This window comes from Protopterus annectens, chromosome 3.part0, assembly GCF_019279795.1.
Source record: "Protopterus annectens isolate FY-2018-M chromosome 3.part0, PAN1.0, whole genome shotgun sequence".
Lineage (NCBI taxonomy): Eukaryota > Metazoa > Chordata > Ceratodontiformes > Protopteridae > Protopterus > Protopterus annectens.
Genome location: NC_056731.1, coordinates 1,957,929,933 through 1,958,002,021, shown reverse-complemented (window position 1 = coordinate 1,958,002,021; position 72,089 = coordinate 1,957,929,933). Strand labels below are relative to the sequence as shown.

Here is a 72,089-nt window from a genome sequence, read left to right as displayed (position 1 = left end):
TTTACATTCAAAACATTTGTTTAGCTTTGCAGCTTCAGCTTCACAACAATTATATTCTACTAGGTTAAGACTCAAGCCGCAAAGACAAAACACTGTTTTGTATGTATTTGAACAGGCATCGTGGTAATATTTACAGCACAGAAGAAATGGACAACCGATGATTTATGTAATTTTCCATTACACCCTGGAAAGTAAATAGTGTTGTAAAGAGTACATCGTAAAAAAAGGTGGATTTTGTTACCCAGAAAAAAAAAAGATATGTTGAAGGACTGATAGAAAACATAGTAATAGTCAGTCCTTTCCAATGTGGTTGCGATAATACGTAAGTACCGGAATCTCTCTAGCTCATATCTATTTAATTAGTGTTCTACTTGAATTTCTCATCAAGAATTACAATTTACAAATCTGTCTTATTTTACTACTTGAAGCAGTAACAAAAACAGACCATGAAGACATTTTCTCATGGGCCCTTTACTTTAAAGAAATAAAGATGAAATTCCAAGGTGAACGCATTTTACCAACCATCTCACTAAGAAACTGATAACCTTATTATTTTAACAGTTGTCAATATTCAGTAAAAATAACAGCTGCATAATAGTCAGCTATACAACTAATGTCTGAAGGATTAAAGGTAGTTTATGTTATAAATCCCTGCCTTAACCAGATGTGTAGCATACAGAATATCATTTAGGATTTGCGTTTCTTAGGAATCTATGTCTGTAAATGTGTAATTCAAACAATTCTTGGTAGAATGAATGACATCTAAACTACTGTATTATGCTAAATTATGTGCAATTTTACTATAGTCTTCCCAGTACTTCCCCGTCATCAAGGCAACTCCCACAATACATCAACAGGCACTCGCAAGACTGTCTGAGATGCCAATTTTATGAATTACAGAACCATGGCTTACAGTTTTGCTGTGAATAAATCAACTGTTCATCATAGAAAATAACTACACGTGCCCACACAATTTAGTAGTGCAGTTAAACAACTACTTGCATGTTGGTGTAAGAATTTTGGCTAATTACCAGCATCTTTGCCACTTTACTGAAAGTTGAACCCCACTTACCAAAGATTAGAAAGCACTAAAGAGTGAGGAGAGTAATCAGTAATTTACTATCTACTGTATTCACAATTTATTTGGTTACTACTTAATCAATTCAATTGAGCATGTCTACGCAGGGTGAGCAGAGGAAAATAACAACACTGCACAGTACAGGGTTTACTATGTTATCTAATAAAGCAATGTGCACTTATATTCAAATATGCAGGAGTTATAAGTGCAAGGTAATAAGTCCCTTTGTGGCTTCTAAAGTTAGATGATTTCTGTTACCAGGTTAATGAAGTATTCAGTATAATATGTCTAAAACCTGTCTTAATTTTACTTACTATGTGCACAGAATTATGTCACAACTGCAGCTGATGTGTGCCTCTCACACACGTTTTCCTATTTACATTTGCAACACTGTTACAGATGCTTACAAAACTATCAGACATGTCATTTTACTGGATCACCATAGCATAGTGTATCTTATAGCCTAGGTAGGAATAATTCAGAAGTAAGAAAGGACTGTGTTTACTTCAAGTGTAACAATGTAGTCTGTAATGCTTCTATTACTTTTTCAATTGGATGTTATTCAGCGTTACTGTAAATTCTTCTTTTTTGTATCACCTACATGAAAAACAGCTACTCTGTCACTGATTTCACACCTATTCCTATTTATTTAAAAGAAGTCAGGGTTTGCAGATTTTAATAATCCAAAGACCATGTTAAATGAACTTATAAATATACTGCTTGTGCAACTGATATCACACTGCAAGCGCTACCTTAACAACAGACAAGCAGGGGATTCCTTAACTGACTATTTCTACCTTAAATCTTTCATAGCAGACAAGGGAAGCTCTAACTAGTGCAGGAGAATGTTTCAAATAACAGCATTGTCAGGACCCAGTAACGGAACTCTGTCTATAGTGACTCTACCTGCTTTTCCACATTTAAAAATATGGATATCTATGTTACTTTTAAAATGGGAATTTGAAGTGTAGTGAAGTCAGTAAGCCACAGAAACTATGATTAAAAAAATTCAATTCCTATTATGTAACAATGAGGTGAACTAAATATACTATTAGTAAAAAAGGGACATGAGAAAAAAACATTTGTGTATATGTTGTCTCTGTTCTTCCTTTACATATAACTAATTATACTAAAGTGAAAGATAACATTTGAATCTGGTTTTCCTCACTGCCTATGAATGAGATGTAACTATATTTTTAGAAGTCACTTTAAGTTATAAAACCATTTAAAATTATCAGACACAACCACTAACTTGTGATGAGTTGTTGTTTTTCTTTCGGCTTTTCCCGGTTAGGGGTCACCACAGCAGATCTCCAGTCCACTAATGATTGGCAGTCGATTTTTATGGTGCCGAGGTGCCAGCCCGATGCCCATTCACACATGTCTTTCGAACACCATTCGACTATGGGCAGGACCTGCAGACTCCACACAGAAGGCACTCCAGCCGAGAATTGAATGGGAGAACCTCTTGCTGTGAGGCGACAACGTTACCACGGCATTGACTTGTGATGAGTATGTTGCATAAAGTATAAGTTTAAGAAAAAGTATAAATGTCTCAGAGTATAATAGGCAATATAATAGATAAAATTCATACATTTTGAAGTAAAGTCAAGTCTATATCTTTGCTGATTCTATGAAAGATTTGGAAGACTGTGTAGTTTTAGAATCAGTTCTTTGTTTATTTTTCCTTACATCAGACCAAGTATTTTTTTCTGGAGATCTTTTCAAGTTGGTGGAAACAGTCCAGTCCATTTCTTCAGGAATTGTGATGATATTATTATTATTGATGAAGGTAGGAGCTTCTTCAATGTTGTTAAAGGTTTTCAAGTCATTTGAATAGAAAATTCTGATTATAGCAGGATATACCATCTGCGCTTTTATTTTATTTTGTTAGAGAAGTTTCACTAATGGCCAAGTTTTTTTCCTTGTTTCTAACACTTTTGCAGAATAATCATTGTCAAATCTGCTCTGACTCTGTTTATATGTTATGGGACTTTTTTTCCAGGCTGTTTTTAAAATGAGCTCTTTATCCAAGGACAGGAACTTTACCACAATTGATCTTGGTGGTGCATTAGGTGAAGAGGGTATATATTTTCCTATGGCTCTGTGAGCTCTTTCTATTCCTCTTTTAAATCAAGCACTTCAGGAAGCCAAGAATTCAAAAAGGTGATGATGTCTTCTCCCTCAGTTTTTTCTGGAAGGCCAAATATTCTTATATTCGTTCTCCTCTCCCTATTCTCTAAATCATCCACTTTATTAAGTAGCCAGTTATTTTGGTGAAGTAAGAATTCTGTCTGATATCCCTCTTCTTTGAGTCTTCCACCTATGTCATTTAGTGATGTCTCCATATCAAGTAATTTACTTTGTTGTTGCTGCAGTATTTATTTTAGTACATCTGTTTGCTTTTGGCAGTTTTCCTTGAGACTTTCCAGATTATCAGTGAATCTATCCATTTTCAATGACAGTTCATGTAATGTGGAAGACATCAGTTGTATCTCCTTCTTCAGAGTGGTTTCTGAGTGAGAATTCTTTAAACTGGCCATTACTAAACAGCTGTGTTGTTCTCCAGAATATTTTGACAGGAAAAACTCAATAATATTTCTTGAAATTTGGTAGAGTTGTAGTTCCCGAATATTTTTTCTCTTTCTGGTTAATGAAAATAATGTTTTCCCTGTTTTCTAGTATTGTTTTGTGGAGCTCTAAAAATGCCGCTTATCTGTTTGCCATCTAGGCTCCGCCCCCTCTATGTATATATTTCTGATTATAAATTGTATTCTTCATAGGCTTGAAATGTGAGACTGTGACCTGTATGTTGATACAATATGTTTGTACATATACTGTAACTTGCTTGTCTTTATCTGTTCGTAAGTTTAGAGCTTTTCTCCCTGGGCCTCCACTGAAAATGGACATGTATCCAGTCAGACTATCCCAGTCAACAAATGTAAAATAAAATAAATAAATAAACATAATACGACACTTAATGAAGTACAATCAGTAGAATGTCTAGAAACTCTTTTTTAGTTTTTCCCTTCTCCTTCTGCACTGATAATACCTCTCAACTATCCAGATTTTAAATCATATTTTTGGTCTGCACCTCAAAATGTGTAGTTTTCTGGAAAATCACTGAGGACTAAAGTCACTAAATGACATACATTTGAGTTTCAGATTTCATATCCTTCAAAAATACATGCTAACACAAATCCTATTATTCTAGCAACTTTCTAAGTTTCTAAGAGCAATATTTAAAATATGTTCCTAATTTTGGACTTTTGCCCCCCCCTGCCATTATTTTAAGCTTTGACCAGATTTCTTGCACTAAGAGGTTGAGAGGTGTTATTGAGATGTACTTGACACAGCAGTTGTGCTAATTCCAACTCCAGGGCAACAGAGCATATTATCACAGTTGGATTATCACAGCAGCTAAACAATATTAGATGTACTGTGCTAATGTGTTGCATGTAGCTGTGCACAGTTAAAATAATTCAGAATAAGCTATGCAAAGGTCAGCTTTTAAAAACAAATATTTAACAAAGGTAAGTGCATGCATTCATCTCTCAAAGGTCTTATAGCTGATAATGAGAGAAATAAGTGCACAATGTGCAGTCTTAACTGCTTTCGTTATTCACACACATTAATATCAGCTATCTGCTGTACATGCGAGTACCAAATGTTCACAGTCCATGAATAGTGGCTGTTATCAGATGCATCAGTTGCTCAGTACTGTTCCTTGTGGTCCTCAAAGTAATCAGTGTTTGCCATCATAGTGATACTTTAGTACTCCGTAGAATTCCATAAGCTTTTCCTAAAAAGTCAGAAAACAGAAACCTTTTTTCAACTTCTTCTAATGCCATTATCTGTGTCAGATGCACTGAATAGAGATGGAAGAAATGTGTATTACAGTTTAACAAACATTACCAGACACACTAAGGGGAGATATTTATTTTTAAAATCTGAAAACACCTTATTGTGATCAGGAAAACTGCCAGAGAGAGAGAGAGAGTGAAAAACTTTACATCACTATGTATTTCATAATAATAAAAAAGAAGATCACAAAGGGGGAATGCAGAACAGATTATTAAAGTAGAAGTTAAACAAATAGGTGAAGTTATGAAATACTTGCCTAGAAAGTCTACCACAGGTTATGTCGTACCATGACGGAACAATGAGTCTCCCAAGTAAGGAAAAACAGGAGGAGCAGGAGACATCTGAATAAGAAATATGGATATAGGAAAGAAAAAAGATTTAATATGTTGTAATATTTATGCAATGAGAAAGCAAAACTAATCAACACAAAAAGCAGCACCAAAGATACTTGAAGAGAAATACAGTCAAAGGTATCTGGATATAGAAAATTTTACAATATAGAAAACAAAATGGGAAAGTAGAAAAGAGAATTAATAATAGAGAAGTTAAAGAAATAGAAACTGAATTTATGTATTACTTGTGAAGTGAAGGATTTAGTGTAGAAAATATAACTCTGGTAACATCTCAGCATGGTACAACAGAGCCTCCAAATTAAGGAAAAAACAGTGAAGCGAGAAAAACAACTGATCAGTTGCCATATACAAAATTTTACTTGGAGTTGCACAGCAAGGAGGGAACAGGAAACTGTGGCAAATCTAATGCAGCCAGTGTTGTGGAGTGACAGGCATGTGAGTTCCCATATGAAAGAGCAACAGGTGATACAGGATGTTCTGGAACTTTCTGTAGAATGTCAGCAGGGAACGAAGAACGCAAAATGTGCTCTTAGCTTAGAAGAAAATTATGTAAGGGAAGAGTGCTTGATTTAATAGAAATGGATAGACAAGTTAAGATCAATGAAAGAAAGAGACTCCAGAAAGTCATTAAGACCCAAAGTTGAATAAAACAAACAAAAACTTTATTTTGGCTTCTCCCATTAAGGGTCACCACATCGGATCACTGGTTCACAGATTGATTGGCAGTGGAGTTGTTAAGGTGCCGAGTTGCCAGCTCGACACACACACACACACACACACACACACACACACACACACACACACACACACACACACAGAAACTTCAAAGAAGGCACACCCATTCACGCACACACCTACCTGCATGTCTTTAGATATCATTCGACCCTGGGGAGGATGTGCAGACTTCACATAGAAGGCGCTCCAGCTGAGAATAGAATGGGAGAACCTCTTGCTGTGAGGCGACAATGCTAACCGCTGCACCACAGCGGCTCTAATAGCATATAAAGTCTTACCGCAAAAACACAGGGCAGTAAGGGAAAGGATGGGGAGAAATCAAATGCCATAATGAAAGTATTGAATATAGAAAACTATAAAATGATTAAGAGAAGTGTCACTGTTAGAAGAACACAGAAGAGGGAACAGATATAAAAAATACTCAGAAAGACAGACGTGATAAAAACATTGCACAGTATCAGAACAGACTAGGATCTATCTCACACTATTGCAAATAATAAACTAAAGATATCAGCACAAGCAGAAAAACTTAAAAGGTAAATATAAAGGAAAAGTAAAAAAAAAATAAGCAATTTATTCATGAATAAAAAAGGTTTTATAGAGAATTGGGAAACAAAGGCAAAAGGAAACACCTAGAAAAAAACCTATGAAGATCCTGTGGAACGTAACAAAGATGCTGACTGGATAGAAATAGTGAAACAAACAATAAAGTTCAAATGTACAGGATATGAATGAGATAAAATAATGGCCAGAGAAATTGAAACAAAATTAAGAACAGGTCCTAAATGGAAAACTCCAGGCCCAGATGCATCTAACTTCTGGCTAAAAATATTAAAATCTTTACATGAAGATTTACCCATGAGGAAGAACTATTTATATGGGCACCATGAACAAATGATAGTCATCCTTAACAGTGAAGCTGCAAGGTATCCCAAAAACTATAGACCAACAAGCTGCCTTCTGACAATGTATTAACTATACAATGGAATTGATGCCAACAGACTTTATACTCATTTAGAAGAAAACTTAATCACGGCAATAGAACACATGGGTAACAAAAGAAAGTCATATGGAACAAAGGATCATTTGTTGTTAAATAAAGTCATAATGGAGAATTATAAAAAGGGGAAGAATCTTAGTATGGCATGGATAGACTACAAGAAAGCATGTGACAACATCCCATATTTGTTGATAAAAAAGTACTTATAAATGTATAATGTACACCCTACATTGACCGATTACATTACAGTGACCATGGAAGAGTGGCAAACCACTTTGCAGCTAAGCGTTGATAAAGGACAAATTTTTATCCCAAGGATAAAAATTTAAAGGGGGACATTCCAGTGTGATTTTCTGTCACCACTGCTCTTTTGTCTTGCCCTTAACACATTAAGCTGCGTACTTAAAAGATTAGATTGTGGAAAACAACAGTGTAAAGACTTCGCATCTTCTTTTTGTGGATGATTTAAATCTGTATAATTCATCAGATGAGGGACTGAAAGCACAACTGTAAGTGGCCAAAACTTACTCAGATGATATAAGAATGTCATTTGGTTTTGATAAATATGCAAAACTAATCTTTAAAGCAGGAAAGCTGCAGCACCAAGAAAACATCAGTCTGGGACAGGATATAAATTGAGCAGAATGTAGTGTATAAATATTTATTTGACATTTGTCGACCGGGTTGGTCCATCTGGGCTAAAGCCCTTTTTCAGTGGAGACCCGGGGAGAAAAGTTCCATAGTTGCAAAATATATACAACTTCCAAGAATACAAGCATTTGGTGGTACACAAAAAAGAGTACGTAACAATGTACAGTGAGTATACAATAATACTGATTAGGACTGCCAATAAAAACATGAACAAATGCAAATAGAACTTAGTAAGGAATATTTTAGAAGACTAAAATTAATAATGAAAACAGTCCTGCATCTATGAATGAAGTCAAAGCTATAAACCAATGTGTTCTTCCTGTTCTAACTTACACTTGGGATGACTGACTAGCCCCAAAAGTTATTGGATCAGCTGGACAGGAAAACAAGAAAAATACTTCATGCTTATCAAATGATTTATAAAAATCAATGTATACCAAGATTATATATTCCTCATTCAGAAGAAGGTATGGGCCTTCTTGAAATTAATTACGTGTAGATCAGCAATCTTAGGATTGCATATATATCTGCTGACCTAACAAGATCCAATCATAGTACATTTTTTTAAAACATGAAGAAAACAAGTCTAAGATGATTTCCCCTTTAAGTGAGAGTGGAAATTAAACCAGAAGTAGACAAAAATCAGGCAGCAACTGAAGTTGCCAGAAAACAAAAGAAAGAATTTAAGGTGAAGGGTCAGATGAGAAGGCAAGAAATGTGGAAAATGCATAAATACAGTTGCAAGCACAGAAAAATCCTGGAATCAGGATCTGATGCAGGAATGGTTAAGGAAAGGTAGATTTAAACCAAAAGTCAAAAGGTTAATATTGGCAGCCCAGGATAGCAGACTATGTGCAAGCTGGTTTACAAAGTTCAGAGAACATGTCAGAGAAACAGACAAATGCAGGTTTTGTAAAACAGAATTGGAAACCGTCGCAAATGTTGTTGCTAGATGTGATACACCAATGGCAAAGGCCTGTATACCGAAAGGTACAATAATGTGTCAAGACTGTTGCATTGGGTATTGTGCAAATATTATAATTTTGATGTAGCTGAAAAGCATTGGAAAGATGAGCCACAAAGCATTACAGAAAATTATGAAGTTTATATCACATGGGATCACCCATTACCAACAGTTAAAAAATAGATGTGAGGAAACCCAGAAATAATAATCCATGAAAAGAAGACAAAAGTAACATTGATTAATGAAATTGTTATACGCAATGATTACAGTATCTTACAGAGAGTCATAAAATACCAGGATTTCCAGGCAGAACTGAGGGCAATGTGGAAGAAGGATATACAGACAGTTCCAATAGGAGCAATGGGTCTCATAAAAAAAATTATTTACAGTCATATTGTAGCTCTGTATGAATGGCGGGAGTCAGTTCTGGGCACATTATGGGTATTGTGAAGAGCACTTTTGGCTAGCATCAAAGATTAAAACAATACCAATTTCATGCACTTTTGGCTAGCATCAAAGATTAAAACAATACCAATTTCATGCACTTTTGGCTAGCATCAAAGATTAAATCAATACCAATTTCATGAACTTTAATCATATTTTGACTTAAGAATGGCATCCATTCCTGTTGTGGTATTAGGAACCCAAAATACTTGGAGAAATTAAACCAAGGGAGAAGTTTATTTTTAAAATCTGAAAATACCTTATTGTGACCAGGAAAATGCCAGAGTGTGAGCGAAGAACTTTATATCACTTGTGTGCAGGTCACACTGGTTTTATATATATATATAGACTCAGTGGATTGTTTATAGCACCTTCCATATGCCCAAGCTGAGCTGACTAAAAGACAAGTTTGGGCATGAAGCCCTTCATGGCTTCACTGAGGCTTTTGAGGACTGACAATCGGCTTGTGTTTTCCTTTCTTTGGCAGATAAGCTCCCTTTGGGGAACAAAAACTTAATTTTAAGGTGTTTACTTTCCTCTTCAGGATATATTTTAAAGCTGGGAGTGCTGTGTTTTTAAGGGACTTTCTCAAGATTGTAAAATACTTCTAAAGGGAGCACTTGTTTTCTCTGTCAGTTTAAAAGTGGAGTAAAGTAACTGAAAACGTTTCTTCTGTGGAGAAATTGTGTTTTACTTTTGTGGGGCTGGCATAACGTTTTAAAGTACATTTTACTATGTTTTTCTGTCAAAAAGTAACTACTTTTGTGGACTGGTAATGTTTACCAGAGATTGACGCTTGTCTTTCCTGGGAAAGAGACACCATTTTCTGCATGACCATGAATCAGAATACCAGTCCACAGTCAGTACTTCTTCCAGCCACAAAAATAAAAAAATAAACAAACTACCTTTGCCAGTACAGCAGGCCAGCAGTTTGCTTCAGCCGCAGGTGGGTGACTGTGCTGTGGCCATTTGTTGTACCTCACTCATTTTTTATACCGGATTCCTGTGTATAGCACCTACAGCCACTATGGACTAAGGGTAGGCCACATCTTCTGGCTGTTGGAGTCCTCTCAGTGGGCAAGGGAAAGTCACTCTTGTCAGCCCTGGGTGAGGGAATAAGGAAGTTGTGAACCTCCAAAAAACAAGGATAGTCAAACAAGTCTCAATGATTATTCAATAGAGCATATGAACCTCTCACACCCTGGCTCCATTTTCCTTCCAGAAGTTTGAATCTTTATTTTTTTCTTTGGCAACAGATAATTTCAAACAAATGGGTTCTGAAAAATCAATCAACATTACAGATGGCCATGGAAGGAAATTCCTCCTTTCCAGGGGGTCATTCCTCATCCTTCACACATCAGACTCTTTTGTGTTCACCAGTTCTTCATCACATGCTGTTCCAAAAAATGATAGAACCAGTTTGTCCTTCTCAGGTGGGGAAGGGTTTTTATTCAAGGATGTCCCTAGCCAAAGGAAGAAAGAAAATTCTTGGAGACCAGTTCTGGATCTTTCTTTCCTAAACCGGTTTGCAAATTCAAAACAATGTCACTTCACAACCTGTTACCTCGTCTTCCTCTTTCAAGTTTCGTGGTAACACTAGACTTAAAAGATGCTTGTTATTACACCCTTATTCATCCAGTCATTTCTTATGTATTTTGTTTGTGTCTAGATCACATTATTATTTCTCTGCCTTAACGTTTGGACTATTCACTCCACCAGGAGTGTTCACAAATTGTCTAGATCAAGTTAAGACACGTTGCAGCATATCCACGTTTCCATATTTAGACAACTTGCTTATCTTTGCAGAGTCTTTTCACAGTATCAGGAATCTCTCTCTTGGATGAGAGATCTCTTAGACAAGCTGGGATTTTAAGAGAACATTCAAAAGTCTTTCCTGGGATGTCACCTAGACACATCAGTTGAAACAGCATTTCTTCCACGGGGGGGGGGGTGTGCAGATATACATCTAGATCTATTTATAAGGGTTTCCACTCAAACTTCAGTCACTACAAAGGAATATATCAGGATTTTGTGTTTCATGGCTTCCATGATTCCCATGAAACCCCTGGAAAGAATCCGCAATGGAAAGATATAGAGGTATCTGAAATCTCTTTGGTCCCAGCAACAACCCACTATGTTTTTTTCGAATCCAAGTGGTTGACTTTGTCAGAAGAGAAATCATTTGGTAGAGACAACAAATATCCTTAAATCCAGGTCTCCCATTCACCTTCCCTTTTCCAAAGGAGTCAGTCATCAAAAACACCTCAGACATTGCTTGGGGAGCAGTTTTACAGTGTAGCGGACACCAAATATATTTTTGGTCCTGATCAAGGCACTCCACTCTGAATCACTTTTGTTCCCTCTTGAAGTTGTTACATACAATACCAGTCACGTGTTACATCAACAAGCAGGGGATCACCAGGTTGTACCCCTTTGCAGACTAGCTATATTAGCTTGGGATATAGTTTCACAACATGATCTCATTCAACAGGCATCATACATCCTTTCTGTCCATTAATGAAAACTATCTGGGAAAGCTTCCAAAATGTGATCCATCTGTGTGGAGTTCCTCAAGAAGACCCTCCTCTCTGAACAACCATCAAGATTCTGTTCCTGTACTCCATGGAAAAAGGCCTGGAAAACACTTGCCATTTTCTTTTTCTTGGACTGGAATGCTCCTGTATGCTTTCCATTATTATCCGGGGTACTTCTGAAGATTTAGAAGGAATCTTCCATGATCATTGTGTTGAGTCCCTTCTCTCCCATGCAACCCTTCAGGGGCAACTAACATAAATTTCCTCACAGACAGGATCTACTCACAGAAGAACAGGGGAGTCTGATACACTCCCAAGATCAATTAACTTCAACTGACTGCCTGAAAGATGCGTAATTCCTTTTGGGCACATGTTTACTAAGAATGTGCAGCAGTTACTAATGGAGGTGGAAAATGTGTTCTAATTGGTGCCAACATAACCAGCACCCATTTAGCACTAATTGTTTTCCTGTTTTACAGTATTTGTAAGAGTTATTCTTCTATCAAGGTTTATTTATCATCCATTTCAGAATGTCTGCCCATGGATCCTCCCCCTTTCAATACAGTTCTTCTTTCGGCTTTTCACAGTTAGAGGTCACCACAGTGGAACTCCAGTTCGCTAATGATTGGCAGTAGATTTTTACAGTGCTGAGGTGCCAGCTTGGCACCCAACCTTCAATGAAGGCACGCACATTCACACGTCTTTCTAACGCCAGCCACTCGACCGCGGGGATGACATGCAGACTCCATACAGAAGGTACTCCAGCAGAGAATCGAAAGGGAGAACCTCTTTCTGTGAGGCAACAATGCTACTGTTGCACCACAGCAGCTCCTCATACCAAAATGTTTTTAAAAGGGGTTTTGCATAATAAGCCTCTGGGTAAAGCGGTGGCCCCTCCTTGGGATCTTAATTTTGTGTTAGAGAAGCTAACACTTGCTCAGTTTGAAACAGCTAACCTGGATGACTTGAGGTTCTTAACATGGAAACAGTTTTACTGACTGACCTCTGCAAGAAACAGAACGAAAGGAGATACTGCCAGCCCACCTATCTGGAATTTTGTGAATAATTACAATTCATTTGTGAACATTAATATGATGTATATAGAACTGTAACAGAAGGTGATACTGCCAGACTAGTTATCTGGATTTTTGTAAGTGGTTGCATGTCACTATCTGGATTTTTGTAAGTGGTTGTGTGTCACTTGTGAATGTCAACATGCTTCATGAAAGATGCTTTTGTTACGGATGTATTAGAACTGTAGGTCATATTGTATAGACCAGTGTGCTGAAGAGATATTTTGTAAAGCACTGAGGAGAAATGTGTATACACTACTGTAACTGTTTAGATGTAAATCTTTTAACAATGGAAACTGCAACACAAGAAGTTAACTTCAGAAGAATAGTGGAGATTGAAGTACTTTATGACTGGGCCATAAAAAGAGATGTTATCTTTAGTTTCAGTGCAACAGGAGACAATGTCTATAACTTTTAGTTATGTACGTACCATAACTTTAGATGTTTGGGATCCATCTCGCCTACATTCAGTACTGATGGGCTCGGAGCCGATCCCTCGGCTCCGACTCGGCACGCTATGCTATAGAGCGAGGCCTCTTACTGGCTGAGCCATTTCTTATCCCAGGATGCACCACCACTAATCCCCCAGATCTTGTTTGTCCGCATTCATGCACACGTACACAACTTGTTTATATAACATTGCCCGATATTTCAAGATGAAACAACAGGATTCAGACCTTCTGATATCCTCTGATCTCCAAGGAAGGGGGAAGGGGGAAGGAGGGTGGGTTATTGGGAATGTAGGCGAGATGGATCCCAAACATCTAAAGTTATGGTAAGTACATAACTAAAAGATGTTATGTGATCCTATCTCGTCTACATTCAGTACTGATGGGACAGCGTCCCTAGCACCTAAATCCTGGGTGGCTCATTGGAAAACACTCCTGAGCACTGTGGAACCAAATGAAGCTCGTCCTCTAGATGCCACATCCAATTTGCAGTGGGAAATGAAAGTGTGCAGGGAGGACCATGTAGCCGCAGCACAAATGTCACTAATGGCAAGCTTAGAATGGAATGCTATTGAAGTAGCCATAGCTCTTGTAGAATGAGCTTTGACAGAGGTGGTAAGCTCTTTATTAGAAGAAGAATAAGCTTGAGTAATACAGTCCCTGATCCATTTGGCAATAGTGACCTTTGTGACGGCTTTGCCCAATTTATTGTCCGAAAAGGATACAAACAACTGATCTGTTTTCCTTGTTTGTTTGGTCCTATCTAAATAAAAACGCAATTGCCTGTGGACATCTAATGTGTGGAATATGAACTCCGCTTTGTTAGAATACTTCGGAAAGAAGACTGGAAGTTCTAATGACTGTTGTAGGCAGAAACTGGAACAAACTTTAGGGACAAAGGATGGATTTGGCCTGAGAGATACTCTATCTTTGTGAAAAACCAAGTACGGAGGTTTTACAGACAAAGCTTGAAGCTCTGAAACCCTTCTGGCAGAAGTAATAGCCACCAGAAAGGCAGTTTTCCACGATAGAAATTTTAAATCACATGTTGCTGCCGGTTCGAAGGGGGAGGAAGTTAAGGCGCGTAACACCACATCGAGATCCCATGGAGGAGCAGGATGAGAAATCAGAGGTCTTAAAAGCGCAGCACCTTTCAAGAAGGTCTTACACAATCTGTTGCTCATTAAAGGTGGGTTTATAGATTTGTGAAAACTGGAAATAGCTGCCAATTGAACCTTGATGGTAGAGACTGAAGAGCCTTGATTGAAAAGGGAAGTTAGAAATTTCAGTACTTCTGATACGGGAATAGTGATGGGATCCAGACCCCGGAGTTGAGCCCAAATAGCAAATATTTTCCATTTGCTAGAATACAATTTCTTTGTAGCAGACTTGTGGGCCGAGGATAAAATGTGTACAACTTCCGGATCCAAGGTATGATTCCTGACTATAGTCTGAAGAGGAGGAGCCAAGCCGTCAATTTTAAGGTGTGTAGGGACTGGTGGAATAGTCCCGACTGAAGAACCAATAGGTCTGGGATCTGATCCAGGAACCATGGACCTTCCAGTGCATATTTCCAAAGATAGGGGAACCATACTTGACGAGGCCAGTAAGGAGCAACTAAGATCATTTTGCTCCCCAAGAGACACCTTTTGGATCACCCTGGGAAGGAGAGGAACTGGAGGAAAAGCATAAAGCAAGCCGGTGTGCCACGGACGGGCTAGTGCGTCCATAGGGCTCTTCCCCGGAGCCGGGGTGAGGGAGAAGAACTTTTTGCACTTCGCATTCAGCGGAGTCGCGAAGAGGTCGCAACACGGAACTCCCCATTTGCTGAAAATCTGATTTGCAACTGTAATGTTCAGAGACCACTCGTGTGGAGAGAGGATAGTTCTGCTCAGTCTGTCGGCTATCACATTGGACTTGCCCGGGATATGAGTCGCCACTAGAAAGCGTTTGGTCGACACTGCCCATTCCCAAACTCTCATGGCCTCTCTGCAAAGGGGATAGGATCTGGTCCCTCCCTGTTTGTTCAGGTACCAGACCACTGACATGTTGTCGGAGTGAACAGTAATTACGCCCTGAGGGAGGTAATCGTGAAGGGCTTGAAGGGACAGAAGCACCACCCTCATTTCTAGGATGTTGATATGAAGTAGGGTCTCTTCTGAATGCCATTTGCCTTGGACTGACCTGCCCAGGGAATGCCCCCCCACCCCATCTGGGAGGCGTCCGTGGTCAAAGTGGCCACAGGAGGAGGTGGAACAAAGGGTCGTCCCTGATCCAGATTGGAGGGCACCAGCCACCAGCGAAGGTCCCGTTTGCAGGTTTCCGTGATCCATATGAGATGACTGAGAGGGAGTTCCTGAAAGGACCACTGAGTTGAAAGAAGCCACTGGAGAATTCTCATGTGCAACCTTGCTAGGGGAACTAGAAGAACCGTGGCGGACATGGATCCCAATAGCTGCAGGACCATTCTGGCTGGGGCTTTGGATCTGGGAAGTAAGGCTCGAACTTGAGCTTGTATGGTTTATATCCTGTCTGTAGGTAGATAGACCCGCATTCGGTTTGAGTCTATCTCTACTCCGATGAATCTTATGCGTTGAGATGGCAGCAACACAGACTTTGGCCAATTGAAGGTGATTCCAAGGGAATTGCCCAGTGATATCGTGGCTTGTAGGCTCCACAATAGTAGATGCTTGGAGGTGGCAGTTAAGAGCCAGTCGTCCAGATACGGAAACACCTGGAATCCTAGACTTCTCAGGTGAGCAGTCACGACCGCCAAACATTTGGTGAACACCCTGGGGGCTGTGGTGAGACCAAAGGGCAGCGCGCGGAACTGAAAATGACTGTCTCCTAGGCTGAAGCGCAGATGTCTCCTGGACGCTTGATGTACCATGATATGGTAATAAGCGTCCTTGAGATCTATGGAGCACATCCAAACACCTTTCTCCAGCAGTGGGAGAATGGATTGTAGGGTGACCATTCGGAACTTGGACTTTTTGACTGAACGGTTTAGAATGCTGAGATCCAAAATGGGCCTCAAGTCCCCGGTCTTTTTTGGCACCAAAAAGAATCTTGAGTAAGTCCCTAATCCGGTCTGGTCTGCGGGGACTGGTTGGATGACTCCTTTTTGCAGCAGCTTGAAACTTCTGAGGCTGCAGTTTCCCGTTGACTGGGTGGCGGGTCCGGGATTTTTTTGGACTGGGGTGGAGACTGAGAAAAGGGGATGGCGTAACCTCCGGTGATAATTCGAAGCACCCATCGGTCATGAGTGATACCTTCCCAGGCTTTTAGGTGCCTCGAAAAACGACCCCCGACTGGCTCCGGAGCTGCACAGTCGGGCAATCCCTCAGGGACTGTGAAAGGCTGAAGAGCCATGAAAGGACTCGCGGTCTCCAGTGTTGCGAGGGCCTCTGCCGCCTCTGGGACGGCGTCTTCCAGAAGAATTTCCCCCTCCCCTGCCTCTAGAAGGGGGATCGTCCTGCTGTGAGGGGTAAGACTTCTGAGATCTACGGAACCACATTTCCCCTCCTCTTTTAGCCTTGGGGTAAGGCCGAAAGGGAGTGGAAAATCATGCCCCTACGGCAGTCAAAGTCTTACCTTCTTGCTCGCAGCGGGTCAGTGTGTCCTTTACCTTGGGTCCAAACAAAGAGGATCCATCAAAGGGGGCGTCGACAAAGGAAGACTTAAAGGCCTCCGCAAAACGACACAGGCGGAGCCAGGCTTGTCTCCATAGAGCAATGCCTGTACCCGCCGCTCTACTCGCCCCTTCGGCCGCATAAGAAATGAGCCTCATGGATGAGTTTGATATGGACGACAGCGTAGCCAGCTGAGAGCCAACCGTCTGGGCCAGCTGCTCAGGCAGGTTACCCAAGAGGGTATCTGAAAGTTCTTTAATCAGATCCCTCTGAAATCTGGTAAAGTGCGTGAGATAGTTCAGGGACCTTAATGTAAAGGCCGTTGAACTTAGGGTGCGCTTACCGTACCGATCCATGCTCCTAGACTCCTTATTAGGAGGATGGACGGACGTTGAAGCCTCTGCTACATCTTGCTGGGTAGCAGATGCCACCACCAAAGCATCTACAGCCACACCTTTCGTCAGAAACTCTTTTTCCGGGGGTGCTGACAGGAACGTATTAGGATGAGCAGGCACCGGTTCCACAGAGTCTGGGTGTTCCCACGCCCTTCGACAGATCAAATCCAGGAGCTCGTCGAGGGGCGGAGACACCCAGGAGGCGGAGGGCGAAGGCCTTAAGGAACACCGACTCATCAGCAGAAGGGGGCTTGGATTGCCAGCCGCCTCGTTGTTTAAGGGCTTCCAGGATGTCTGCAAAGGAGACATCATCTGAGGACGACTTAGGGGACCCCTCTGCATCATCGAGATCAGTGTCTGATTTAAGAGACTCATCAGGGGAGTCAACGTGCTTCCTCTTGCACGATCTTTTCCTGGGGGGTTCCTCCGAAGAAGCTTCAGAGGGACCTCCAGGAGGGGGGGAACCCCACAGTGGGGGTAACCTCAGGCCCTGGGGCTCCGCTAAGGACAGGGGGACTACCAAAGACCCAGTCTCAGTATGCAGGGAAGGAGCTGGGGAGACAGTGGAGGTAGCCAAAGAAGATTTGGCTAACGCACTCCTCATGGCCCTGAAGGCGGGACCACCAGAATCCTGGGAAGGTCCCACCTCCGTGGCCACAAAGGAAGACGGCACCCCCGCAGCCGACGCACTGAGAGAAAGGCTTGGGACCAAAAACATCAGTCCCGAAGCGTCCCCCCCGGGGCTGACAGAAGAAGTCCGCGTACCGAACTCCGACTCAAGAGCCAGAGTTGGAGTAAGGGTCAGGCCCGACCCGAAAACCTCCATCGGCTCCACCAGCACCGGCTCCAACGGTGCCGAGGCTGTTGGAGGAGGAACCATAATAGCAGGGTGGACCATCGGCTCCGAAGCTGAATGGGCTGGAGCCGAAACTAACTTTTGAAACACCGGAGACTGGAAGTCTTAGGAGCACCCTGTCGATGTCCGAATCAGACATCTTGGAGGATCTAGATGACACCGATCGGGTCCGAACCGACTTCTCCATCGGCTCCATAGGACTAGGGGACCGTCTCCGAATGGATTCGACCACTATCGGTTCCGAGGGAGATCTCAAAACAATTTCCCTCGGTGCAGAGGAGGACTTCGGCGCCGAAGGGGAAGAGTCTGAGCCGGCAACCCTCATCGGCTCCAAAATCAGTGGAGCCGATGAAGGTGACCCGCCTCTCGATGCCCCAGTCCTCGGCTCCGAAACCAGAGGCAGACCGTTCCGCCCTTGGCTCCGAAGTCCGTGGAGCCGATGGAGAAGCCTGCCTAGGTTTTTTGGCAGTCGGTTCCGACAGACTGGTCGGAGCCGACGCTTTTTTCTTCTTGGTAGGAGAGGAAGAGGAAGATAAGGCCTCCTCGAAGGAGGGCTTAATCAAACCTTTTAATATTAATTTATTCTTCCTCTCCTGGAGGACTCTAGAAGAAAAGGCGTGACACACACTACAGGACTCCTGCAAGTGCTTGGCGCCTAAACAATAAACGCACGAGGAGTGGTCGTCCGTTATGGACATTTTGTAACCACACCTCACGCACTTTTTAAACCCAGAGGGTCTATGTTCCTTAGACATGCTGACTAACACTAAGAAACAAGAATTTACCACAACGAAAGTGAAAACTTTTTTTTTTTTTTTTTAGAGACAAAACACAATGTCAGAAAACAATACACAATTTAGTACTACAATCACTGAAAATGAGGATCAAGACCCTCTAACTTAAGCAGGTACTTGACCTCCTGAAAACACAAAAACGCTAGATAGGAATAGGGGAAGGCCCCTCTAACTTAAACGGGAAACCTTCCCTTAACAAAAAACACAATTTTTCTCAACAAATTTCTTTCAAACACACTTGTACAACAACAATAGCTGTTAAAACAGCTTTTGGGTTCAAAATAGCAAAATTCCTGACAGGAAAACTCTGAATAAAACAGTACTTAGCCCAGCCAATTTTGAGACCACGTCCTAGCTTGTAAGCAGCAAACGAGATCTGGGGGATTAGTGGTGGTGCATCCTGGGATAAGAAATAGCTCAGCCAATAAGAGGCCTCGCTCTATAGCATAGTGTGCCGAGTCGGAGCCGAGGGATCGGCTCCGAGCCCATCAGTACTGAATGTAGGCGAGATAGGATCACATAACATCTGGAAGTTTTTTGTTTCGTCTTTAAATGTGGAGGAATGTAAATTATTTTCAGGCTTCCACCATTTGCCAAAAGATCGGAGGTCTATATATTTTCACATGTAGATGTTAATGCTACAGTGGGGGGTTTCAGCTGGGATAGTCAGATGACAAGTGTCATACTGCAAGCTAACCTAGCAGTAATATTTCAAATATTTAAGAACTCTGAGAGACTGAGCATTTTGTATTTGACCTGACAAGAACATCCACTCACCACATCTATTCTCTTGCTCTGTAATTAAGTTAACCGGGGTACAGTAATTTCTCTTAGATACAGTCAGGAATATAGTGGAGCTCTGCTTAGATGCTTTCTTTATTTGAGACTGTCTTGCAATATTGTTTTAACTATTTCCTGTGATTTTGAACTTTGATGTAACTGATTTGCTGAGCAATTTCTTGTTCTTTTATTTATTATTAAATAGATACTTGAGTCCTATTTAAATTCTGAGAGTACTTGCATACCTATTTGGTGACACTGTGGGCCACACCTTATAGCCTTGCTCTTAATCAAACTACCATTTGGATTAATAGTAACATTACACAGCAAGATTGGGCACCCTTTATTAAGGGCCTTAAAGTAGCTGGTGGCAGTGATAACTACCTTATAGTCTAGGCAGAAGGGGGTATAGCTAGTAAACCTGTGCCAGTCTTTCCCAGGTGTGTGTGTGTATAAATCAAACCTCCATGTGTGTTATCAGCTACTTGGGCAGGGACACAAAGTACTGGTTGGACAGAGGGTGCTGGAGGTCTTGGCTTGGCCACTCAGCCGAGATCTCAACTCTACAATGGGGAGTCTTACTGGGAATCCGGAGAGAGAGAAACCAGCTCCAGACTGCACTTTACTGTATGTGTACTTGCCATCCTTCCCAATGTACTTCCCCCATTGGTGCTAGTGGTAAGGACTGAGGCTCCTTGATTACTGTTGCCAGTGGTGGGGCATCAGACTGGCTGTTATGGCTAGTCAAACCTCTCTTTTACCACAGGAACAGGGTTTCTTTGAGAACTAATCCTTTTATGCTTAAAGTGGTATTGGAATTTACTTTAAGCCAAACTATCCATATCCCCATTTTTTTTTCTGAACTGAGGGAGAAAGGTTACTTCATACCGTGAATGTCCAGGTCTATATTATATTCTTGAAAACCAATGTCAAATCTGACATTGTCGGCACGAGAATATCGAATGCTCAGAATCTTGAGCATGTAAACTGAAATCTCCGTAAGGGGAGATTTCCGTTTAGTGCAATGTAGGTGCAGTCTTGGAGTTGGTATATTTAAGTAGCGGGGGGTTTGGGGCGGCTTGCCACCCCTGCTTAAACTAGTTAGGGTAAAAATTTTAAGTTTTGATTTTTTTTTTCATTTTGGAACTTCAATAATATGGGGTCAACCATATTGTATTCGATGTTCCGTAACTTCGATGTTATAACATAGACCCGAATATCCACACCTAGGGTACTATCTTGCAAAACTATATATTTCAGCTGTTTGGATCAATTGTTAAATTTCTGGTGAAGGTAAGAAAGGACAACCTGTTCCAAAACAGACTTATTTTCAAATGGTTGTCTAAGACTACCACCTTTTTGTTATACTCACCATAACCAAAGCTATTCCAGGCAGGGTTAAGGTCTACACTGCCAGAGCCTTGACTTCATCTGTGGCTTTTTGGAAGAGGTTGAATTCTACAAGCTGCCCCTTTGTCTTCTGTACAAACATTTACAAAGTACTATAAAAGCTTGATTCCTTCTCTAGATCCAGGTCAGACTGCTAGGACAATTCTCCAGGGGCTCCTGGGCTCTTGTTCCACCTCATGAATGTAGTTAAGCTATGGTATACCACCCATATAGCCAAGGCTACTGCAGGAGTGATCAATATGATGAACACAGTACAGTTGCGTACTTAAACTTATAACAGTAGATGTTTGAATGAACAATCCTGCACTACCCACTCCCCCTTGTTTTGGGTTTTTTATGCAAAGGTGTGGACATTTTGTGTTGTTCCTAGCATGGTACTTTCAGGGCTCAGCCTTCCTCTGTTAGCAGGAAAGCTCTGAAGGGCTTGGTACCCAAATTAAATGTTACAAACTCCTCCTTTACTCCATTTCCCAGGATTGTGTTTCCCAACTGCCTTCTAGATGTTGCTCTTCAAAAAGGCCTGACAAAAGATGAGATTTTTATTTGGAAACTTTCCCAAGCATCTCCAATCAGTCTCAGACTAATGAAACAGACTTTCTCAGGCTCCCAGGGTTTATGGCTTCAATGACCTTTACGCAAATAAAAGGGGTGAGGGCAGGCCTCCAGTTTGATTTCCATATGCAGGGAAACAAGGTTTTGGCAAAAAGGCCAATATGAACATATCTTTCCAAATGCCATGCACATTCTAGGAACAATGTACTCTCCAAAAAACAAGTTAAAAGCAGGAGTCTTTTTTCAACTGATAAACAGTCTCAAATTAGATTCCAATGAAGCTGAATCACCTGACATGAGCCATCATAACAGTGGCATGCATTTGTCTTTCCACTGTCTCAGTTCAATTTCTATCAAGAATGAGACTCAAGAACGCTTGTCAAATTCTCACAGCCTATTTTTCACCTTGCTATCCCCTCTTCTCAGGACTTCCAAGGTCAGGGGCTCCCCAAAGAACCATCACTCACAGCACATCTGGACTCTCTTGCTTGTCAGATTCCCATCATCCCTCCACATGCAGGGTGAACCTTAAGGAGTGGCTCCTTTTTTCTCAAACAATAGCTAGGGTTTAAAATCTTTGACTGGGTGAAAATCTTTAGGTAAGGCACCTCACTCAAACTACTCATTTTGGACCTCAGCAAGCTCAGACAAGTTTGGTTCTGGAATATCCATCTTGCTTTCTTGATTGACATACTCCCAAAATGGGCATTATAACTCCAACTTCCTTGAATATATGACACCATCACTTACATTTCTCTGTAGGGTCTAAAACTTTAGAATTTTCCACAACCTTTGAACCAGCTTACTTAACTGAGATTCGCATTGGTCTTTTGTTACTTGTGTGTATTTTAAGAGTTTAACATTCAGTTCATCCACCTTATTCGGTTTTCTAAAAAGACAGGTGTGATGCCCCTGCACTTGCCTAGTAAATCAAGGAGCCTCAATCCTCACCACTGGCAACAGTTGAGGGGAGGGTGTACACACTGGAAGGATGACTACACAGTGCAATTTCCCTTAAGAGCACGCAGATATCGTCTGGGGCTTGTTTCTCCAGAGCCCCAATAAGACTTCCCACTGGTACAGCTAAAAAGTCAAGGAGCCACACACACAGGAAAGGCTGGCACGTTTACTAGCTATGCCCCCTTTTGCCAAAACTATAAGGGTAGGTCTGCCTGCCACCAGCCACATCTTTATTAGATACTTAAGGCCCTTAACAAAGGGTGTCCAATCCTACTGTGTAATGTTACCATTAATCCAAACGGTAGTCTGACCAAGAGCAAGGCTAATTAGGAGTGGCCTCTACAGTGTTGCCATATAGATATGCAGGTACTCCAACAGATTAAATGTCTCACAAATATCAACCACAAAAAAACTCAGTAAATGAACACAGTAACAAACTCACAGGGAATAGTTAAAATACTGCATAACAGTCTCAAAGAAAACATTGCTTTACTGTATTATATTCCTATCTGAATCCAAGAGTTACTATGCCCTAAAAACTTACTTACAGAACATGCAGGCAGAAGTGCAGAAGGTGGTGATGAGTGGATGTTCTTGTTAGAGCAAAGACAAAATACAGTTTCTCTCAGAGTTCTTAATAGCAATTACTGCTGGGTTAGCTTGAATGACATCACTTTGTCACCAGACTTCAGTTTCCAAGTTAAACCCCTTTTGTCAGAAACTACCAGAATTTAGCAGCTCTCTGAAAAAACACAGCCTTCAAATGTTTGCACCTGCTAGAGGACATAAAAACAAGAGTCCCCTAGTGTTGACATCCTGTCTCCCTGTTGACAGGAATAGGAAGACAACTTTTATAGTACAATAGTGTAAAACAATTTAAATTCCAACTTTTGAAATTTTGCAATTTAACCTTTTTATGTTAGTTTCTACTGTTAAAACATACATTTGCACATGCATGTGCATTTCTGTTTTTACAGTAGGGTATACTGTGGACACATCCTTGAAACTCACTCAGTATTGTGCAAACCCTGTTAAACTCACTTCCACACCAGGAGCTTAATATTAACAAAATTACAAGCATACAAATCATGTTGATATTCACAAATGACATATGAATTACAAAATTCCAGATAGCTACAGTACCAGATTTTCAGTATCCTCCCAGCTATTCCAATACCAGCTATTCCAATACCAGTAAACATTTGCTACACAACATGAATGGGCATGGCCTGTTGTACTGGTACATCCACACAACAGCACCCTTAAGGCTAGGTCCCCAAATCTATCCTCTATGCAAAGAGCAGTGAAAACATGAAAATATCTAAAATGGTGCCTAACCCATCAATTAGGTGCACTGTATTCTGTCAAAGCAAACACTGTAGTCTCCTTTGCTGTTGCCTTCTACCTCCCACTTCCATGGATATAACAAAACTGTCAATAAGATGCATAGTAAAGGTTTGGGATGTCCTCTGGTTCAGACACCCAATATAAGGGAGCCCATTCAGAGGACTTCTATGCTGTTTAGCACTCCAATAGTTATGCAAAGTACTCAAAACACTACTAATTTTCCAGAAGGCATGATGCAACTGCCTTGCAAACAGTCAGGAAAAACAAACATGTAGACAGAATACTCTTGAAAGCAAACTTCCCCCAAATACAGCTCCCAGAATGTTTTATAATAGCAGATCTATGGTGAGTGTGCAGTTGCATAAGCAGTGTATATATTCAATCTTGTATCCAACCCTAATGTAAAGTCAGCTTGGATGGGTTGAGGAACCTTTTGCAATCATAGATGCTAAATTGACATTTAGCAGGCTTACATTTTCATCATAACTTGGAAATTCTCCCAATACCTACTTTATCCAATTTATGGGATACTGAGGAGCCGTAGCCTGTCCTGGACCTAAATTGGCACAAGGTTTAAACAACAAACAAAAAAAAAAAAAAAAACGCCGCCTTAAGCAACCCCCAAACACAAAAAACACATACAAGCAGTTTAGAGGAATGCTGGCTCCTCTCTACCACATCTTTGGGATGTTTGGGGGGGGGTGGGGGCAGGACCTGACAAAAACCTATGCAGAGAAATCATATACAGACTCCTTACCACAAGGTCAAGTCCCAGACTGGGCAACCAGGCACTATGAGGTTAAAAGTACTAACCACTGCATCGTACTGCCTTTTATGGAGTACAAAACAGAATTTCCATATGTTGAAAATATCACCAATAGTGCCAGATCTACAGAAGGAAAACCTCCAGCTTCATTTATACCATGTTGAAGTTTGCATGGTGATCATTTGATACAAGTGCATAATTACTGCAGAAACACTAAGGGACTTAAAAGTACTTTAATACCAGTGTTCCTGTCACTAACTAGAAGAGAAGCTGTCAAAATAGAAGAGGTGCCAGCTACATAACAAAAGTAAACTTAGAACAGTGATCCCATAAGGGACAGGTCTAGCTTTGCAGTGGACAGTTGCAGTGTCATAAAGACCACAGAGCGCAATGCCTCCTCTTAGCATTTTTTTTTGTTGTATTTATAGAGCAGTGGCCCATGTAAATGCACACATGCACAGAATATTAGACACAACTATCTACTAAAGCTTGTGAATGACAGCCCTGGTGCTTTCATCCCTCCATCACCACACATGCAGTTGAATCAGAACAAGCAGGAGTAAAACTAAGCAGACAATAACATTTTTTTTTCAGTTTATTTACAAAATAAGTCAACAACTTTTAAACGTTGTCTCTATATCTTTAAACAAAATGTACACAAACATAAGAGGCTATTAAAAATAGCTTTGGTATATAACAAACAAAACACTACATTTTATGTAGCCACACATTATAATTTACAAAAGCAGCTCAAATACAAGCCCATAAGTATCTGACAGACAAATAAAATTAGTACTTTTGGATACTACCCAGGTAGATGTTCATACTGTCAGAGATTGCAGCTCATGGAAGTTTATTATAAGAAAAACAGGCAGTATTATAACTTAGCAGATGTCACTGATGTGCGAACATCTATACTCAGTCACAAGCAAGTTTAGAGTACTGCATGTTAGCCAACCTGTGGAATGTGGGCAATATGTTCAGTCTCTGTAGTAAAGACAACAAAATTAAAATAAGATACATTGCCAGTACCACAAATAGTCTTCAGACACTTGAATGCATGTGAACATGCTCAGACATACTAGACTATGTAAATCAAATAAAAAAACAACTTCAAGGGGCTATCCTTCTATAGGTGAAGGAAGACAAGTCCAGCAAACACGAATCTAGTTTCCTTTTACTTTGTTAACGATTCATTCCACGTGAAGGAATACTACGTCTGCTTAGCGAGACATACATTAAAATAGTGCTAACTCACAGATTCAAAATTACTTCAACTATACATGTCACTTATGACTGAGCTCTGTAAAGAGATTTCAGTTTTGATAGCCCCTACACTCAGTTTTCCCTTTGTTCAGCAAACATCCTTCAGCTAGCAACTGCTACAGACCAACAGTGGAAAGAAAGTCTCACTACTAGGAATACAGACATTTAACAATGAACTAACCAATTAAAGCCAGAATTAGTGAAATTACACTGGGATAGTTTCACAACAGCCTTACAAAATGGAGGGCAATTTGGTGCAAATGCACCCCTCAGTGCTTTACATAACTATGCAAATCCACTTCTAAATACTTTAGACTTCAATTTTTTACTAAAAGTTGTGCATTTTACAATGGGCAATTAAGTACTTTGCTGAATATCATTTTGTAATAGTAACAAAAAAAAAGATCTTGTAGCTTTCGCTACACAGCAATAAGTTTAAATACACAATAACAAATTTACATACAATATATAATACATCCAAAAAGAAGAGGTCTCGGGTGCCAAAGGAAAAACCTGCTACCACATGGCAGATTTGACTTGCTTCTATTCCCTGGATTTTGCAAAGTATTCTCTGTACATGGAGTAAAGTACCCCTGAAAGAAGAGAAGAGTTCATTTTAGTCCATTTTTCACTAAAGCATTTCTAAAGTTTTACAAACTAAACATGTGCAGCAACTCAAACTTTACAAAGACCTAGGAAAATAATTTAAGATGGGCGATTTATGGGTGTGCAAGTGGATGTTCAGGAACTGGATAAAGAATTGTTGCATAAATATGACCTTCTCTTCCATGTTGCAGTATTTCATAATGTGAGGGGAATCTGCCTAGGCATCCCGAACATCTGGCCAGTATATAAAAAAGGCTTACCACTGCAAGGTACGTGGGATATCGCATGAAGGCAGCAGGAAAGCGTAGGCCACAAAAGGGACATCTGCAAGTACCATCCTTAGAACACCAGTCCAAGGATAAAAAGAAGAGGCAACTACCATCCAAAGAAATACAAGGACTGAGGGAAAAGGAGGGTGGGATAGAATACTGCCAAGTGGAAGAAAAGGACATCTATGGCTATGGTAACATTTTACACAACTATTCTATGTCCTTTTCCCATGTAGCAGTATTCCTAAGCTCATGAAAGGGAGGATGGATCAGAGGACCTCTCCACAAAACCATGCAGGATTGCCCTGGCAAACCCTTCTATGGAACTGGAGATACCATCTAGCTTGTAATGTTTGGTAAAGGTGTGGACAAGAGACCATGTAGCTGCCTCCAAGATGGAAGATGTCCAACTCCCTCAATAAAGGCCCCAGATGAAGCAACAGCCTGAGTGGAATGAACTTCACTGAAGAACGTTTTACCATGGAAAACATACCAAAACAAAATGGCCTTAGAAATCCATGTGACAGTCCATTTTCACACAGGCTTTCCCAGCACCCTGGGGTGAACAGAAAAAAAAGGTTGCTCCAATTTCCTAAAGGAGCTGGTTTTATGTAGGTAAAATCTGAGTCGTCTATGCACAAAGGTATGCAACACCCTTTCACTGGAATTCTGAATTGCGGGAAAAAAAGTAGGTAAACAAGACTGGTTAAGTGACAAATCTGGTGGAGAATGTCCAGACACATCCCTGTGGAGTATCCATTCATGGGATTGAGTCATGGACCTGCTTAGAGGGTCTGCCAGAACATGTTGAGCTGAAGTAATTTTAGACTGTTTGTAATCTCCCAAGCCAAGAGACAACCTGCAAAGCACATACAATTCTTCCCACCAGTTTGTTCACATACCAAAGGACTGTGCTGTGGTGTTGTCTGTGAACAGTTTCAGAGGTCCTGGGTGAAAAGACTGGAAAGCTTGAAGAGCAAAAAAAATGAAAGCTCTTGTTTCTTTAATGTTGTGTTCCTTCCTTATAGAGGGGGGACCAAAGACCCTGGACATTCAGGTTTCCCCAGGGTTACTCCCCACCCCAGGTCCGAGGAATCCTGTCCTGCACAGAAGAGGCTGCAGAGAGAGAGACCAGGGTTCAGTTAAACTTGCTGAATCCACCTCTGCAGTTTTCTTTACACAAAGAAAAGGAAGATAAAAATCCAGGGGATGTGCAGGCTAGGACCACTTCCTCATGTGGAGACTGGCTAAGGGTAGCATGGGAATAATGGATGCCTTGTCTGAGAAACTCCCTGGGTGTCAAAGAAGTGAGTGGTAGGAGTTGCTGAAAGTAGACAAGGAGATGGGGCAGAAATGCCATCATGAGATCTGTCCTTCTCCTGCACCTCAGGAAAACCTAGTCCTAAGGAATGAGGGAGGATTTCCTGTAATTGACAGTGGCCCTCAGAGGTTTAGAAGCAAGCTTGACTGTTGTCTAGATTCTCCAGCAGAATTTCTGGATGGGTTACTTGAATTAGTAGATATCCATGTAAGCATAGGAACCTCCAATGAGACATGCCTAGGATAGGTCTCCATGGGCCATCCTTCCTGGGAACTAGAAACATCCAGGAGTAAAAACCTCCTACTTACTGGGAAGGGACTTCCTGAATGGTTCCCTGTGAAATCAGGTCCTGAAGTACCAGACGGAAGAGGAAGCTGGTCTTGAGGGATACCCATGAAGGGTGGGATGGACTTCCAAACCATGTAATATTTTGGACAATTGAAAGCACCCATTTGTCTGCAGTAATGTTTGTCCAAGAAGAGGAAGAGAGGCACTGCAAAACTATTTCTAAAAATGGGCAGGTAATCCCAGACTACCTGGTTTGTCTGGAAATTGGGGCTTTTGAGTAGTCTGTATTGCCCTTTCCTGGAAGTGGAAGGAGGACACAGGACTGTCCTTACAAAATATGCCTTGAAAGGACTGTTGTACTTAGGAACTGGGGACACAAATATGCATAACTTCCTGTAGCTCCTTCCCGTTCTCTTGAAGACATATGAAAACAGCAGCAGTGTAAGAGGGCAGAATTATCAAGTTCTGCCTTGATCAGGCAAGGGATGTAATCTCAATCAAGAACATAGTCTATGACCAAGCCAGATGCAGCTGACCTGGCAGACACTTTAGCTGCACTTTACTGAATGATGAGTCACTTGGGAAGACACTGTCACGATAAAGGAAAGTTGAACTTTAGCTGTAGAGTCTGGAAGTCTGACAGCAGCTGTGAAGCTAGAGAGAGTAAAGCCAAAACATATTTGGACATGTGTCTGATAATTAATGGCCCTGAAGGCATGTGTAGATGAACTGTAGACCTTATTACAGTCTCCCCATCATTTTACTATCAGATGGAAGCAAGGTAGTGGAAGTATGAGCAGACAAAGACAACAGCAGGATCTGCAAGAGGACATTTAAAAAGAAATATACTTTCCTCTGGTACCTTGTAAAATCTATCCAGCCTTTTAGGGGCAGGAGGTTGAGAGACAGGTGTCTTTGATGCTGACATGAAGGCATCCAAAAAGACAGGCAACAAAGGGAATATAGCAGAAAAGGAGAGGAGTCTATCTGTAAGAGACCATAGTACTTCTGTATCTGAGCCTTGGGGGCAGTTTCATTTAAAAAAAAAAAAAAAAAAGTCCTCCTCGGGGGAGTCAGTACCATTGAACTACCTCAGGGGAAGCATAACCCAAAGAAGAAGCTATCTGGGTGGAATAGAGACTCCTCTTCAGAAGGCTCCTGCTCCAAATTAGAGCTCCTTGGGAAGGGCAGCAGGAAGTAGGCCTCAAAGTCATAAAGGCATTAAGAATACCCTAAGAAAAGGCCTGCCAGTTTGCAGTAGGGACCTGAGGAGGTGACATGCTTAAGCTTTCTTTTCCTTTAAAATGAGCAAGATCTGCCTTAGGTTGAGAGGAGGGGACCAACATAGGTCTTACCCTCAGACATATTATGTAAAGAGAAGTACTTTGTTGGGGATCTGAACAGATAAGCCATGGTTCCCCTTTGCAATCCTGACTGGACTTCTGCGAGACCTCTGTGGATGTGCAAATGGCAATTTCCTTAGCGGCCACTGAAGTGGTATCCACTCCAGGAAGAGAGCCCTACGGACCTCCAGCCCTTCATCAGCCTTAAGAGGGAAGTCTGGATTCATAGGTGCAGACAAACATTTAGGCCTAACTTTGACCTTCTTTGGAGGCTCACAGGTCAGATCTGATGTAACATCCATAGCAAGCACTAGTCGCTTAAGTTTCTTGTTCTCCAGATAAATATTTGAAGGAAGAAAGATGACTGGAGCATCTTAGGGACACACCTGACAAATCATGCATGCCTTGTAATCATGTGCAGACCCTAGAAAGAAGACTCTGGTTGCGACTGTCTTTGTATGGAATTTGTCTTCCACAATGGCACTTATCTGAAAACAGCAGTCACTTAGCTTTCGGACTGGCAGCAGAGATGTTCCGAGGATGGTATATGTGGATGTCATTTATGTCCTATGCTCCCTGCTGCCTTACTATTGGTAAGGTATGTGGGATGTCACATGAAGTCTTTTTGTATATCAGCTGGACATTTGGGGGAGAATCCCCTCATGTTACGAATACAGCAATATGGGAATAGACCATCATAAGACCAAAAAAATCATTCAGAAATACTGCAATAGGTCATCATAGGACCAAAAATCATTCAGAAATACATTAGAAGTTGAGAGGGGAACAAAAAAAAAAAAAACACACAAACTCAAGGGAGCCCCAGAAACAAATTGTTTTAACTGAGGCCTGGTATATACCCTTGATAAGGGTAGTAGTGTCATAACTATGTATAAAACCAATAAAGAACACAGAATTATTTCACTAAAAATTGACTTGCTATTTTTTTACAGTATCAGGGTATTTTACAGTCAAGTCAACCACTGCTGGGATAAAACAGCTTGCAGATTTTTCTGCATCTACACTTAAGTCATTAAACACAATCAAAAAATCATCAATTGCGGTTCAGACAAAGAAACTCCCAATTATACAATTGCTCTATTAATTGGCACAATTTTGTTCATGACAAAAAATAATTTGTTAGTACAGGAATGATCACAATACACAGTAGTATTCTGCACCATCACCAGCAAGAACTAGCTTAGTCATTGAGCACCCTATTTTACCACAGCACAAGTACAGGCTTCATTCCAGCAGAATGAATAAATGCCATTGTCATCCCCTTGCAAAAGGTGGCACACTACTGACCCTGGAAACTCAGCTTGACAAGTTTAATCTTTAAAGCCATGGCAATCCAAACACTTGACTCCACCCAGTTCGAATTCATCAAGGGCAGATCTTGCTGTCGAACCTGGTTGACTGAGACTTACCAAGGCCCTGGATGAGGGAAATTCAGTACATAGTTTACCTCGACTTGGCCAAGGCCTTTGACACAGTCTCCCACTCTGGCATAATCGAAACGCTAACATAACTTAGCGTAAATCCCAGTCTCATCAGGTGGGAGGCCAACTGGTTCACCAGCAGAACCCACAGGCACCTCCTCCTCAGACAGTAGACCTGTCACTAGTGGTTTTCCCCAGGGATCTGTCCGGGGTTTCCTACTGTTTGGCATCTACTTCTCAGAGGCCCAGGCAAAGACAAAAGCCTGTGGCTGAACAAGTTTGCAGATTACTGCAAGAGGGTCTCACAGCAACAAATGACTGGTACCAAAGTTATGGCCTTTAAACACAAAAAAAATATATCATCATACCATTCAGCAAAAACACAGCCCCTACTGATTACCACAAAGGCAGACCCTTAAGCACTCAACCTGTGGCGAGAGACCTGGGTACTTAGGTTGACAATCTCACATTTTGACCACCATGTAGCGGCAGTAGTCAGAAAATCCTTTTGCTTGGTTCATCTCATAAGTAGAGAGATTGCATCCAGAAAAAAGATGCCATTACCTCCCTGTAGCCCTCCCTCATTAGGCCAATAATTGAGTAAACACCTTGTTTGGTATGTACCTCTCCAAACACCCACACCAACTGGAAAGGCCACAGAACTATAGCCTCCCAACACCTGTCCTATGGACAGGCTCAAATCGGTATCACTCTACTCTATCATACAGCTTGCTCAGAGGTGATCTGTCTCTCGCACCTCCAAGGCAATATTGAACCCTGCCCTACTAGAGATGCTCTATATCTGCAAGTCTAACTTATCATGTATTACCCCCTTGAAAGGCCTAAATCTCATACGAGACATCAACAGACACAGGTTAGTCTCCCAGAGGCTGCCCCTGGGAAACTACAAATTTGTCCCAGGGGTTCCACCAGTGTCCCTCAGACACTTTTTTGGGGGGATAAACTCTTGGCTAGGCTTGGCTTGTAAAGTAACCTCCTATGATCCTAAGAGTTGAATGAAAAGTCACCACTGTAATCCCTTCAGTTTTATAGCAAATGTTATGACTCAGCACAACATCCTCCACAGCTTCAAAACAGATAGTTCACAATAACAAAACTAGGTCTTCTTGTTTTCTTCCAATCATCCATGATGCAGCTGACTCGTCTGACCAGCTCCCCCCAAAAAAAAGTTACAAGCATAACGAAACCATAACAGTGCTTGGAAGCATCTTATCACAAACAATTTAAGTGCATTAGAAATACTAGATAAGGATTTGAATGCTCGTCTGTACTTACCAACAGTCATTGCTCCTACAACAAAACCCTGAGCTCCGACACGCATGTGAATAAGATGCACGGACATTTTAGTGTTCCCTCTATGCTTCATTCTGTACAGTCCATAGGCCACAACAGCAGCACATCCTGCTAAACCTGAAATAAGATGAATAAATAAAATGTTTAGTTGTGTTTTCATATGAAAGTCTGCAAATCTTGCCAAGTCACCCAAACCCTGTAGTACTCTCTCAACTAACTCTAGGGACCTCTAATGCAGTCCGCATAATTCAAGCTAGCTGAAAGCCAAGACCTTTCTTCTCCGCAGACTATTTTTTTTTTGTGTGAGAGAGACAGAGACAGCGAGCAAGAGAGAGAGACAAGCAATTCTTATGCAAGTCTATATGCCAAGGATGATAAAGATGACCTTCAGAAAGGTGCACGCTTTGGCAATGGAATTCTGCCTGTCATTAGAAACAGAGACAAATGCTTTATAACTGGTTCTGTGCTGTCGGAAAGCAATCCAGTTCATCATAAACTGAAGCCGGAGAGCCCCCCCACCTCTCTACAAAACGGATTTAGATCCTTCTAATATGAAGAGTTATTCCAGGGACCAAGGAACAAGTCAGACAAGACAAAACAAAAATAAACTGTTTATTCATACAGAAAAGAATAAAAATTCGAGATAAAGCACTTGTCTTGAAAAAGTCTCTGAATAGTCAGACACAAGTCAGTCCATAAACCTTCATTTAAATAGCACACCCCAAACCAATCTGTCAATAAAGAGACAGAAGTTGTGCCACTTCTGTCATTGGGCGATTGGTTTGGGGTGTGCTACTTAAATTAAGGTTTACGGACTGACTTTTCTTGAAAAAGTCACTGAACAGTCACGAAAGCGCTTGATCTTGACTTTTTTTATTATTCTTTTACGTATGAATAAACAGTTTATTTTTATTTTGCCCGACTCATTCCTTGGTCCCTGGAATTTTTTGGATTGGTATTTGGTCTGTCTACTCGTTTATCATGAAGAGTTATGCACATATTAGAAGCTGCACTATTTTAGCTCTTTAGCAGCACGGGTTTTAATAGCATTACTTTTATGAATAATTAATTCTTAGAATGATCATACTACTCAGTTCAGCTCATTTCAATGCCTAAGGTATCTGGCTCAATTGTCTTACATTAAGCTGTACTGATACTAGGCTAATAATTAGAAAAACTTGACAGAGACCAAATTGTCAAAGCAATTACCCTTACAATTGAAAAGCAAAAAGAAAAATGTATATTATTCATGTTTCTACAAATGCCTCTACCTCTTGATATTAGGGGAGGGGGAATTAAGAAATGTTATTTCAGGGAAAAAAAAATAGACAGATATTGCTCCAGAGATAATGTCCAGACAAAGATTTTGAATGGAAAGGCACAACCCCTGTCAATCAGGAGGGTCACTTCAGGGGTCAGAAGTTCTTTCAGGATACCCCTCCTTTTCCTGAGACAAAAGCACTTCCATCTTAACTACTTGGGTCATCTGTAGCAGGGAGAACTCTTCCCTCATTTCGTCATCTCTAATTCTGCCCCATTACATCAAAATTTTCTGGTGATGGAGATAAATTTCAACTACACAACTGGTTAAGGCTCTGAGCATCTTCAGTTAACGAGCATCTTGGAAATTGGTTACATGACTGGCTTTTAAAGCAGCTGGTTCACCCTATTCCAAGGCTATCAAGTCTCTACTGAACAGTAACCTACCTTATGAAAACAAAATAAAACGTGTCTCCCTACAATCTTAATGAAGGGAGCACTGAGAAAAATACAAGATAAAACTGGAGAGCAGTCTACCCAGGAGTTTAGTACATGAACAGCACAGCTAATCCTGTTTTTATCAAGGAGATTTAGCAGCTAGTCCACAGGATTAAGGCTACGAATGGTCAACAAATTTTTCTAGACTAGAAGTTCAACATATTCCAATGTTCAAATACGAAAAGTGAGGCATCAGTCTACAGATCCTTCATTGCTTTTCATTACCAGAAATGACGGTCTTCCTGTCCCCATACAGAGGGAAACCCACATTTACCTTTACATGAACAACTGTCTTATCTAAAACTCCAGCCATAAGCAGTTACTAAATGGCTTCAGCACAATGTTTTTACACTTCATGACTGATGGGACTAATCTCCTTTCATTAAAAAAAAGTTTCTTGGGGAAATATCTGGATTAAATATCCATAGTTTCGTTAATACAAAATGGATAAAAATCCTGACACAATAAGCTACTCCCAGTCCAGCCTTTCAGACAAACTATTGTGTCACTGTGTTTTACCACCATCATGATACGAATATCTTGACTTGAAAGATGGTGTTGTAGAATTGCCTCCAGGAGTATGAAAATGATCCTCCACTTCGTCTCAATCAGGCGAGTCCCTCTCAGATCAATGAATATGACTGGTAATGATAACTGTCCATATGAACTCCACCAGGCATTTCGCATTTCCTCCGTAAGCTAAGGCACAAAAATATACAAGAGATCCTGTCTCCACAGATGATTTTCCACATCAGCTTGAAAAAGATGATGTATACAACAACAGTTACGAAGTCAATCAAGAAGTCTTTTTACAGATAACACCACAGCAATACAATGTATTAAAAAAGCAGACAACAAAAATTTCAACAGCTCTATAGGATGGTTACACAGCTAATGAAATTACTACAGACAGGGTTATGGGAAAGAATAGTCTACAGGAGGAGAAGGTAACCACACACACTACATACCCAGTCACACATAGTACCATCACAACTTCAGATCATACACATTAGGATGGTTACACAGCTAATGAAATTACTACTGTCTACTACATTCACTTTATTGCCATTCATTTACCACCAAGGCAGAAAAGTTTTCTGTACGATTCCCCACATGTCAAAATGAGCAATTAAAAGAAAGACATCATACTTTCACTGGATTAGGTGTACCCTTCTATCATACAACTGGATCTCTGCCCCCCCCGAAGACATTCTGATTTACATGAAAGCTAGGTACAGAGCTACCCCTACACTCTAGGATAGGGAGGGTGGCTTAATGGCCAAGGTGTTTGCCTTACAAACACAAGGTGCAGGGTTTGAGTCTCACAAGGGATAATTGGCTAGGCTTAAAATGGCTCGCAAGGGTAGATAGCCTAGTACTAAACTATGAACCTATATGGGAGTTCAAAACAATGTGGAAACTGGGTTTTGCATCCATCATAGAATCCTTTCATCCATGGATAGTTAATGTCCTAAAGGGAGCAAGAAAACTTAGTAAGGTGGAAGAGATTCTCTGGCAGAACAATGGCACATCAGTCAGTGCTGCTGCCTCTTGCTGCTTGGTTCTTTAGTTCAATTTTCAGCTGGAATGCTTTTAGTGAAGCATCTGCACTTCTTGCCTGTGACCGAGAGGCTTTTCAAGTGGAGTGCTGTAGTTTCCTCCCACATTCGAGATGTGCTGTTTGCCTTGTGAAGGACTGGCATTCTATCTGGGATTAGTTTCTCTGCCTTGTGCTCATAAAATACCAGGGCAGACTATTCTTTCCCATAACCCTGAACCCTGAAGTGAAGAGAAAGAAATCTTCCCTTCAGACATGTCAGCCAATCTTACTTTGAAGCCTTATACTGCTCCCCCCCACCAAACCAGGAAAGATTAGGAGAACTTGGGTGAAGAAAACGCAGAGAGGAAAAAAAAAAGTCCTAATGTGGGATTTGAACTGCTTTTGAAAGGATGAAGAACACTTACTTAGTTTGAACCTGACAGCAAGCCTGAACAACCGATTCTGTCTGAAGTATTTATCAATAAGATAGTACAGGAGACTAAACGTAAACAGTCAGAATGTGGCTTAACAGTGGTAGAGATACGGCTCGTGTAGGACTGATGTGGACATGAGACAGAGACAGAAAGGAAGCTTCAGAGCAACAAATTAGGATAAAGTAAGCACAGGTGTGAGCAACAAATTAGGATAAAGTAAGCACAGGTGTGAGAAGCAGAATAGAGGACATAGTGGAATACTGGAAGCAGGAACTTGGAAGTCTGTGTGTTATCTAGTACTGTACAAGGAAGTCTGAGTGACACGGTTAGAAAAGGAATTCTTTTCAGAGTTTGGTATCATACTAGCTAGGATTCCTAACATGGGGAAAGACTTGATATTTTCTTTAGTATATCACTAGATGCAGAACCTCATAACTTCTTACACTGAATTTTAGTCATCTTTCACACAAACAGAGTGAATTTAATAAAACCTTACCAACAGGGACAAACGGAGACTCCTTTGTTTTCCGTATTAATTTTGCTGTATGGCTATCCTCTGGGAAGGCTGGTGAAGACATTTTTGGCTAATCAAAAAGAAAAAAAACAAAAAGATTGCAACTTATTTATGCAAAGAAGTGTGCTGTTTAGGTTAAAAACATCCAAAATGTATGCACTGTGACAATTCATATTTATTCTGGTAGAAACTCAGAAAGCACCTGTACAATGTTTTAATTCTGACATATCCTAAAAACAGCACTGAGATAGACACTGTGTAAAGGTCCTCCTACTGACTGAAGAAGGCTGTGCCTGTATAACCCTATTAAATAACCATTGTGCTATAACAATATCCACGTCTTCTAAGCAGTATGTACACAGAGCACGTACCAGTTACTACCAAACATTAAGGTATTCACTGTAATAGTTTTACAATGAAAGCTCCAATCTTGCATGTACAATCTTGCATGTAAAAATTGGAGCTCGATTTATCCTGGTTCCTTTTGAAGAGGGCCAAAGAGGCGCTCTGCTTGACATGTATGGGCAGTCTATTCCAGAGTCTGGAGAATCTATTACTGTAGAGAAAGCAGTGATGTGAAGGCAAGCTTTTACCAAGCAAAAGAAAATAGTAATAATAAATACAAAATAAATGCAAAAAAGAAAAGGTTATTAATTATTTGCATTGTGATTATATATATATATATATATATATATATATATATATATATATATATATATATTAGTTACATACACATAATAGACATACAAAAATAGTTTGTATTTTACAGTAGTTATCTTGGCTTATGCTGTAATTACATTGCTGTATTATATCATTAAAATGGCTGGATTCATTTTCATTATTTAATCCTGAAAAGTTTCTCTACAAATGAAAGGAAATCTGCTGTTCTGCAAGGCCAAGTAATTATTTTATATAAAGTCTCTCAAAATATGTTAACAGCCAATAGCACGCCGTTATTATATCTATAGTTGCAAACTCCTTTAAATAAACTATTCTAAAATGTTGGTAATTTACTTTATAAAATCACCACAAATGACTCCATGAAGCAGCATTTTTCAAGAAGCTGGTCACCACTCTAGTTGGACTATCACAATGAAAGTCCAACTCTAAAATGTTTGAAGTGCAGGCATGTTACAATAGTGGGTATCTCAAATGTCTAAACCCCTTGGTTAGCAGTAGTCATACTACATTTCTATGCATTATGAATCAGTCACAGAGGAAAGCAGGCATATAAATTTGCGGGAGCATAACAGTTCTAGTCCAACATAAATAAAATGGTTTACTGAAAAGTTTGACAAATTACACTGCGGCATTAACTGCAGTGCACATGGCAAGAACCTAGCAATTCCATCTTGTGAGGATGATGCTGGTCAAAAGCCACAGTAACCAGGAAGCATAATAAAACAGCTACTCATACAGAACTTTGCAGTCTTAAGATCCAAGCTACTGACTGTTGTCAGAAGACTGACAGTTCCAACTTGGAAGATTACTTCCCTGTGCAAGAGGAAAGTTGCATAAACAGATCATGAGTTTATGCCATGAACCAACTCTGTTCCAAAACTAGAAAATAAACTTGGATGAGGATTGCTTTCCTCATCTTTTGGCTCCATCATAGGGAGCCAAGCTGCAAGCCAGCTTAAACAAAAGACAGTACATTAAGACAAAAGCAGCTGTGGTCTCATCTCATGGTACACAGAAAGCAGCTCTGACAATACGAGTACAATTAATGGAGCAGGCACTAAAGAGGCTGAGCAGGGAGGGTGGCAGTGAAAGCCTAATGCTGGCTTAGGCATCACGTGAGTAAATTGCCAGCTCTGGTTGCTTTGGTAATCCCAGAGGTAGCATTAGGGGCTGCTAATTAGCAAGATCCTACTGAGCACAAACTACAGCAGCATACAGTATTACCAGAAATAATCATGTGTGGAAAGACTGGAGATAGAGGGCAATAGTGTCTTTGTCTGGAGGCTGAGGTGTTAGTGCAGAAACAGTTGTATACAGGTGCGATGTTGTCATTATATTTTAAATCACAAAGACTATTTCAGTCCTGCATTCTCCATTAACACCAAACTTTATTCCACCATCTTCCTAAGCTTACAAGATCAATATTTAAAATCTGTCCCTATTTTTGGGTCTTTGCCCCCAATCCCATCACTATTTTTGGCGGTGTCCAAATTTCTTTGAGTTAGAGGTTGAGGGGTGTCAAAAGGAGCGCACTAATCCTGTCAAGTCACTTTTCATGTCAGCACGCTCACTTCACACACCATTTCCAATGCTAGTACTGGTGAGCATCAATAATAAAGATGCTGCCAAGTACAGTGGGTACTCCACTTTACACAAAACGTTCTGTACTGCCCCTTTCAGGAAAATCCACTGGGATTAGCATTATTTTGTCTTGGGGTGGCGCAAAAAAAAAAACCACCCATACGACATACTTCGGAGCGTTTCCCTCTACTGTCAGGGTGTTCCCAGAAAGCCCGGATTTTGTTTGGTATGGTATAGGTTTATTTACCGCACATGTGCAACTGCTGATGATAGTAGAGAATAACGGACAGAGTGTAGCTCGACGTCGTATTCATAAACGCGAGTTACGCTGAATCCAGCGTTCTTCATTATCGCCGAAAGGCGCATGCTCTCATTCGTCAGCAGACCAAGGGCAACTCAATGGATCTAGCCCAGTGCTGGGCTTTTGAGGATACCCACAGCATTTTGTAAATTGGCTCAGTTCCAGCCACAAACTCCCACCTCTCTCCTGGGCAACAAATAGGTCAAAGGGGTCTCACGCTTGACTCGGTAATGGTAGGGGACTCACCGGACAAGATTATGCAAAGGAAAAAAAATATTTCACCAGTGCCAAATCGGAACACAAAGTTATGGTCACTATTCTTGCCATTCTGGTAGTATAAAGTCTTAATATGGCAGCAAAACTCGACATCGATAATCTACCTTTTTTAATCGATTGGCTAATCGGATAAAACTGTTTCATTTCAAAGCAAAACTGTAAAAACTAAAAACACTAGCCGAGAAAATCCAAATTCAATTTACCTGCAATATCTGCATATGAAAATAAAATAGGGTTACCACTTGTCCCACTTTGCGAGGGACAGTCCCCTCTTTGGGCAATTGTGTCCTGACCAAAAATATTAAAAATGGCAAATGTCCTGAGATTGTAAGAAATAATTATGTCCCGTATTTTATGTAATAGTTGCATAACAGTTATTTCTATCTAAATAAAGTAAAGTTCCATTTGAAAAGGTGGCAACCCTAAAATAAAGGGCATACTACGGGCCAAAAATAAAACAAACACAGCAGCACCACATCCTAAAAACTAGAGGCAGTCTTTTTCTAAAAGCAATGTCACGCTGCCCCTTCAGGCTGTGCTGGGAATTGCAAGCAGCACCCAGTACATGAAAGAACAACTTCGAACATCACTCTGACGCAGCAATTTTGTTTCATCAGTAAACGGAAGCATTACTAAACTACAGAATTAGAAACAGCATGACACTGAAGGTCACACTGAACTTAGAATTCCACTATCACTAGAGTCGGTCTTCTCTTAGGCAGTTTAACTGCCTGAGGGTAGCACTTAACGGTTCTTTTAAATTTGGGGAGGATGGCACCAAAGCAGGCTGGCAGCATAAAAGAATAATTTCACAATTAGATCGAGAAAGGATACAACTCATGCATGTAAAGGTCTTACACTCAAAATAACAATCATCTACTTTGAATGACCTTGCTATTTAGAACCAATTTCACCCCCCTCTGTGGTTGGAAATTCTTCCAACAAATTCCGAAGCAAAAGTGTCGGGTAAAGTATGAAATGGTCCTGGGTTGGCATCATGGTTAAGGGTAAGGTATACGGTTTGACACTTACCTTTGAGGTAAGTTAAAATAGCTCACAAAAGTAGTAAACTTAATACTTACCTATGAGCCCATAAAACTAGGAAATGACAGTAACGTCAACACACACACATCGATAAACATAAGGCACAAACTTGGTCTCTTCTCAAACGAAGAGCACAATAAATTAAATTAACGGGCGTAAATCACTGGTTGTACAACTCTTCCAGAACACCTACACGGATGATGCAGATAAGGCACGGTCACCCAAGGTGGGGGTACATATTTACTACATAAAATAACAGCAGCTGACGTACATGTACTTGGTAACGTGTAGCACACATATATTAGTTATCTATGGAAACCCCCACGTAATTGACAGCACTGTACGCTTAAATATTATAAGGATGTACTTAAATATGTAACCGAAAAGTTCCTCTTTATTAATTCAATCAAATACTTATTTTCAGTACAGTACACAGGAAACGCAGCATCAGTGGCTCAAGGTGGCGACCTTTTAGCACCAAACTCACACCAGGCCAAGCAACTAGCCTTTCCACAAAATAAATAAATTAAAAAGACTCAACTACTGCTCAAACAGTGCTGGCACAGAATATCAAAGAAGCATCACATTACCTACCAATGTAACCAGAAAACATCCCACACATTAATAATAGCACCCATCATTCCACACTTCTAACAGAAAATGCTTGCAAACTTCCTTTTGCCAGTCTGTTTAAGAAATAATTAAAAACAGCGAATACATTTTACAAAGTACCTTCCCATCATCTTACCCGCTAAAATGATACAACACAGACACGTCAACGTCTTGCTTAAAGCGATCAATGACTTCTTTACCGGTACAAAAACCTATTAAAACTGGCAAAATTGTGCTAGCCCCGCCTTCAGGCACTGCCCCGCCCCTGAATGACGTATGTGCTGGAAACATACCACGACGTGAGATGTGTAGTGTAGAAAGCAAAAAAAGAACATCGTGGTATGAATGAAGGAACGGGAGGGTGCTGAGTGTGTGTACCACTGCGTCACTGCTACGTCTGCGTTACGTATCCGCTACCGGCATTAAAACTAGTTGTCTCTTATTACCTTAGAAGGACTTGTAAGATGTTTGTTGTGGGCCGTGGCTGTTAATGGTTTGCTGTACTAGAAGTTTAGTTTGAAACTCTGCAGTGTTTCAGGGTTGCCACCTTTTCAAATGCCCAAAGTGGGACATTCTTGGTATAAACGTCAGAATTTGCAGGCTGAAACATACCCACGGCCAGTGCAAAGAACAGAACTTCACTTTTTTGCCTAAATAAAAGTTTATTCTTATAGCATTTTAGTTGCTTATTCTGTTTCTTATAACATTTAGGTGTTTGCAGATACATAACTGTTTTATGCAACTATTACATACAATATATGAAGTAATTTTGTCCTAAAATCTCAGGACATTTGCCATTTTTACAATTTTTTTGGCAGGACACAACTGCCCCAAGAGGGACTGTCCCTCGCAAAGTGGTACAGGTGGTAACCCTACAGTGTTTTGCACAAAATGTTCTTTCAATGTAAGAAGTGAGGATTATTGTTAAATAAATGGCGTATTGTAGTTGCACGGTTAATTCATTTTTCAGAAAAATGTACGTTTTGTAGTCCGTTGTCTTTGTAAGTGTGCTTGATTTTGGGATTTGGTGCCTTTGCTTTAATTATTTTCAGTGTGTTTGAATTTCACTGAAGAGGTGGGGAAATGTATGTGGTTGCGAAATGTACTGAGCACATTTAGCGTAATTTGACTTCTGTGTAAGGGTGTAGCCAGGCAGATTATGAATGGGAAACTTTTGTTCTGATTTCAGAACATTTCTCGGAAGCCTTGTGACTTAATGAAAGGTCGGGTGACGTGTAGTCATGAGTAAATGCAGTTATTTCATCATGACTATGCATAACTTGCAAGCACGAAACCCTTTAGGTTATAGAAAGCAAAGACACTAATCAGTTTGTGTTAAACCCTTAACTGATGAGTATTTTCGGAAGCTGTTTCCCCATAGTAGTGGCTGTTTTTGCTCTTTGTATTCAAGGTATTCCTTGAGTGGAATAAAACTCCAGTTAAAGACTCTTATGGTATCCCCAACCTCCTAGCCATAGTTGTCAAATGAATTTGGGACAAACCTCATCAAAACGAGAAACACAACATAACCAGGAACACTTTTTTTTAATGTTAGCATTATTGATATGAGATATAGATAGCTACGAGTGTGTGAATTCATTTACTGTTTTTGAAGTAAAAGAAGTCTTCTCTTTAGCTTGCCACCGCCTTTTCTTCAAAGGCCACTAGTGTTACAAGGAAGTAAGAGGGACATAGCTAAAACTAAGATTTCATATCGGGGATCGATGACTGGTATGGTTCTAACCTTCTCACACCCCCCAAACGAATTACTTTTTTTGTCTTGTTTTACTTTCCACACTTCGTCTTATTTTTTTTTCGCTTTTTTCCTCTTCCTTTCAACACACACCATTGCCCAATGCTGCATTGTAGTAACTGGAGAAAAAAAATAATGTACAAGCAGAAGTGCCAGCAGTTTGAATGCCACTGTTGCCAGTTGGTTTGGAGGTTTTTTTTTTTGTTGCTGTACTTACTGTATTCTGCAATACCAGATAAATGCCCCGTTGGGATTATTTTTGTTTCCCCCTTGATCTTGTATCAGTACTTTAAAAGCTCATAGGTTCATAGGTTTATACTAGGCTATCTGCCCTAAGGCATTTATAAGCCTAGCCCAAATTTTTGTGGCTTACGCCACCCCTTATATGAAAAAATACTGTGCCCATTAGTTTGTTGTGCCTCTGTCCAGCAGTGACACTGAGATGATTCCCGGGATAAACCTACAATCTCCCATCCACAGGTCAAGATTTCTCTTGAACAGAGCCAGCGAGGTGCTCTGTTTCACATGGATCGGGATTTTGTTCCACAGCATAGGGAGTCTCTGAGTGATAAATCTATCCTTCCAGCACGTCCTATTTATATTCGTGCTAATGTTTAAGTCGCTTGCTCTAGTGGTTTTGGTGGATTTGGATTTTTTGAGGTGGAGCATGTCCATTAATTCCGGGTTGGACATGGCCTTGTATGTCAGGCACATGTCACCTCTGAGCAGACGGTATGCAACTGAATAGAGCTGGAGTTTCTTCAATCTGGCAGCATATGACAGATTTTGGAGTCCCTTTATCCTTTTGGTGAGGAACTTTTGGGGTTTCTCCAATTGCTGCAGATGTCGGGTGAGATACATCCCGAATGGGGCATTGTACTCGATCATTGGTCTGATAAGTGAAGAGTACAGGGGAACAATGACCTCACTAGATCTGGATGTGAATCCCTTCATGATCAGGTGGGCAATGTAGAAGGTCTTTCTAACCACTTTAGCAACGTGAGTGTCAAAAGAAAGGCCACTGTCAACCTGGGTCCCCAGGTCCCTGATAACCTCTTCTGTGCTTAGTGGATTGCCACCTATATGGTAGCTTGGGGTTACCTTGTTTTTCCCGAAGGGTATGACTATACATTTTTGGCGTTTAACTTCAGGCCATGGCTCTGGCACCAGCTATCTGTTTCCGTGAGTCCCTTCTGAAGGATATCCGTGTCCGATGCACTTTCCACTATGGCACCCAGTTTGCAGTCGTCTGCAAACTTTGTCAGCCAAAGTCCTCCCATGTTGGCCTGTACTTCTGAGAAGTAGATGCCGAACAATAGGGGCCAAGGACCAAGCCCTGTGGGACACCACTTGTGACCAGCTTGGAGTCTGACATAGCCAGCAACTCTAACCCTGTGGGTTCTGTCCTTAAGCCAGTTTGCAACCCATCTTGTGACATATGGGTTTACATTTAAGCTGGTAAGATTTTCTACAATACCCGAGTGGGGTATTGTGTCAAGGCCTTTGCAAGGTCAAGGTAGGCTGTATGGACTGCCTTTCCTCATCAATGGCCTTGGTGACTGTTTCAAGAAGTCGACCAAGTTCAAAAGGCATGATCTGCCCTTGACGGCCAAACTGGGTCGGGTCCAATGTCTGCAAGTCCCCTATATCTTTGTTTATGAGCTCCATTATGATCCTCTCCATAGCTTTGCAGACTAGACTTGTTAAGCTTATGGGGCGGTAATTACCAGGGTCCATAGAGGCACCGCCTTTGTGGAGTGGGACCACAGTTGCCGTATGCCACTCCTTGGGCACGTATCCTGTGGTAAGGCTGAGATTAAACAGCTGCCTTATGTGCGGGTTTAATTCCTCATTTAGCTCATGTAGCACACAGCCGGGGACACCATCCGGTCCCATTGATGCTGTGTTTTTAGCTTTAGAGAGAGCAGCTTTCACCTGCGCATTTCAGATGTCTGGGAGGCTACACTCTGCTGGGATAGTTATCTTTCCTTTGGGGGGGAGAGGGGGGTGAAGTTTGCACTGAACCTGTCTGCCAGTATGTTGGCAATGTCTGTGGGTTCAGTGATTTTTGTATCATTTTGGACTAATTCTGAGCATATCTGGGAGTTTCCACCCAGGTTCCTAACATAGCTGAAAAGGCCTTATGATTGTCCTTTGAATCCATGGCAATTTTTCTCTCAAAATTGGCCTTAGTTGATTTTATGAGTGCTCGTATTTTTTTACTAATAATGATCAGGGGTGACTTCCCTTTTATGGATTTTGTTCTATCATGTAATAGCTTTCTCCTCTTATTGTAAAGTTTGTTAATGGCTGGGGTCCACCAGACTGGACGTTTGCCCTTTGTGGAAAGCGTCTTGGTTTTATTTGGGATTGCCTGATCCATGCAGTCCTGGAGGTGTTCATAGAAGGCATTTGTAAGGGCTTCCGCAGCTTTGGTTGTGGTTTCCACTGGCTCAGGGGCCTTGAAGGATACCACACCAGTCTTGAGTAGTGTGAAGTTTGCTTTAGAGAAGTTCTTCACTGTGGTCTTTTTTGTTTGGGGTGGGGGCGGGATGTGGATTTTCAGTGAGATCAGTTTATGATCAGATCTCACCAATGAGGGATATACTTCCGGTGTGGAGCATTTTGTCCCCATGTTTGTGATAATGAGATCTAGTATATTTTCTCCTCGTGGGAACAGTGACTAGCTGTTCCATGGCATTTGAATTTATGAACTCCAGGAACCGTTGGGCTAGAAAGTTAGGGCTTGAGTAATGTTCCCAGTCTATATTGGGGTAGTTGAAGTCACCCAATATGATGGTGTTTGGAGATACATTTATACCCTCCAGTGTCTTCAGGAAGGCTGTGTGGGGTTCCTGAGTTTGAGAGGGTGGCCTGTAGCATGCTAAAATTTGTAGAGCAGTTTTGCCTATGGTTAGTTGCACCTGGATGGTTTCCGAAGCTTTGTGCGTTGCCACCAACCTGGAGGTGTGGGTATCCTTTATGAATATGAATACACCCCCTCCTTTTGTGGTGTGGTCCGGGTTTTGGTGCCGGAACGCATGATATGAGGTAAAACCTAATAGTGCCGGGGTGCTCTCAGGAGCCTTGAACCAGGTTTCAGTTACAGCACAGACATCAATGTTCTCCATACTGAGGAGGGCCTCGAGTGTGTGCATTTTGAGATTTAGACTTCTGGCATTGAGCAGCATTACCCTCAATTTCTTCCCATTTTTGTTTTCTAGGGTGGTAGGTTTAGAATTTGAGCCTTGCCTAAAAAAGGCACTATGGGGGTGGCAAGAGCCTTAGCCAATATCCGGAATCCCAGGGGTGACAGGTGCAAGCCGTTGTCCAAGAGGGGAAAATGTCAGCGTGGAAGGTAGGTCCCCTGTTAGGATCGTCACAAGTTTTTTTGATACTTCCCACAAACAGTATGTGTAAGGCATTTGTGCCTTAACACATTTAGAAGCTATTTGTCTTCTCAGGCCATTTATCTGGAAAACAAACTGTTTACAAAGTTGGCCCAGGGTACCATGGCAGACTCCTTTAATCCCAAGATACTCCTGCTAGGTAAGAAGGCTAGGAAGTCTCAGCTGGATTCTTTAACTGTCCAGCCTCCTCCGCATGTCCCACAAGAAGCAGGTGATAGCTCTGTAGATCATTCTGTGTCTACATGGGATTCTTCTACTGTGACCCTCCCAGTGGCTGGCATGGATCTGTCTTTTCACATGTCCTCTGAGGCTTTGCAGTCTGCTCTGGACATAAAGGGGGAACTGTGATTATCTCTGAGGATCCTAAAGGGATTTGCAGATGTTTGTCATGGATGACATCCTGTGTTCCCTTCTTGAATCTTGCTATGGGTCAGAACCTCCAGTATTTTTTAAGGCTGATGTCCCCTTTAAGAAAATACAAAAGATGAAGCATGCTTCAGATTCTATGAACTCTCAAAGGGGAAAGGCAGGAGTTTACTCAGGACTTGTTCTCTGTCTTAATGGCCCTGAAGCCACCTCAAGGGATTTCAGTCCCTGCTCGTTCTTGCACCTCAACCTCTTCTAAATGGTTTAGGGAACCATATTTTTTTGGATGGGGGTTCCCTGTCTGGTGAGGTGTCTTTGTCCTATTTTTCACAGATGCCTTCACTGTTGGCTTGCGGTTCTGGTGACGAGGAGTCTGTTAATCCCAAGTCTCCTTTTGAGGAGCTGTCCTTTTGGGGTACAATTGTTAAGATGATGGGATTGTTCTCAAGTGTTGGGTATTCAGAGAAGATGCAAGTTGCTTCAGGTGGATACACCTAAACCTTTGGCAGTTTCTCCTGTGTTGGCTGCCTTGTATACATTTATTGCTGCTTCCCAGTCCTGCTGATCCTGTTGTGGTGTCAGTCTCTTTGACCAGCCTTCTAAACTTTGCCTTTGGATAAGGATAGCAGGACAATGGACACGATTGGCAAGAAAGTTTACACTGCTTCTACTTTGGCTTTAAGACTGTTAGTTATCACACCCACATGGCCAGGTATAATCTAGCTTTGATGGCTCAGGCTAGTCAGGTAATCTCTACTCTCCCTAATTCTGACTCCTCTTCTAGGGCTGCAACTTTTGGATCCATCATATGGCATTATTCTTGACTTCATCTCCAGTTTCTTCTTGAGGAAACTGTTGGATGCTCTTTTGGATAATACTCTTTTTTTGAGTCTGTTGCTGACTTGTTTGTCTCTTCAAGGGAAAGGTAAAGTCTTGCAAGAACTTAAACATATTTTTATCTCTTAGCCTTAAGTGCAGAGGAATTATTCTTTACGTCTGTTTTTGTTTGCAGGCACCCCCCCCCCCAGGCCTCTAAGGGCAGGAAGGGATAGAGGTGCCCCCCCAACACCTGCTAAGGCTTCTCAGATTTCTGTGGCCAAGAAGCCTCCTTTTATCTGATAAGTCTTGGACAATACCCCCCCACACACCTTTAAACCAGGTTCCTTTGTCTTTGTCTCGCTTTGTCATCTACGTTGGCATCTCGTCACTTCAGACTCTTGGGTTCTTTCCATAATCCTTTGAGGTTACTTCATGGTATGGAAGTCTCCCCCTCCTTTTTTGGGGATACCTGAATTTCCCCTAGAGCAACTTTCTCATTCCCTGGAGGTTTTAGGGTCCCTTTTGAACTTGAGCGACCATTCAACTTTTCCCCATTCCAAGAGGGATGGGATGTTCTGGTTCCTTGAAAGGAGGGTGCTTGAGACACATTATGGATTGGCTCAACACCTTTCTCGAGATCCCTGTTTCCTCTTAGTACCCCAGGCTTTCCTGGTGTCCTTGGATCTGAAAGATGCTTACCTTCATAGCCCTATTTACCGTCTCTTCAGAGTTTTTGTTTCTCTATCTTCCCCTCTCTTTTGGTTCTCTGTTTCGCCCTATCTACTACCCCAAGGGTATTCACAAAATGCCTAGCCCTTGTGTTTGCCTTCTGTAGGCTCCAAGACATTCCGGTTTTTCCTTATCTAGATGACCTGTTGCTTCAGGTGTCTTCTAGTTGATTGTTGCAGGATCTGCAGTTCACCATCTCTCTTCAGTCTGGGGTTAACTATCAACTTCCAAAAGTCCATCCTGACTTCCTCTGAGGCTTGTGTATCTGGATTGCAGGATTCAGATGGTGCCAATATTGGCTTCTTCCGCTGCCAGAGGTTTTGTTGTTTGATAGCCTTCTTTCAGCCTGTTCTTCCTCTGACTGCCATGCAGCCAGGGAAATTTCTTCAGGTCCTGGGATTATGGCCTCTTCTATTCCACTGCTTCCTCTTGCCAGACTGCACATGTGGAAGCTTCAGTGGTACCTCAGGTCAGTTTGGTTGCAGCATCTTCACCCTCTGACTTTCAGATTACTTTTCCTTTCCTGTCTCAAGAATTTGAGTTGTGGATTCAGCAGTTCACTCTCAATGCAGGCTGGCCCTTTCAGCCTCCAGTCCCTTTTCAAGAGCTGTTCACTGATGTCTCAGCCATGGGGTGGAGGGCATCTGTGGTTCACTTGAAAGTTCAGGGTCTTTGGCCTCCCCATCAGAAGTCAGACCATAACAGAGAGATGAAGGCTGTTATTCTGGCTTGTCACCCCATGTTCTTTCAAGGCCCCTTGAAGGTGTACAGAGATGTGGTATATCAGTAAGCAAGGGGGCACAAAATCTTACCTCCTCTGCAGGATAGTGTTTCAGGCTTGGGAAGTGGCTCTCGGCTATCAGTCATCTCTCAGGTGGTTTACATTCTTTCAGAGTGTAACCTTGTGGCAGATGCTGTGATGAAGTCCAAAACATGGTCTTGTAAATGGATGCTTCACAGAGATGTGTTTCTGGACATTGTTCATTGGTGAGGTATTCCTCAGGTAGATCTTTTTGCTTCCCATCTGAAAGGCAGCTTCCTCTGTTTTGTTCCAGTGTACCATGCCATCTAGCCTGGAAGATGGATGCCCTCTTTCTATAGAAAGGTAGGTTTCATTATGCTTTCCCTCCTCTTCCTCTGCTTCTGAGTCCTGCAGTGAAATTCAGGCTGAACTCCCCAAAAATCTTGCTGGTGATGACTCCCTTTTTACCAAGACAGTATTGGTTCCACCTCTTAATGCATCTGGCCAGGGGCAGTCATTACAAGTTATGTCACTGGTTGGACCTCCTCACGCAGGAGAAGGAATACCTCATCCATCCCCACTTGTCCACTCTACAACTGATATTGTGGATGATAGGGTTTTGATCCCTTTCAAGCACATCTTTTCTGAGAATGTGCTCTGGATCTTACAGGAGGCAAGGGAACCCTCTACCAGAAAGTTTTTCAGTCTGGTGCCATGAAGGGCCCTTTTTCAGTGGGAATCCCTCTGGTCCTGTCTTATATGTGAGAGTTCCTCTGGCTTGGCCTGTTCTTCATTTGTCCGCCATTTCTGCTAGTCTGCCCTTGACTCCTCCTTTGATTTCTTGTTTTGAAGTCAAACAATTTCTTAATGGTGTCCTGCATATTAGGTCCCCAAGAAAGCCTATTCCTTCTCCTTGGGACCTTAATTCAGTTTTGGAAAAACTGACTCAGGCTCCTATTGAGCCTGCAGATTATGCTTCTTTGCAGCATTTTACCTGGAAGACACTTGTTGCTGTTACTTCTGCTTGGAGGATTTCTGAGCTCCAGGCCCTTAGGGCCATTACCCCCCCCCCACCCCCACACACACACACACACAGGGACAGGGTGCCCCTTCATACTAATCCTACTTTTATGCCCAATGTGATGAATGAGTTGTCCTTCAATTCAGTTGGTACAACTCCCTTTCTTTTTCCCTTGTCCTCAAATAAAACTAGGACTATTCACAAGTCTAATCTTTTCCTTGCATCCCAGGTATTTGGGTTTGGCTGTTTCTAAGCAAACCATCTCCTCCTGGATTTCTAAGGCCATTTCTTTTTGTTCTTTTCAGGGTAAGTCTGTCTGCTTCTGTTAGCACTCATTCTGTTTGGGCCGTTGCTTCTTCTGGTGCCTTCTTCAAGGGATTGGACACCAATTCCTATCCTTGAAGCTGCTACTTTGTCTTCAGTGCATACCTTTACTAAGCATAAGTTGGATAGGGTCTCTAGGGCCAGAGTAGATTGTGCTGAAACAATTTTATGTGGGTTGGTTGAGGGCTGTTCTTAGCCTTCCACCTCCCATTTTGTTTCTTGAGCTTTTTTTTTTTTTTTTTTTTTACTCTTCCTTATTTTTTTTTTTTAGGAATACTTCAACAGTGCTATAGAAGGATATATACAGTTGTGTAAAATCTTACCATAATGGTAGATAGCATTCTCTTCAGTGTTGGTGTTTGCTTCCCTTCCTCCAAACTCATCTAATTTCTTCTGCATTTTCTACTTCTGGTTCTGATGGATTCCTTTGTCCTATAGAGTTTGTTCTCTTCCTGAACAAGTCAGTTCTGGGTAGTTGTATCCATATGTCCTACAATCTATGCAGGAAGCATAAATCTGATGTACAGTGCAAACAATTTTTTATTTTAATGTACACTTGCTGAACAATGGGCTGCCTAGGATGGGGCATTGCTTTTTTCAAGAATACTGCCACAGTGAAGAGAAGGAAATCTGCTGTTTAAGATTTTACATATTTGTACTTTCTATATGGCCTGATGGACAGAGCTTTTCCCCAAGCTTTTGATCCAAATGACTGCCTGAATAATGAAGGAATAAGTTTTATTCAAAGCTGACAAAAACAGGTCTTTTCCTTTAAAGTCAGAAGACAGTTGCTTGCCAGGATACATAAACCAGTCCCTGGGAATAGTGCCTGCCATGCTACTCCACCCACCCCTGCAAAAAAGGCACATTTTCTGTTCCATCTGAGTCTGGGATTAAAGTGAGAGAACAAAATGGCCACTGGTGAAAGGCATACGTGTAAAATTGTTGCAGTCATATAAGGAAAGTATGCCTCCTTTGTGCGTCGCTTCGAGTGAGGAAGCTACAGAGGAAAGAAGCTCTTTCAGTGATAAGAAGCCAGTTGGGTTTCTTGCTAGAAGTGTGGTGATCTTTGTTTTATAAACAAATTTGCAAAATATGTAATCTTGCAATATATATATATTTTTTTGCAGTGGGGAGATATTGTGGAGGTGGTCAAAATGAAACTAGGGAGGCCATATTCAAGACATGGTAGTAGCATATTCTTTACATAGCTATTCTGCCTTTCTGTGAGAAGTTTGGGTATTTATATGCAACTTTTAGCAGAGTGAGAACTTTGGGATTGTTTGTACATGTTGAAACAGTAGCAAAGGATCAGTTAGGATGCAAAGGTATTTTGCTCCTTCTCTGTAAAGAGAGATGTGCTAATAAGAGAGGTTATTATAGATAAGGAGGCATTACAATGCTTTCTGATTGTAGTAAGTAGCTTGCCATTGAACTTCTTGCTTGTTAACTTAATTTTTTTTACTGCTAGACAAAAATCTGTGGCTATGCAAATCTGTCCACTGCCACTCAATGTGCAACACTGTTTTCACAATGGGTGAAGTAATGGCAAGAAAGTGCCCATGAATCTGTCTCTGTTTCAGTAACTACTTTGCCAAGTACAACCTGGTCCCAAAGAATAAAGGGAATATGTGCTGCTGTCCTGGGTATGGGCTTCTAACCTGCACAAATAGATTGGACTGCACACAGGCCACGTTTGTCACCACTGTCTCTGTAAATCAATTCCATTCATTATCCATTTATCTACTACACTCACACACTTCTCAGTGAAGTCTGGCAGAATTCTCAAATTTCCCACATGTTTTTCTTAGCTTAGTGGTACTACCACTACTCTGAAGAAAAACAGAGCCCTCCAGTTGCCTGTCTGCTCTTAAAGTTAAATATAAAATACAGGAGGTCATATACATTTCCCTTATAGTTTGCTGAAATTTGTCTTCAAGGTGTGTGGCCTTCACCTTTAACCAACAGTGTAAATAATGGTCACCCTTTAGGCAGATAATCAAAAGTGCATAAACACCTTTATAATAAATACTAATAAGAGCTTAAAGGTAAGTAAAAAAGGATGATAAATATTTCCCCCATTTTGGGGAGAAAAAGAAAAGGGCACTACAACAGAAGGGAACAAGGGTTAGAAAGGACATTTAAAAATAAGGGGGAGTAAGGATAATAGAGGTAAAGAGGCCCTAATTCTAATTTTCAACAAAGAAACAAATTATTAAAGTTAGAACAGAAAAATGGGAATTGTTTAAGAGTTTGTCATATTTAGAAGGTATCTTTGAACCCATTCAATTTGTTTATAGGAAAGTTCTTAAGAATCTGCCGGAGAATAATAAAGAGAAAATCTAGAAGAAATCAGAAAAGGGTGCATTCAAATATGGGAAGTGTGCACAATGTCCATACATAATCAGAGTGCTGTATATCTGCCAAGTAGAGACTGATTAATACACGCTAAAAGCTATGCAAACTGTAATAATAAAGAGCTCATTTATATGGCAACCTGTAAGTCGTGTATGGCATTTTACATAGGAAAGACAGAAAGAGTATTAAAATGGATAATTTATGAACACTATTGACATTAGAATTGTTGGTCTTTTTAGCTTTTTCCAGTTAGGGGTCGCCACAGTGGAACTCTGGTCCGCTAATGAGTGGTAGTAGATTTTTATGGTGCCGAGTTGCCAGCCTGACGCCCAACCTTCAGCGAAGGCACACTCATTCATGCATGTCTTTCAAATGCCACTCGACCGCGGGGAGGACATGCAGACTCTACACAGAAGGCACTCCAGCCGAGAATTGAAACAGGAGAACCTCTTTGCTGTGAGGCAACAATGCTACCGCTACACCACTGCGACTTACTATTGACATTAGAATGACAAATAAAAATAATACCCTGTATAAGCCTCCTTGCATTTAGTGTGTACTTTTTTTGTATTGGAAGAGATTAGTCGAGATCCCAGAGGAGGGCCATGGAAAGAGAATAGAATATCGAGAACTGCAGCTGCAATTATTACAAGCAAACTCTTTCCCAGAGCTCAATGAAAATAACTCACTGGCCCCAGTTCTTAAATTAAGGGCAGCTAGGCTACAGGGTCTGGATGGAGTAATACCCAAAAGGTTTTTAAAGTACATGTTTTAATATAATTTATACAAAATTTTTATTTTTAAAACCATTTTTAAATTAAATAATTTGTTTTACAGTAAGCAGTAAGTTTTAAAGAATATTTAATTATGCTTAGGATGGGTGGTGTAATCTAGCTAGGGGCAATACAAGGGAAGTTTTATTTTTGTCTTTTTTTGTTTCCTGTCTTTGTATACCATGGATGTTGATGCTGCATGAAACTGTATTTTTTGTGACTTCTTTGTTTCCACACTTTTTAATATCCATGTGAACATAATATCTTTTAAGGAATTTCTATGATTTTTTTTCACAAGAAGCCATTTTAATCTGTGTATTGGTATTTAGGATACTAGTTAGGGTTAGCCACCTCAGTTAATGTTAATGAGAGGGTTAATTTAAGTCATTAAATAGTGATGGCATAGGTATTTAAATGAGGGGAAGTGTAATGGGAAAACACCTGAAGTCCAACAAAATAGGATGAAAAGCAATGTGATAAAAGTATTTTATGTGGTGATTTTATTGTGTGCTGTACTTTGAAGTTATTTAGAACTTCGGGTTTCTGCTTGCAGCAGTGAGTATCTAATTTTACTGTTATTAGTTGGTGCTTTTGTGTGGGTACTTGGGTTTCCCTGTTTGATTTTTAAATAAATGAACTCTACTTAAATAACAGTGTACATACAGAATGAAATTTATGTAGACTCGTACAAATGGGATGCACACAGAAAAATGTAAGTTATCCAAGCTTGGCTGGTATGTCGGCTGAATTATATAAGGTACTGCAATAGCAGAGATCCTTCCCATTTTACTTCCTTTATTTAATAATACCAAAGAAAAAGGGTTAATAGCCCTGTCTGAGAAAATTCCTTATTATTATGCTACCTTCTTCTTTTGGCTTTTCCTGGTTAGGGGTCACCACAGCGAATAACCTGTCCGCTCATGATTGGCAGTGGAGTTTTACAGTGTCGAGTTGCCAGCTCAGTGCCCAACCTTCTATGGAAGGTGCACACTCATGCCTAGGGCCAGTTTAGAGTGTCCAATCCACCTACAGCATGTCTTTGGGATGTGGAAGGAAACCAGAGCACCTGCAGGAAACCCACATGACCACAGGGAGGGCATATAGACTCCACACAGAAGGCACCCCAGCTGAGGATCGAACCAGAGAACCTCTTGCTGTGAGGCGACAATGCTAACCGCTGCACCACTGTGGCTGCCCTCATTATTACAGGAAAAGACTTTGCCAAATGTGGTTTCCCCTGACTTTTGTAGTAAGTATTTAAGCTCTGTGTAATGTACCCTTTGCCACATTTCTGATAGCTTTTTCTCCCCAATAGCCCTTTTGGAAAAGGGCACTAGACAAGATGTCTGTTATCCCAATCCTTGTTTTGTTGTCCACTGAATTCTAAGCAGAGTTAGTGACGTCACATAGGGATCTTGCTGGCTGGAAAGTGTCAGGGATAGAAACCAGAGTTCTACTTCTTCCAGATGACTGCCTATTTCTTATTGAAAATCCCAAGCATGACATCCCATTACTGACAAGTCTCTGGAATAGATATTGGGTCTTTTTTTTAATTTGTGAGGGCGGCCAGAATGGTCTCGAGAGATGGTGACTTCCAGGAAGAGTGCCGGTTCATATTGAATTTGTTTTTATGTAGGGGCTACCCTGAGGTGTTGGTTGTGGATTTGTGTCTAGAGGTTAGATCCAAAAGGGAAATGGGCTATTTTCAACCCATTTTTGGTCACTCTGTCTCGGACAATAGCTACCCCAGGGTTGACAGCCAACTTAGATGTGTATACCATTGCAGTTTCATTACTACCTTTAGCATGGATGCTAGAGCTATAGTGTCCATCATCCAGAAAAATTGGGGTTTGTTGCCAATTGAACTAATAGGACCCAATAATTTAGGGCCGGCCCCGAAGATTACATTCAGGAGGGGTTTGAATATCAAGAACATGTTAGAAAGGAAAGGTGGCAACATGACTCCAAGAGCTGGCATGTATAAGTGCAATATGTGCAAACATTGTAGATATGTGAGGTCGGGCACATATTTCATGATTAGGGACACCAAGTACCTTATCAAAGGGAGATACAGTTGTGCATCGACACACGTGGTGTATCTCACTTCTTGTTCATCATGACCAGCTTTTTATGGGGCAAGACGGACAGGAGATTGAATGAACGCATGTACGAACATTTATATGCCATGAAGAAGATTAAACTGGAGAATGCCCTAGCAAGTCATGTCTACAATCACCCTGGCCATGATTTTGCATTTATGATCATTGACCAGTTGAACTATGTGAATGGGGGGGGGGGCTGAATCCCTGAAATTAGAAATGAAGGAGCTTATGTGGCAGTTGAGACTTGAAGCCTATCATCACCCCGGCCTCAACAGTATGTTATTTATCAGCTGTGTCCTTAAGCTGAGGAGTTTGGAAAGATGATGCATGGGGGTATAACATCGGGTGTGATTTGGACATAGGACCGGCTGAGCGATCTTGATATATATTTTATACCATGTTTGGTAGATGGAATGTCTTTTTATCAATATTTGAAATATTATGGTATGCTTTTTATTTATTTTAATGTATCAGTGTTATTATGCGTATTTGGTTCAAAGTAAGTGTGCTTTTATAGTATTATTAACTGTCAATTGCATTATTTAAGTGCTATGTAAGGAACAGTATTAGTTTTACAGTTGTATATTTTATATCACATACAACTTTTTATATTGTGTGTTTATGGGATAGGAACATTTTAATTAGATTGAAGTTACTTGTACCTGTTCCTTTAAGGTAATTGGAGGGTGTGTTTTGTAATAGACTTTGCTTGCAATGGCTTTAAATGTAGCAGCACTTAAGTGTGAGTTGTTATTTTTCAAAGTCTGAAGAAGTTGGTACAGGGCGCCGACGAAAAGCAGTATCGTGGTGCTTAATAAAACTGAAGTCGTTTATTTATTGGCGTATTGTTTGCTTATCCCTTTGGAATTTAAAAAGACCTGCTTCAGTGAGTTTGGCTATCTGGCTGAGTTTATCTTTGATGAGTTTCACCCCTCTGACTGTGCTTATTGGAGGCGTTTAGTTCTGCTGCTTGGAATTAGGAACTGTGTTGGCTTAGTAGCAGCTTGTTGTTTTTGCCTTTGACTTCCAGAACAAGCATACGTGTGTTTGGGAGGCGTTTAGTCCTGCTGTTTGGCATCAGGATCTGTGCTGGTTTAGTAGCAGTTTGTTTTTTCTTGCCTTTGATCTTCATTAATAAAACTAAAAGGAGATCTGCTGAAACTGTGAGTTCTGTGTAGAGCATCCTGTTTTGTTTACTGTCATACTGTTTGTATGCTTGAATTTCTTTAGAGGAAATTATAGTATATGCTTGAATTTCTGTTGAGGAAATTGTAGTACACACTTAATCAAGTTCTTGGTGTGATTCTATGATGCCCAGTTTTCAAAGTATGAGTTTGTTACTTTGTGATATTGATAATGAAATTATTACTGATTATTGTAGTGGAAAATACAATTGTAGTTTGCTATATTAATTTTGAGTTTAGCTTGCTACTGTGATGCATTTGCAAAATAGGAATTTATGCTAGAATTAACTTAGTAGTAGTCAAAGATCTTTAAAAGCCTTCTCAGATGTTTATTTGTGTGTGAGTATAGTCTGATGTCTGCAAAATCACTATAATAATGGATCAAACATAACTGAAAGTTCCCCAAGTTTAATTATCATAGTATTACTGTGTGTCAGTTTGCATATGTGTAGGTTAATACTTCACTATGCATAGTTACCGTTTAATACTGTCAGTCATTCATAGGGGTGGGGGATCTGACTACAGTAGCAATCAAGAGTGATGATGCAAGTCATCAGGGGCCATGAGCACACTAAACTCCAGCTCGTCTCCAATACTTCACTGTCCAGAAGTTATTTCTGTCAGTAAAAACTTTGCTCCCACAAAGGGTGCCCCCAGGCTGCTGCTGCTGCTTTTATGCGTTTCCTGAATATGCGCTATTCTCATTTCCTGAATATGCGCTATTCTCATTTCCAGAATATGCGCTATTCTCATTTCCTGAATATGCGCTATTCTCATTTCCTGAATATGCGCTATTCTCATTTCCTGAATATGCGCTATTCTCATTTCCTGAATATGCACTATTCTCATTTCCTGAATATGCGCTATTCTCATTTCCTGAATATGCACTATTCTCATTTCCTGAATATGCACTATTCTCTTCTTTTTTTTCTTAGAGAGCTTATCTAGCCAATGTCTAGGCAGGCCTTTGCCCTTTTTGTTGTCACTGCTTTACAAACCTCATTCTGTTGGAGTAAACAAAATGAATAAATGCCCTACAGACAATCAGTGGAAGTGTTTAATTTGCTTGATGCCTCTCATGACATTTAAAGGTGTTCTTTTTGCAGTGCCACTAGCAAAACCCAAAAAACGCACTGCAAAATTCAGTTTTACAAAAGATTTATAAGTTAAAACATAAGTTATCCTTCTTTTTCCCTGAAAAAAAAATTGTATAACGCAACTGTGACACCTGTGCACTGGCCCAGCAATCAACGAGCCTCAATCCTCACCACTAACACCAGTGAGGGGCATCCACATAGGGGAGGATAACAAATACACACACAGTAAATTACAATTTCCCGTAAGAGCACATGGAGATCACAGTCAGTCTGGGGCTGGTTTCTCCCTTTCTCTCCAGATCCCCAATAAGACTTCCCACTGGCACAGCTATAGGGAACAGATCTCAGCCTAGTGGGCAAGCTAAAACCTCCGGCACCCTCTCTGTCCAACCAGTGCTTTGTGTCCCTGCCCAAATAGCTGACACACACACACGCGTTGAAATAAGAGTTATATACAACCACACAGACAGTCCTGGGGAAGGCTGGAACAGGTTCTCCAGCTGTGCCCCTTTTACCCAGACTATAAGGTAGCAATCACTGCCACCACCCACTAATATTTATCAGCTACTAAAATGGTCCTTGTCAAAGGGTGTCCAGTTCTACTGTGCAATAGTATCCAAATGGTAAGTGCAACTGAACAGTCAAGGCTTATTTTGAGTGACTTGGACAGTATCACTATATACATGCAATGTACTCTAGAGCTTAAATTATCTCTACACAAAACAGCCACAGTTGAAAGGTTTAAAAATATTTAATAATAAAAACACAAGACAATACTTCTTACTACACAGTACTAGTCAAGAGTTCAAAGATCACAGGAAAATGCTTAAAATAATACGGTAGAATAGTTCTGACATCAACACAGAAAACCACAGTCTAATCTTCCTATTTCCTAGCTATTTCTAAGAGAAATACTAAAGTCGAAGATCCTACTTACATACAGACACAGGCAGAGTGCTGGTGAGTTGGATGTTCTCAAGACAAATGCTAAATGCTCTCTGATTCTCTCTCTTTAAATTGATAACACAGTGCTGCTTCACGTTACATCATTCTTAACAATTTTCTGTTTTCCCAGGCTAACAGAAATTCAGAGATTAATGGCCCTTTTGATCTTGCAGCTGGTCAGGAAGTCAGACCAATAAAATAATTTATACATGTAAATTCTAGCCATTAACTCTGGCCTCAAAACAATGGGAAGAATCCCTTCATTTAGACATTTCAGCTCGAGTTTTGACATCAAACAATTACACAATGCTTGACTTATCCGCCTACCTGCAGCAGAGTGCACTGTTACATTTTTTTGCAGTTACACATTTAACAGCATTTTCTTCCATTTAAAAGAACAAGCCTGTGGCTTATATTAATATTTACAAATGACAGAATTAACTACAAAATGGTATCTGGGTAGGCTGGCGGCCTTCACATATCCACCCCCCACCAGAGAACTCAAGCTAGTTTTTCAAGTGATGCTTGAGAAACGTTGCTTAAGAGGGTTAGGTTTGAGTATACCTTACCCCATTCCCTATCTTGAGAGCCCATCTGTGTTGGCATTGCTAATCCCACTGCGGTGCTTCACTGACATGTATGCTTGCAACCCTAGCAACTTGGCATTTTGCTGGCTGGCTCTGTGTAACCATGTTAGGGGACTGTGATCTGTCACTACAGTGAATTTTCTTCCATACAGATAAGGCTGAAGTTTCTGCAGTGCCCACACTATGGCTAGACATTCTTTTTCTACAGCTGCATAGCATTCCTCCCTGGGTTGGAGCCTATGACTGAGATAAACCACTGGGTGCTCTTCTTCCTCTGAATGTACAGCCCCCACCCCATGGTTCAAAGCATCCACCTGCATACCAAATTATTTGCTGTAATCTGGACTGGCTAACACAGGGGGTCCTCCCAAAGCTTCTTTAAGCTTCTTAAATGCCTGCTCGCACTACGTTATCTGGCCTGTTCTTGCTTGTCAGGTCTGTGAGGGGAGCAGCTATGGCACTATAACTGGGGATGAACTTTCTGTAGTACCCTGTTGTCCCTAAGAATGCCCTCACCTGCTTTGTGGTAACAGGTGCAGGCCATGCCTGAATGGCTTCCACTTTCACAGGTTCTGGCCTGATCTTACCACTCCCCACTCAATTTCCCAGGTAGGAGACCTCTGCCATACCCACCTGACATTTGCTGGGGTTAATGGTCAACCCTACGCTCTGTAGTCTAACCAGCAACTCCCTGACATGCTTAAGGTGCTGTTGCCAGGAATGGCTGTAGATGGTAATAAAATCTAGGTAACCAAGGGCAAACCCTCCTGCTTTTGCTAGAATATGATCTACCAGCCTCTGGAAAGTTGCTGGGGCATTTTTCATCCCAAAGAGCATAATTGTGAACTCATACACGCCAAGAGTCACAAAGACTGACCTCTTTCTAACATTGGGAGTCAAGGGCACCTGCCAGTAACCCTTGGTAAGATCAAGGGTGGTAAGATACTTAGCCCCACCCAGCTGCTCTAAGGCCTTATCTGTCCTAGGCATGGGGTAATCATCTGACTCTATGACTACTTAATTTCCTGTAGTCCACACACAACCTGGTGCTGCTATCCTTCTTTGGCAGCAGCACCATTGAGGGAGACCCTGGGACTGTTGGACTCTTGAATTAACCCTAGTTCTAACATCTCCTGTATCTCCTCCTTCAGAGTATGTTTGACTCTCTCAGGCACCCTATAAGGGGCCTACCTAATAGGCCTGTGTGGTCCTGTGTCCACCTGGTGCTGCACCAGGTGGGTGCACCCTGGTTTCCCAGTGAACATGTCCCCAAACTCGTGTAACACTGCTAGGATTTCTGTAACCTGGGTAGGAGATAGCTGCTGGGACATTGCTACCCCTTCCACTGAGGTGTCAGTCCGAGCCTCACTGAGAAGATCTGTCACTAGAGCTCCCTCAGATTCCTCCTGCAACCCACTGCAAATACTCAACACAAGGGCCTCCCTATCATGGTAAGGTTTTATCGTGTTAATATGGTACAATTTGTGCCCCTGCCAAGCAGTTCCACCATGTAGTTAACATCCCTTACCTTTTTTACCACTTTTTAGGGTTCTTCCCAAGCTGCTTGCAGCTTGTTGTGTGACAGGGATGAGAACCATTACCTGCTGCCATACAGCATACTCTCTAGCTTGAACATTCCTGTTGTGCCACACCTTTTTCTGTTGTTGGGTTTCTACTAGGTTCTCCTTTGACAAGGGCATTAGTTCCCTGAGCCTTGCCCAGAGGTTTAGGACATATGCCACAACAGACTCTTTTTGAGATTCAAACTCACCTTCCCACTCATCACAAATTAAATCTAGAGGTCCCCTCACCCTATGCCCATACAGCAACTCAAAGGGTGAAAAACCTGTGGATTCCTGGGGAATTTCTCTGTAAGCAAACAACAGATGGAGCAAATATCTGTCCACTCCTTCTTAAACTGGTCTGCAAATGCCCGTAGCATGGACTTGATTGTAGAGTTTAACCTCTCAACAAGACCATTAGTCTGGGGATGGTAGGGGGTGATCTTCAGGTGCTTCACCCCACAGTACTTCCACCTCTGTCAGTCAGTATTTCATTTGGGAAACCTACCCTGCTGAAAATCTCTAACAAAGCATTTGCCACCTTTTCTGCCTCAATAGAGAACAAAGCCACTGCCTCAGGGTATCATGTAGCATAATCTACTACCACTAGGATGTACTTTTTCCCTCTGGAACTTGGGTTGCTCAAAGACCCCACAATATCCATAGCTACCCCCTGAAATGACTCATCAATCACAGGCAAAGGCATCAAAGTGCTTTCACCTTGTCTCCTGCCTTGCCTACCTTTTGGCACTGCTCACAGGTCTTGCGGTACCCTGTTATATCTTTGGAAATTCCAGGCCCATAGAAGTTCTGCATAATGCGTCTCTTTGTACGTTTTATGCCCATACGACCTGCAAAGGGAATATCATGGGCTATGGCTAGAAGTGCCAGATGGTAAGCTCTAGGCACTACCAACTGCTGTACTTTCTTACCTTCTAGCCCTCCCTCAGGGGTCCACTCTCTATAAAGTAACCCTTTGTCCCAGTATACAGACTCCCCCTTCGCTTGAGAATCAGGTCCCTCACTAGCTAACTGCCTCAGGCCTTGCAATGTGTGGTCTGATAGCTGAGCCTGTCTCAACTCTCTCTTTGTAACCCTTCCCAGCTCCCCTTCCACTGGAAGTCTGGCATCCTCTGACAGTGGCGCCTCACTGTCGGCCTGGGTACTACTATTCACCTCTACCTTTGCAGTCACTCTGCCCAAGGGAACATCAGTACCCCCAAGCAGCTGTGACTTACCTTCAGTCTCACTGCTACAGAGCAGCTCCCTCCCTGAAGTAACCACTTCACCAGTCGTGCCTGCAAGTATGCGGTCTGTCTGGGTATCCCCCAGGCTACCAGACCCACATGCTTGTCTCAAAGCCTGACTGCGTGTAACTGCATAAACACATGGTACTGCCTCATCAAAATCCTTCCCTATCAGGACATCTGCAGGATGGTAGTTTGGTACCCCTTTTGTCTCAAGAAAACCTGCTGTTGGCATTTTGTCTTTCCCACTTACTGGCTCTCTCACCTTTTGTTCCCCATCTTGCCTCATGGACATCTGTGTGCCACATGGCCCCACTAGTTGCATTCAAAACATTTAACCCTAAGTCTGGGATGTGCATCTGGAGCAGTGGCTTCCCCTGGTACTGACGGATTCTGTTGGGGCAGTCTGTGCTGCCCACCATGGGTTCCTTTAGACCCATGAGCAGTACTGTGGGTCCCTTTCCTGTGCAGGGATGCCCTGCTTGCTAGGTACAGGTTTCCCTTCTTTCCCAACTCCTCTGAAGTAGCACATTGTCTTTCAGCTAACCAGATCCTCATGTCCTCAGGCAAAGTGCTAAGGGCTTGCTCCCCCTCACCAAAAGGTCTGCCAGCCCTTCAAAAGTGGTGACCTGACATCCACTCACCCACCTATGAAAATAATTGCTCAGTTCAGCAACATATTCACACAGACTTTCATCTGCCTTGCATCTATGCTCACAAAACTTTTTCCTGTAAGTTTCAGGTGTAACTTAAAAAATTCTAACAAACAGTTCTTAACAGCAGTATAATCAAAGCCTTCAATGGCAGACATTTTGGACAGCACAGTTACAGCTTTACCATGGAGTAAAGGAGTCAGGAACCTTACCCAGAGCCTTTACATACCCTCTGAAACACATGAATGAAACTATCAAAGTTATCCCCCTATTTAAACTGCGGAAGAAATTTACAGACCTTTTGTGCTTCTGGGATCCAGTTACTCCCTTCCCCAGTATCTCCATGACTCTGGCGAAGAGTCAGCATCTCCTTTTCATGCTGCTCTGCTGCTCCTTTTCAATAGCTCAAGTCTCTTTAGTTCCAGATGGATTTTTAAGTCCTCTGCACAAAGGTTGAGCTGTCCATTCCCTGAGTGTTGTACATCTCCACGGCCTGTCTGATCATCTTCCTGGTTGCTGTTTTCCAATGCAGCTGTGACCAAAACTGCGACCATATCTGTCTTAGTCAGGTTTCCCTGCACCAGTCCTTTAGCCTGGCACATCTCAGCCAACTGGCTCCTTGTCAGCTTTCCATACTCCTCTGCTGACATGCTTGCCTGCTCTCCCTGGCTAACTAAGCTAATAAAAGAAATGAAACAATTATGATCTGAATTCACTGCATGGCTGATTTAGAGTACAAAACACCTTCAGTGATCACTGTACATAAGCTACAGGAAGTCACACTACCCACACCACTACAAGCCAATTAGTATTTGCCAACCAATTAATATGTGGTGTGGATATCTCACCACTGCCAAACAATTAATATGTGAGGCCCGTGCACTGGCTCAGCAATCAAGGAGCCTCAAACCTCACCACTAACACCAGTGAGAGGCGGCCACATAAGGGAGGATAACAAATACACACACAGTAAAGTACAATTCTTTCATATAACTAGTCTAGTCCAGATACAGATTTGCTGTATCCAGGATTGTTTGTAAGCTTCTGAGCTCCCCAAGCCTTTCTGTGTTGGAGGAAAGCATTCTAGCTTATCAGTGGGAATGGTAAGCACTAGGTAGCCTAGCTTTATCAGTGGGAATGATAAGCACTAGGTAGCCTATCTACCACAAGATCCAGGTACAGATTCTTAGTTTTAGCACTTGAATTTGCTTATTCGTGCTCAGCACTTGCTCAGATCTTGTTGTTAGCACTAAATAAGTTACAAATTACTGCAGCACTCAACCTTCCTCTTTACCTAGAGGAAAACAGTTTTTGCACTTACTTTCCTCACTTGCTTAGAGAAAAACAGCTCTTATACTCACTTTCCTCACTTGTCTAGTGGAAAGTATTTTTTTATTCAGGCATGTCCAAGGGTCAGCTCCCAGTGTTCTCTCCTGTTTATCTGATGAATCTGGGCATCTTGGGGCAATGTAGCAATTGCCTCATGTACACAGACAACCCTCTACTCCTACCACCCAACACCACAACCTGTGAGAGATGCACTTTATCTAGCCAAACTGGAGGTAAATCTCTCTCCAACCAAGTCTGAACTTGACAGTCGAAGAGAAAGTAAACACCTGCACCACACCACACTCATCACATAGTTCCCCTAAACCTACACCACCAAAATCCACACATAGAAACACAAAAACATTTGCGGAGGCTCTCGATAATAATCTGCTGAAGCAACAGAGACCTCCAAAGCAGAAACACAAGCAACCTCCACCCCCAACACAACCCAAATGGCACATAGCTCACAGACTCAGTTTGCCAATAAACCACAGCCCATAAGGCAAAACAACGTACCCAGCACACTAGTCATCGGTGACTCTATAGTCAGGCACACTGATGTCCCACTCACCAGGCTAAACAAGGAGAAGGTTACTGTTAGCTGCCTGTCAGGTGCTAGAATCTGCCACATAACCCACACACTCAGGTCACTCCACAACAAGTACAAATATAACGCTGCCATTGTCCATGTTGATGTGAACGACCTGAGATGTACCTCCCTGTGCTACATGAAAAGAGATATGGAAGAGGTCTCTGATGTTGTAGCCCAGGCAGGTATGGCCTAGCCCTGAGTAGTGTTCTGGTATCGCCCAGAATGATACCGCAGTACAAGGACAAAATGATTGACTTCAACAATTGGCTAAGCTTCTGGTGTCATTCTAAGGGGATCCAGTATCTGTCTGCTTGGGATGACATGGTCGACAGACCGTGATACTTTGCCATAGATGGCCTGCACCTGTCCTGTCGCCCCTGGGATTCCGGATACTGGTTAAGGGTCTTGCCGCCCCTATAGTGCCTTTTTTAGGCAAGGTTCAAATGACAAATTCACCACCGTAACAGGAAGTGGTAAGCAAAAACTGAGTGTAATGCTACTCAATGCTAGAAGTTTAAATCTCAAAATGCACTCACTTGTGGCACTCCTTAAAATGGAGAACATCAATATCTGTGCAGTGACTGAGACCTGGTTCAAGGCTCTAGAGAGCACCCCTGCATTACCAGGCTATAACTCATACCACACTTTTCGGCCATCTAACCTGGACCAGAACACCAAAGGCAGAGGTGTGTCCATATTCATTAAAGATATCACACCTCCAGGCTCGTTGCGCAGCATAATGCATCTGAGGTTATCCAAGTGCAACTAACTCTGGGCAAAACTGCAGTCCAAATTGTAGTTTGCTACAGATCCCCCACCATACCCCAATACCCACTACTCTTTTCTTGATATACTGGAAAATATTAGGGTTCAACCAAACACCCTAATAATGGGTGATTTCAACTACCCCACCATTAACTGGGAAAACTACTTGTGTACCAACTCCTTCGCTCAATGCTTTCTGGAATTCATAAATTGCAATGCCCTGGATCAACTTATCCACACCCCCACCAGGGGAAACAATATCCTAAACCTAGTCATTACCAACATGAGTGACCAGTGTTCCACACATGAAGTTAACTCCTCATTGGTCAGATCCAACCATAAGCTAATCACCCTAGATATCCACATCCCACCCCCACCCACCATTAAGGAACCCATGGTAAATAAAGTCTCCAAAGCCAACTTCATGCTTCATAAGACAGAAGTGGTGAACTTCATGACATCCATGCAGATGGACAATACAGTTAAGACTGCTGAATCTACACAAATGCTCTCTATAAGCACTTACATGAGTGCATGAATCATGCTATCCCAAACAGAACCAAAACACTATCCTCCAAAAAAAGGAAGCCAATCTGGTGGTCCCCTGCCATAAACAAACTCTACAACAGAAGGAAGAAACTGTTGCAAAAGACAGTAAAATCCCATGAGTGGAGGAGCTCCCTGGTCAGCCTCAGTAAGAAGCTGAGATCCCTTATAAGATCCTACAAAGCTAGCTATGAAAACAAAATCATCACTGATTCTAAGGGCAGCCACAAAGCATTCTATAGCTATGTCAAGAATCTCAATGACAATACCCAGATCTGCTCTGAGTTACAGCACAACGGCACAAAAATTACAGAACCAACTGATATTGCCAACATCGTGGCATATAGGTTCAGTGCTAGCTTTACCCCCCTCTCACCCCCTATATATACAAGAAGAGTGCAGAGTCCCTGTAATTACATCTCTGCAGATAAAAGCTGCACTCTCTAATACCAAAAACACAGCATTCATGGGACCGGACAACATCCCAGGCTGCTTTCTACACTAACTTCAGAATGAACTGGCTCCCCACCTAAGCACCATGTTCAGTCATAGTTTCACGTCAGGCTTTGTGCCCAGTGAATGGCGCACAGCAACAGTTATCCCATTCCACAAAGGGGGAGCCACCACTGATCCTGGGAACTATCGCCCTAATAGTCTGATGAGCCTGGTCTGCAAGGCCATGGAATGTATCATCATGGAACTCACAAACACATTGGTAACCTCTGTGGACCCCACCCAGTTCAGGTTTGTGAAAGGCAGATCATGCCTTCTGAACCTGATCGACTTCTTTGAGGCAGTCACCAAAGCCATAGACGAAGGTAAGGTGGTTCACACACAGCCTATGTTGAACTTGCCAAGGCTTTCTACACTATCCCCCAGTCTGAAATTATAGCTAAACTCACTAAACTAGGTATAAATCCCTACATCCCAAGATGGGTTGCCATCTGGCTCACTGACAGAACCCACACTGTAAAAGTTTCAGACTCCAATCTGACTTAAAACCAGTGACAAGTGGAGTACCGCAGGGTTCAGTTCTGGGATCTCTCCTGTTTGATATCTACTTCTCTGAAGTGCAGGCTAACACAGAAAGTCTCTGTCTGATGAAGTCCGCAGATTACTGCAAACTAGGAGCCATAGTAGAGTCCCCAAATGATGTGGACATCCTACAGAAGGGCTTCACTGAGACAGATGCCTGGTGTTGGAGGCATGACCTCAAGCTCAATGCTAAAAAGTGCACTGTCATCCCCTTTGGTAAAAACACTGTACACATGAACTACCACATAAATGGCAGTTTACTTAATGCCGAATGTGTGATGAGACCTTGGGTCCCAGGTGGACAGTAGTCTCTCCTTTGATAATCACATCACCTCATTAGTCAGGAAATCCTATGTGGCATACCTCATCACAAAAGGGTTCTCATCTAGGAAAAAATAGGTCATCGTTCCCCTCTACTCGACACTCATTAGACCCATTATAGAGTACAACACTCCTTTTAGAATTGTACCTCACGCGACATCTACAGCAGCTGGAAAGGCCACAGAAGTTCCTCACAAAGAGGATTACTGGCCTCAAACAGATGCCCTACACTGACCTTCTCACAAAAATCCAGCTTTACTCTGTAGCATATCGCCTACTCCGAGGAGATCTCTGCCTAACATATAAAGCTATGTTAAACCCAGAGCTGTTGGACATGCTACACCTACAGAAATCCCAATCCCTCCGAGCTACATGCTCTAGGGACCTAAACCTTGTCACCACAATAAACAAGACATGCTGGAGGGATAGGTTCCTGTCCCAGAGACTTCCTATACTCTGGAACAAGCTACCCAACCTTGTCAAGCAAAGTTCCTCATTAGCACTCTTCAAGAAAAATCTTGATGAGTGGATGGGAAATAGGAAATACACCCCGGGGATCACTTCTGTGGCTCTACTAACTGGGGCACAGGAAATTAACTTTCTTGGGTGATGTAAGCCAGGGAACCATGTTGGCTAGGCTTACTTAGTCCCTTGGGCTTATAGCCTAGTACCTACCTATGAACCTATAAATTTTCATTAAGAGCACACAGAGATCACAGTCAGTCTGGGACTGGTTTCTCCCCAGATCCCCAATAAGACTCCCCACTGGCACAGCTATAGGGTCCAGATCTCAGTCTAGTGGGCAAGCTAAAACTTCCAGCACCCTCTCTGTCCAAGCAATACTTTGTGTCCCTGCCCAAGTAGCTGACACACACATACTTTGAGAGTTGTATACAACCACACAGACAATCCTGGGGAAGGCTGGCACAGGTTCACCAGCTGTGTCCCTTTTACCCAGACTATAATGTAGAAATCACTGCCACCACCCACTAATATTTATCAGCTACTAAAAAGGCCCTTATCAAAGGGTGTACAATTCTACTGTGCAATATTATCCAAATGGTAAGTGCAACTGAACAGGGCGGCCATGGTGGTGCAGCGGTTAGCGTTGCTGCCTCACAGCAAGAGGTTCTCTGGTTCGATTCTCTGATGGGTTACCTTCTGTGCGGAGTCTGCATGTCCTCCCTGTGGTCGCGTGGGTTTCTTCCGGGTGCTCCGATTTCCTTCCACATCCCAAAGACATGCTCTAGGTGGATTGGATACTCTAAACTTGCCCTAGGTGTGTGTGTTTGCATGTGTGTGCCTTCTGTGGAAGGTTCGGTGTCGGGCTGGCAACTTGACACTGTAAAACTCCACTGCCAATCATGAGCGGACAGGTGATCTGCTATGGTGACCCCTAACCGGGAAAAGCCGAAAGAACAAGTGCAACTGAACAGTCAAGGCTTATTTTGAGTGACTTGGACACTATCGCTATATACATGCAATGTACTCTAGAGCTTTAATGATCTCTAGAGAATACAGCCACAGTTGAAAGGTTTAAAAATATTTAATAATAAATAATAAAAACACAAGACAATACTTCTTATTACACAGTGCTAGTCAAGAGTTCAGAGATCACAGGAAAATGCTTAAAATAATACAGTATAATAGTTCTGACAACATGGAAAATACTTAGAAATAGCTAGGAAATAGGAAGATTAGACTGAGAAACACTAAAATCTAAGATCCTACTTACATATAGACACAGGCAGAGTGCTGGTGAGTTGGATGTTCTCAAGACAAATGCTAAGTGCTCTCTCTGATTCTCTCTCTTTAAATTGATAACACAGTGGTGCTTCACATTACATAATTCTTAACAATTTTCTGTTTTCCCAGGCTAACAGAAACTCAGAGGTTAATGGCCCTTTTGATAGATTTATCACTCAGAGACTGCCTATGCTGTGGAATAAAATCCCGGTCCATGTGAGGCAGAGCACCTCGCTGGCTCTGTTCAAGAGAAATCTTGACCTGTGGATGGGAGATCGTAGGTTTACCCCGGGAATCATCTCTGTGTCACTGCTGGACAGAGGCACAACAAACTAATGGGCACAGTATTTTTTCATATAAGGGGTGGCGTAAGCCACAAAACTTTGGGCTAGGCTTATAAATGCCTTAGGGCAGATAGCCTAGTATAAACCTATGAACCTATATATACATGTAAATTCTAGCCATTAACTCTGGCCTCAAAACAATGGGAAGAATTATTTCTTTTAGACATCTCGCCTCCGAGTGTTGACATCAAACAATTGCACAATGCTTGACTTAGCCTTCCTGCAGCAGAGTGCACTGTTGCATTTTTTTGCAGTTACACATTTAACAGCATTTTCTTCCATTTAAGAGAACAAACCTGTGGCTTATATTAATATTTACAAATTACAGAATTACCCACAAAATTCTATCTGGCTAGGCTGGCAGCCTTCACATATCTTCACAACTCCTACAGATTGTGATATATTTTTTAAATATAGTGGGACTGTAAATGGGTTGGGATGTTACTCAACTAAAAGTTCAAATAGGTTCAGAGGATAATAGACCTGCTATGAGTGGTGTCACTCTTGTGGCTCTTTTTTTTTCTAGAGTTTCCCATTAACTTCAGTAGGCAATAATAATTCAAATTTTTTGCTGAGTAGTCTTTTAGGTTGTTTGCTTAAGTTTTTATGGAGTGTCTCATGGGTACATTGTCTAGTTCTGTGTGTTTGTAATGTTTTTGGTAGTGAAAGTTGACTTTATATGTATTAGCTTGGCGAGGGTCATGCTAGGATTTGTTTTATAGCTATATTTTTAGTTAAGGTTTTACTTGGTTAGAATTGGGCACATTTTGATACTATTTTCCAACCAATTTACTCTGGTCAGTATAAAATCCTGTAGTTTATTCTTTTCTTTTAACTTTTTTTTTGTTTCAGAAATTACATTTTATTTATAGGGGTAGATTTAGGTAGGCCATGCTGTGATGTATTTGTGTATGCAGTGTGTGAATTTGCTTTGTTTTAAATGAAATGCACTTTGTGTTTAGTTTTATTTTAATTTTTTATTAGCTTTGTTGATTTGGGTGTGGGGTTATTTTAGGTGGGTTAGGTGTTTTGTTGTATGTACTTGTTTTCTGTATGCAGTTTATGGGTATTGTCAGTGGCTCATGTGATAGCACCCTCATGTTTGGTACTGAAAGAGAAAAAGGCTTGGTTTCTATTGTTACTCAAGGTGATTGGATTAATTTTCAAATTGCTGACCATGCAGTGCAGCAGGTGGTGATGCTAATTGCTGACCATGCAGTGCAGCAGGTGGGGATGCTGCACTGCTGAAAGTGCAGTCCTTCAGTTGAGACAACACTTGCTTGAGTTGGTGGCAGCTCAGGTGGATATGAAAGATCCCACAACACCTAAATGAGTAGGGGAAATTCCTTAATGCCCTGGCTAAATTTCACCTATAGTATAAATATCATCTTGGGTCTCTGCCTGAAAAGACGCTACTAGCCTAGTGGGACTAACCAGGTCAACAAAGGATAAATAAACTGTATGTACTCATTTACTTATTTTGTAGCTAGTAGCATTAATGTTTTATGTTTACTGAAATTTTGAAAGTTTTGATAACATAACGGGAATGTATATGTAAATTTTAAGCATTTGGTGATATCCCAAAAATGTAGATTAACCAAAATCTCTAAAGTGGAAATAAATAGAAGGTGGGGAAACCTATACTGTAATTTTGTAAGGGCTTGTATAATGTTTATCACATTTTTCTCTGTTTTGATATTTATTTTTAGATTTTAAGTTCTCCATTCTGAGATTAGTTTACCCAGCTCTGCCTTATGGGCCTAGACTTTCAAACAAATCCACATCAGGCATTGCACTGTAGAACAGACAAATGTCACAGGTTTACTATTAAAATGAAAAAGGATGGTTCGGCGAACATGGGAATGTCGAATGTCAGATAACTGGTTCCTGTATTCCCGGCCATGTCTGCAAGCGTCCGTTCCAGCAAATGCTACTGTGCATTTGCTTATAAGAGGTCGATGTTACGACTACAGATTGTGGTACATTGCGGAATCGGAAGTGTACCCTTTTCCTCACTGTAGTTTGATCTCAGAATATATAAGTTGCAGGGGGTGTGGGGGGTGTAGGGTGGCTTTCCCCCCTTCAAAAATGTGATTAGAGTGCCATGCAGTACTGAAGTAGTACATTAATACTGCTGAAAAGGTGGCAGGTAACTGGAAGGAAAGGCAAGTAGAGGATTTGCTGTATTGCTTAAACTTTCTGTATTCGCACTGGTTTCAAACCAATGTATTTTGCGACATTATGACCTAATTAATATTTCGCACATCGCTCATATACACTGCCCTTTTGATATCTTTACGATTTGAACTTAAAACTTATGATAGTAAACCATGTCACACCTGGGTAACCTGTAAGAAACAGAATAGAATTAGAATTAAAACCTTTCATAACAGTTCATGTTTCCCAGCACTGTGACTCTAGTGATTACCTTTTTATATTGTTCAGAGTGGCTTTTGGATTGTTTCAATTGGCTTTTTGTTTGTTTCAAGGTTTTTATTAAGTGTACTGTTGG

At 41.5% G+C, this 72,089-nt stretch overlaps 1 protein-coding gene across 2 annotated transcripts; it reads right to left on the bottom strand.

Moving 5' to 3' along the window:
- Positions 1-25,214: 25,214 nt before the first annotated feature.
- LOC122797208 (HIG1 domain family member 1A, mitochondrial-like) lies at positions 25,215-41,508 on the bottom strand. Of its 2 annotated transcripts, none has more exons than XM_044066037.1 (4): positions 41,364-41,508; positions 36,715-36,802; positions 32,469-32,603; positions 25,215-26,496 (listed from the first exon to the last, which is right to left on the bottom strand). In XM_044066037.1, exons 2-4 carry the CDS (start codon positions 36,794-36,796, stop codon positions 26,447-26,449), a joined length of 267 nt encoding a protein of 88 aa, XP_043921972.1. In that variant the 5' UTR covers positions 36,797-36,802; positions 41,364-41,508; the 3' UTR covers positions 25,215-26,446. The 2 variants fall into 2 exon arrangements, with proteins under 2 accessions (XP_043921972.1, XP_043921973.1); XM_044066038.1 differs by lacking the exon at positions 41,364-41,508 and adding an exon at positions 41,210-41,278.
- Between the last annotated feature and the right edge of the window lie 30,581 nt (positions 41,509-72,089).

Coding starts and splice junctions, on each gene's coding strand:
- LOC122797208 (XM_044066037.1), bottom strand. CDS start 36,796: ATGTCTTCACCAGCCTTCCCAGAGGATAGCCATACAGCAAAATTAATA. Junction 32,604..36,714: donor GTCTCCGTTTGTCCCTGTTG/GTAAGGTTTTAT, acceptor ATCTTATTTCAG/GTTTAGCAGGATGTGCTGCT. Junction 26,497..32,468: donor TGTAGGAGCAATGACTGTTG/GTAAGTACAGAC, acceptor CTCTTCTTTCAG/GGGTACTTTACTCCATGTAC.